General features: G+C 43.0%; 4 protein-coding genes and 8 non-coding genes across 12 annotated transcripts; 5 read left to right on the top strand and 7 right to left on the bottom strand.

The window, feature by feature from the left end:
* Positions 1-8111: 8111 nt before the first annotated feature.
* Positions 8112-11606, bottom strand: LOC134320925 (proteasome subunit alpha type-6-like). The gene is made up of 7 exons (XM_063002565.1): positions 11426-11606; positions 10513-10607; positions 10308-10389; positions 10026-10181; positions 9702-9880; positions 8431-8525; positions 8112-8258 (listed from the first exon to the last, which is right to left on the bottom strand). Exons 1-7 carry the CDS (start codon positions 11499-11501, stop codon positions 8201-8203), a joined length of 741 nt encoding a protein of 246 aa, XP_062858635.1. The 5' UTR covers positions 11502-11606; the 3' UTR covers positions 8112-8200.
* A 3533-nt stretch (positions 11607-15139) lies between these two features.
* On the bottom strand, positions 15140-19024 carry nfkbiaa (nuclear factor of kappa light polypeptide gene enhancer in B-cells inhibitor, alpha a). The gene is made up of 6 exons (XM_063002564.1): positions 18671-19024; positions 17025-17130; positions 16733-16940; positions 16553-16641; positions 16102-16356; positions 15140-15560 (listed from the first exon to the last, which is right to left on the bottom strand). The coding sequence occupies exons 1-6, from the start codon at positions 18901-18903 to the stop codon at positions 15528-15530; spliced, it is 924 nt and encodes a 307-aa protein (XP_062858634.1). The 5' UTR covers positions 18904-19024; the 3' UTR covers positions 15140-15527.
* Positions 19025-35936: 16912 nt separating this feature from the next.
* On the top strand, positions 35937-46462 carry calm1b (calmodulin 1b). Its single transcript, XM_063001531.1, has 6 exons — positions 35937-36012; positions 37990-38020; positions 40552-40695; positions 43524-43630; positions 44001-44136; positions 45147-46462. The coding sequence occupies exons 1-6, from the start codon at positions 36010-36012 to the stop codon at positions 45173-45175; spliced, it is 450 nt and encodes a 149-aa protein (XP_062857601.1). The 5' UTR covers positions 35937-36009; the 3' UTR covers positions 45176-46462.
* A 2849-nt stretch (positions 46463-49311) lies between these two features.
* Positions 49312-49404, bottom strand: trnai-uau (transfer RNA isoleucine (anticodon UAU)). Its single transcript is given in 2 exon segments — positions 49312-49347; positions 49367-49404. It is a non-coding gene; the product is annotated as a tRNA-Ile (tRNA).
* A 284-nt stretch (positions 49405-49688) lies between these two features.
* On the bottom strand, positions 49689-49781 carry trnai-uau (transfer RNA isoleucine (anticodon UAU)). Its single transcript is given in 2 exon segments — positions 49689-49724; positions 49744-49781. It is a non-coding gene; the product is annotated as a tRNA-Ile (tRNA).
* A 762-nt stretch (positions 49782-50543) lies between these two features.
* Positions 50544-50636, bottom strand: trnai-uau (transfer RNA isoleucine (anticodon UAU)). The gene is given in 2 exon segments: positions 50544-50579; positions 50599-50636. It is a non-coding gene; the product is annotated as a tRNA-Ile (tRNA).
* A 672-nt stretch (positions 50637-51308) lies between these two features.
* trnai-uau (transfer RNA isoleucine (anticodon UAU)) lies at positions 51309-51401 on the bottom strand. Its single transcript is given in 2 exon segments — positions 51309-51344; positions 51364-51401. It is a non-coding gene; the product is annotated as a tRNA-Ile (tRNA).
* An 869-nt stretch (positions 51402-52270) lies between these two features.
* trnai-uau (transfer RNA isoleucine (anticodon UAU)) lies at positions 52271-52363 on the top strand. Its single transcript is given in 2 exon segments — positions 52271-52308; positions 52328-52363. It is a non-coding gene; the product is annotated as a tRNA-Ile (tRNA).
* Positions 52364-53068: 705 nt separating this feature from the next.
* trnai-uau (transfer RNA isoleucine (anticodon UAU)) lies at positions 53069-53161 on the top strand. Its single transcript is given in 2 exon segments — positions 53069-53106; positions 53126-53161. It is a non-coding gene; the product is annotated as a tRNA-Ile (tRNA).
* Positions 53162-53573: 412 nt separating this feature from the next.
* Positions 53574-53666, top strand: trnai-uau (transfer RNA isoleucine (anticodon UAU)). The gene is given in 2 exon segments: positions 53574-53611; positions 53631-53666. It is a non-coding gene; the product is annotated as a tRNA-Ile (tRNA).
* Positions 53667-54662: 996 nt separating this feature from the next.
* On the top strand, positions 54663-67210 carry gtf2a1 (general transcription factor IIA, 1). The gene is made up of 10 exons (XM_063001530.1): positions 54663-54894; positions 58568-58669; positions 59492-59654; positions 60012-60076; positions 62077-62152; positions 62273-62406; positions 64149-64250; positions 64472-64660; positions 64743-64832; positions 65487-67210. The coding sequence occupies exons 1-10, from the start codon at positions 54865-54867 to the stop codon at positions 65592-65594; spliced, it is 1059 nt and encodes a 352-aa protein (XP_062857600.1). The 5' UTR covers positions 54663-54864; the 3' UTR covers positions 65595-67210.
* A 2152-nt stretch (positions 67211-69362) lies between these two features.
* Positions 69363-69434, bottom strand: trnae-uuc (transfer RNA glutamic acid (anticodon UUC)). The gene has a single exon. It is a non-coding gene; the product is annotated as a tRNA-Glu (tRNA).
* Between the last annotated feature and the right edge of the window lie 1799 nt (positions 69435-71233).

Here is a 71233-nt window from a genome sequence, read left to right as displayed (position 1 = left end):
GTTACTGTGTGCCTTGCGCCCATTGAAAAGCTGGGGTAGGCTCCAGCACCCCCCCCCCCAACCCTAATTCTTAAATCTGTTTCTATTACAGTAAAAACGTTGGAAGTCTGGACTCCACAGGGTGGTGGGAACGTTCCCTCGTGATTTTCTCCTGTAACACGTGTTCCTGTTATGGCTGCAGATCTCCAGTTCATGCACAAGGGAAGCACATGTTCAGCAACAATATTTAGGCAGACTGGTACTGGACGTTTGCGCCTCCCCTGCATTTCTATGTGTTTGAAGGTTTCTTTGTAGGAGCTGTTTGTTGTTTTGGGAGATTTTTATAAACTTTATTGTTTTGGGGTTTTTCTATTATCAGTATTTTTGGTGCGTTTTGCATGAGCGTTGTTCCGTATTTAGACGTTCCGGGTGCAGACTGCGCTCTAACGCGAGTGCTCTGACAGAAGCGTGGGCCTCCAGCGCTCAGGCTTTTCTTTTTTTGGAAAGTCCCTGCACCTCCTTTTTGTGGTGAAGCTCTGAGTACCGAACTGGAGACGCAGAGGCTGAAACTTTCCGCTCGTCTCTAACCACCGCGCCAGCGTCGGGTTTATAAAGCGCTAGCATGCTCACAGCCCGCCGCGTTATCTACACATCTTCCATTAGAGCCGCGTGGCGTTCCTCAGTGGGAACAGGCCGAGAACCGGGGTGTGAAAAAGTAATGGCACCCTTCACCGGGGTCTCCCCGAAAGAACGCGAGTAAAAACATCAGAGACGGGTAAAGTTATGCCTGTATCACCCGCGCCCACGTACTCACCCTAAACCTCGCCAACACAGACAAGCGGCATCTTCAATTATCTACAGGAACACTATCACATAATCTAGTAAGATATACTACATACTGCTCCAGTATATCTTACATACTGCTCCAGTATATACTACATATGCATACTACACCAGTATACACTACATGTGGTGCAGTATGTAGTATATACTGGTGTAGTATGTAAGATATACTGGTGCAGTATGTAAGATATACTGGTGCAGCTGGTGCAGTATGTAAGATATACTGGTGGTCATAATTCAGACCCTCAGGACCCCCAGGAACCCAGACCCCCCAGTGAACTTCACAAGTTCAAACACAAGTTCACTTGGTGGTCTGGGTTCCTGGGGGTCCTGACTGTCCTGACTGTCACTGATTCCTGACCAGTGTTGGGGATGTTTCATGAGTTCTGTCCTGGTATTGCGGCTTCTTTTCACCTCTCAGATACATGCAGAAGGTGGATTGGCTGCTTCCTGCTTGGTCGTAAAGGCTTCACGGAGGAACACGGGTGTTCGGTGATAATTCACCTCGTGCACCTCCTGTACTTCCCTAAATTATTTACACTTCTTCTTTTCAGAAATCCCCCGGATTTTCCCCTCATCTCCACTGCAGGTGTACAAGAATGAGTTCACAGGTTTACGTACACTTCTAACAAACACCCTCTGTCCAAAAATATACGGACGCCTCACACCCACACCCGTCACTAACAGCACACACAGTAAAATCAGTTGAGCAAAGTAAACTAATGTGAACTCTGTGACACCAGTTTAGGGAAGGTCCCGTCCTGTTTCTGCATGACCGTGTTCCTGTGCATGAAGAACCGTGAGGACGTCCTGCTCCAAAACTGGAGTCGTACCTGCATTTCCTTTACAGCTGTAACAGCATGTGTTCTGATGTTTTGGAGTGTTCTGTGGGAATTTGTGCTGGACTAAAAGGCCTGACTCACAGTCAGCATTCCAATGGATCCCAATTCCAATTAGTTCAATTCTTCATGATTCTGTGAACTCATCCAGCCATGGTCTGGGTCTTTAATACGATGAGGAGAGGGTGGGGGATCTTCCCTGGGATTTCCCTTAATTTAATCTGAGCTTTTCTTCATGTCTTTATAGAGTCATGCTGGGACAGGAAAGGTCCTTCCCTCAACTGTTTCTGTAAAGCTGAAAGCATTATATATTTCCTTTATATAATTAATTTATCACACCTGTTAGTGACTGTTCTGGCTGAAACACACTAATATAATAAATCATGATCAGCTCCGTGTTCGGGGTGTTCCTGCCTCGGGACCTGGTATTTCCCAGTGTGAGTGGACCCACTGTGACCCTGATCAGGATAAAGCACTCCTTGTACATTTAGCTGACATTAAAGCATCCTTGTTTTTATTGTTGTTTCGCCCCCTGGTTCTAGTCGAGTCTGGTCATCGTTCCTCCTCAGGATTTTAATAAGAGGAAGTGAAGGTGGGGGATCTTCCCTGGTATTTTCCCTCAATTTAAACCGAGCTTTATCATGCATGCCGGGACAGAAAAGGTCCTTCCCTAAACTGTTTCTGCAAAGCTGGAAGCATCATACATAATACCACTTCCTTTATACTGTATAATTTTTTTATTCCACCTGTTAAAACTGTTCTGGCTGAAACACATCAATTTAATAATTCCAATAAATCATGATCGGCTCTGTGTCCGGGGTGCTCCTGCCTCGGGACCTGGTGTTTCTCGGTGGTAGTGGACCCACCGTGACCCTGATCAGGATAAAGCACTTCTTGCACATTTAGCTGACATTGAGGCGTCCTTGTTTTTATTTAAACTCATTCTGGTCTGGTGTGATTTTATAGACGGGACGTTTCGCCCCCACCTGGTTCTAGTCGAGTCTGGTCCGGACCCTGTCGCTCCTCCTCAGGATTTTGGGAGGGTCTGGGTTCTTCATTAATTCGAGGACATGAGGGTCGGGGATCGTCCCCAGTATTCCCCTCACATTCCCGGGCCGGAATCAGGCGTCCGTTTTATTTTTGGATTCGTCTTCAGAAAAAATTCCCTACAAGGAAACTCGCTCATGATTCAGCGGTGCTGGCTCTCTGGTCCTCAGAAGGTTGCTGGTTCAAGACCCATCCCTGCTAAAGCTGCCACTGCTGGGCCCCTGTGTTAACTGCAAGGTGCTTTGGATGAAAGTGTCTGGCAGGGCGGTGCAGTGGGTAGCCTCACAGGGAGAAGGTCCTGGGTTCAATTCTCTAGGGTCCTTTTTCGTGTCGGGTTTTGCATGTTCTCCCTGTGGGTTTCCTCCCACCATTTTAAATTTACAAGAAATCTGCCAGCGTTTGGTCTCTCAGTTTCACACATCAATCACCAAACATCAAAGAGATCGTCTCACCTTCATCTCAGAGCTTATAAAAGAGATCAAAGAGAGAGGGGGGCGGGCGGGGCACCGGGGGGGAGGCGGGGACTTTCCTTCAGCCCCGACTGAGCGTAACATCAAAATACATTCATATCTGTGTATTCACGTGCTTCAAATATGTTTCAGCTTTGCAGCAACAGTTTAGGGAAGGACCTTTATGAAGACGTGAAGGAAAGCTCCGGTGTGAGTCTCAGCTGGGAACTCACGTCGGTCAGGAAAGCCTCAGTCGGTGTTCCGGTTCATCCCAGAGCTCTGTGCAGGACGCTGGAGCTCGCTCATGCTGGAACATAAAAGGTCCTTCCCTAAACTGTTGCTGCAGTAAAGTTAAAAGCACATCATTCCCCTCATATCATTGATTTCTTCCACCTGTTACCGACAGGCACTGATCTGTCCCCCGTCCTGGGTGTTCCTGCCTCGGGACCCGGGGTTTATTTGTTTCCCGGTGGGAGTGTACCCACTGTGACCCTGATCAGGATAAAGCACTTCTTGTACGTTCAGCTTGGTGACATTCAGAGGCACGATATTAATAAACATGTGTATTGTACCCACGCTGACATTAACACGCCCCTGGTTTTGGGTTTGGTGTGATTTTAAACACGCCCCCCCCCCCCCCCCCCCCCCCCCCCCCCCCCCCCCCCGTCAGTGCAGAACAGGAAGCGATGCCCACCGGTGCGCTCTGTGGAGCGTGGGGGGTACAGCAGGGGATTTTGGCGTCGCCACGTGGTGCCACTGATTCACACAGAGCTTCAGCAGATACTGAGTGTTTATTTAAAACACACACACACACACACACACATGCAGCAGGTGGATTGGCTGATCTAAATCACCCTTTGGAATAAATGATATGTGATGCCCTGATATACACTGGTACCAGTGTGAGGATCGCAGGGGCACGTCGGGTACAACTGGGTGCCAATACACACACACACACACTCTGTTTTGCATGCACACTTACACATGCACACACACACTCTCTAGCACACACACACACACTTACACACACACACACTCTCTAGCACACACACACACACTTACACACACACACTCTCTAGCACACACACACACACTTACACACACACACTCTCTAGCACACACACACACTTACACACACTTACACACACACACTCTTTTGCATGCACACTTACACATGCACACACACACTCTCTAGCACACACACACACACACACTCAGTTTTGCATGCACACTCTTACACATGCACACACACACTCTAGCACACACACACACACTTACACACACACACACTCTCTCTCTTTTGCGCACACACACACACTAGCACACACACACACTTACACACACACACACTCTCTTTTGCGCACACACACACACTCTCTAGCACACACACACACACTTACACACACACACACACACACTCTTTTGCGCACACACACACTCTCTAGCACACACACACTTACACTTACACACACACACACACACACTCTCTTTTGCGCACACACACACTAGCACACACACACTCTCTTTTGCACACACACACACTCTTTTGCACACACACACTTACACACACACACTCTTACACACTCTCTCTTTTGCACACACACACACACACTTGCACACACACACTCTTACACACACACTCTTACACACTCTCTTTTGCACACACACACTCTCTTACACACTCTCTTTTGCACACACACACACTCTTGCACACACACACTCTTACACACACACACTCTTTTGCACACACACACACTCTTACACACACACTCTCTTTTGCACACACACACACTCTTGCACACACACACACACTTACACACACACACACTCTCTCTCTTTTGCGCACACACACACACTCTCTAGCACACACACACACTTACACACACACACTCTCTTTTGCGCACACACACACACTCTCTAGCACACACACACACACTTACACACACACACACACACACTCTTTTGCGCACACACACTCTCTAGCACACACACACTTACACTTACACACACACACACACACACACTCTTTTGCGCACACACACACTAGCACACACACACTCTCTTTTGCACACACACACACTCTTTTGCACACACACACTCTTACACACACACACTCTTACACACTCTCTCTTTTGCACACACACACACACACTTGCACACACACACTCTTACACACACACTCTTACACTCTCTTTTGCACACACACACTCTCTTACACACTCTCTTTTGCACACACACACTCTCTTACACACTCTCTTTTGCACACACACACTCTCTTACACACACACACTCTTACACACACACACACACACACTCTTTTGCGCACACACACTCTCTAGCACACACACACTTACACTTACACACACACACTCTTTTGCGCACACACACACTAGCACACACACACTCTCTTTTGCACACACACACTCTTTTGCACACACACACTCTTACACACACACACTCTTACACACTCTCTTTTGCACACACACACACACACTTGCACACACACACTCTTACACACACACTCTTACACACTCTCTTTTGCACACACACACTCTCTTACACACTCTCTTTTGCACACACACACTCTCTTACACACTCTCTTTTGCACACACACACACTCTTGCACACACACACTCTTACACACACACACTCTCTAGCACACACACACACACTTACACACACACACTCTCTAGCACACACACACACACTTACACACACACACTCTCTAGCACACACACACACTTACACACACTTACACACACACACTCTTTTGCATGCACACTTACACATGCACACACACACTCTCTAGCACACACACACACACACACTCAGTTTTGCATGCACACTCTTACACATGCACACACACACTCTAGCACACACACACACACTTACACACACACACACTCTCTCTCTTTTGCGCACACACACACACTAGCACACACACACACTTACACACACACACACTCTCTTTTGCGCACACACACACACTCTCTAGCACACACACACACACTTACACACACACACACACACACTCTTTTGCGCACACACACACTCTCTAGCACACACACACTTACACTTACACACACACACACACACACTCTCTTTTGCGCACACACACACTAGCACACACACACTCTCTTTTGCACACACACACACTCTTTTGCACACACACACTTACACACACACACTCTTACACACTCTCTCTTTTGCACACACACACACACACTTGCACACACACACTCTTACACACACACTCTTACACACTCTCTTTTGCACACACACACTCTCTTACACACTCTTTTGCACACACACACACTCTTGCACACACACACTCTTACACACACACACTCTTTTGCACACACACACACTCTTACACACACACTCTCTTTTGCACACACACACACTCTTGCACACACACACACACTTACACACACACACACTCTCTCTCTTTTGCGCACACACACACACTCTCTAGCACACACACACACTTACACACACACACTCTCTTTTGCGCACACACACACACTCTCTAGCACACACACACACACTTACACACACACACACACACACTCTTTTGCGCACACACACTCTCTAGCACACACACACTTACACTTACACACACACACACACACACACTCTTTTGCGCACACACACACTAGCACACACACACTCTCTTTTGCACACACACACACTCTTTTGCACACACACACTCTTACACACACACACTCTTACACACTCTCTCTTTTGCACACACACACACACACTTGCACACACACACTCTTACACACACACTCTTACACTCTCTTTTGCACACACACACTCTCTTACACACTCTCTTTTGCACACACACACTCTCTTACACACTCTCTTTTGCACACACACACTCTCTTACACACACACACTCTTACACACACACACACACACACTCTTTTGCGCACACACACTCTCTAGCACACACACACTTACACTTACACACACACACTCTTTTGCGCACACACACACTAGCACACACACACTCTCTTTTGCACACACACACTCTTTTGCACACACACACTCTTACACACACACACTCTTACACACTCTCTCTTTTGCACACACACACACACACTTGCACACACACACTCTTACACACACACTCTTACACACTCTCTTTTGCACACACACACTCTCTTACACACTCTCTTTTGCACACACACACTCTCTTACACACTCTCTTTTGCACACACACACACTCTTGCACACACACACTCTTACACACACACACTCTTTTGCACACACACACACTCTTACACACTCTCTTTTGCACACACACACTCTTGCACACACACACTCTTGCACACACACACTCTTGCACACACACACTCTTGCACACACACACTCTTGCACACACACTCTTGCACACACTCTCTTTTGCACACACACTCTTACACACACTCTTTTGCGCACATACACTCACAGATACACACACTCTTGCGCACACACTTTCAGATACACACACACACACTCACAGATACACACACACACTCTTGCGCACACACTTTTGCGCACACACACTCACAGATACACACACACACTCTTGCGCACACTTTTGCGCACACACACTCACAGATACACACACACACTCTTGTGCACACACACTCACACTCTCTTACACACATACACACACTTTTGCGCACACACACCTTCTCACTCACACCTAGGAGTAAATTAGAGCAGCCAATCCACCTTCTGCATGCTTTTGGACAGAGACAAAGATCAAACCCGGCTCTCACGACCCCGCCCTGATAATTACCGACATTATGTGAACACCAGGTACATTTTGGAGTACCGTGTGGTGCCACAGTTCCTGAACAGTTCTAGAACCCATGGCACCGAGTGCGGGCGTGGCACAGGGGCAGGATGAAGGACCTACTGGTGCAGATCTAAACTACAAAACCAAAACAAGAAGACGTGGTTCCTTCCAAAAAAACTGTTTTAATGCTCAAGAGGTACAAAGATGAGAAGATGATGGTGGTTCTCCATAAACCCTGGTGTAGATGTTCCTCAGTCCCGCTCAGACAGAGCCACCAGGTGAACGTCCACCTCCGACTCGGACAGGATCCTGAGGAGGAACCGGAGACACCACATCAACACGACATGATCTTCTCAGAAGTATGTGGACACCTGATCATGAGCCTGATCACCGGATCAGGTCACCGGATCAGGACCCCGGTTCAGGTTCCCGTTTGTGTTTGTGTAGTGGACGGATCGAGGATCGAACCTGGACCACTTACCTGAACTGAGGCTGGTCCGCCGTGACCACGCCCACTTCTATCTCTGAGGGTTTGAAGTCGATGGAGAGCACCGAGGACAAGCAGCTGATGGCGGTCTGAAACATCAAAGCAACAAAAGCAACAGGAGACAGAATGAGACACCTGAGCAAACAGGGCGTGGCCCTTCCACCCCGGTGATGGAGCGTCCAGGGTTTGTCTACAGGTACAAAATGGGCAGCAAACCATGCCACCCAAATCCTTTTAACACTGGTCATCGTGCCCAGGGGTGCAGCCGAGGCACTGTGCCCGTGCACACCTAGCTGGGTGGTCTCACTTATTAGGAACCCAGTGGAACCTTAAAGTGGAACTTTGAAGTGGAACCATAAAAAAATTAATTAAAAAAAAACCTTTAAAAAATTTAAAGAAAATTAAAAAAAAAAAGTGAAAGAAAAAAAAAAACCTTAAAGAAAAATAAAATTTTAAAGAAAAAAACCCTTAAAACGTTAAAGAAAAAAAAAACCTTAAAGAAATTTAAAAAAAAAAACTCAAAAATGTAAAGAAAAAGAAAAAAAGAAAAATCTTAATACAAAAAAACCTTACAAATTTTTTTAAAGAACACCGTAGGGAAAAATAAAAAAAACCTTAAAGAAACATTTTTAAGAAAAAAAACCTTAAAGAAAAATAAAAAAAGAAACATTTTTAAGAAAATAAAAAAACTGTAAAGAAAATTTTTTAAGTGGAACCGTCACAGCTAAGTGTCAAAAAAACTCCATAAACAGTGGATCGATTTCAGCAATGACGTGTGTATGTTGTTCTGGTACGTGTGTAGCAGGTGCAGCACTGTTGTTGGGAATTTTAAACAACTCAGTATTACAGCCGTCCACCTACAACCAGCACTAACAGGGTGTGTAATAGAGGATTTCATTTCAATCACAACAGTAGGAGCACCCAGGTACAATCTGAGCTCCAGGGTTCGAATCTCGGCCCTGCTACCGGTCAGCAGGGCGCCATCTAGTGTGCATAACTGGCCTCCGGTCTGCTGGGTGGGAAAGACTGGATTAAGTATGAGGAACTTGGTTGCCCAGGGTGCCTGTAGAGAAAGTGGAGGAGTGCAGAAAGGGAGCAAAAGGATTCCCAACAACACTGCTGCACCTGCTGCACTCACACACTAGCGTGTCGTTATTACATACATATCACTGCCATGCTGAGAACGATCCATCATCAGGTCGGCCTGGGTCCTACACACATAACTACAGTCCGTAATTGTATACCCAAACGTTCATCATCTGTACCTCGACAGTCTGCTCGAAGCTCCAGTCCAGCTTCTTCTTCACCTTCTTCTCCAGGAAGCTGACGGCTTCGGTCTGCTTCACCCCGGCGGCTGTGGCCTTGAACCCGCAGTAGTACCCGGCGGGGTCGCACTTATACACCTGAGGTCCGAGCTCCTCGTCCACCCCCACCACGATCATACCTGACACACACACACACACACACACACACACACACAGTATTAATACAGCTACGATATAAAATCCTGCAGCTTTATTTTCACTTATGTTTACAAAATAGCAGAGAAAAATAATAATAAATATAAAATAATAAGAGAGGAGACGTACAGCAGCCGAGCGGCCTCATCTCGGCGTTCTGCGTGTAGACCTGAGAGATGTCGGCCATCCTCTTACACAGCATGTCCACCGGGATCTCGTAACCGTACTTATACATCCAGTTAGCTGCTTCATATCGAGCTCTCTGTACCTGAGACCTGCTGTCGGCTACAAACACACACAGAGGAAACGTAAACACACACACATCACACACACACACACACACACACACACACACACACATCACACCGACAGGGTGAGAGGAACGGAAAACCCGGAATAATAAAGGTTTACCGGTCATGCCGGACATCACACAGCCGATGGTGTCTGTGATTCTGTACAGGTGAGTGACGGTGGAGACGTCCAGCAACTTGTCCTGAAACCGTCATTATTATTATTAACATTATTATTAATAATATTTATTAATATGTATTTATTATTATTATTAATATTATCAGTGAGACGTAGCCGGTCGTGTGTGAAGCGTCTCTGAACTCACAGGTATCTTCCTCTGTGTGACCACGACAGCGCAGTCCTTCCCTCGAACAGCCACCGACGTCAGACCGCCCTGATTAATGGCCTTAAACGCGTATTCTATATAAACACAATCAGTTAGAGCAAAGCTACTGTATAAGTGTATAAAATATATATAATGTAGAGTATATATGATGTATGTATAATGTATATTTAATGGAGTGTATCTATAATGTATATTCAATGTAAATATCTTTAATTTCCTTTGGGATCATTGCAGTATCTATTCATCTATCTATCTACACAATGTGGTGTATATAATGTATATATAATGTGTACATAAAGTACATATAATATAATATATAATGTAGAGTGTATATAATGGAGAATGTTTATAATGTAGAATGTATATATCACGCAGAGTGTATATAATTCAGAGTGTATATATAATAAAGAATGTTTATAATGTATATAATGTAGAACGTATATATAGTGTATATAAAATGTATATAGTATATAAAGCGTAAATATAATGTAGAGTATATAATGTATATATAAAGCAGAGCGTATATAATTTAGAGTGTATATATAATGCAGAAATATTATAATGTATATAATGTAAACTGTTTATATACTGTATATAAAATGTATATAGTGTATATAATATAAATACTATAACGCAGTGTATATAATTTAGAGTGCATATAATGAAGAATGTTTATAATGTATATAATGTAAACTGTATATATAATGTATATAAAATGTATATAGTGTATATAATATATATACTATAACGCAGTGTATATAATTTAGAGTGCATATAATGAAGAATGTATATAATGTAAATATACTGTATGTAGTATATATAATGTAAATATAATGTAGAATGTATATAATAAAGCAGACTGATCCAGTATTAGAAGATAAACTTTACTCACCCACTTGATATAATCGTCCCTCAGGAGAGAAGATCGTGATGTGCCGATCAAACCCTGCACTGGAGCCGCGGGACATTTTTAATCCTTTTATTCTTTATTATTATTTAAATGTAAATGTAATAAATGTATATAAACACTTCACACTGCAGTGACATGCACATTTACACACACACACACCGCACCGGAACTACTACACACCGCTCAGCCGGGTCAACACAGTCACGAGATCACTGTACAGAACACAGAGCTACAGCTCATAGACATGCGCAGTCCTGCGGGGTAGATTATATACAGATCTGCTCCTCTGTTTATCATTCAATAAGCGCTAATGTGCAGCGATCGTTCATTTATTTGTTTACCGTCATGTTTCACACAAGATTCAACAAGGTTATATCAAACACAGTCATGGACTATTTAGTGTCTCCAATTCACCTCACTTGCACGTCTTTGGACTGTGGGAGGAAACCGGAGCACCCGGAGGAAACCCACACAGACACGGGGAGAACATGCGAACGCCACACAGAAAGGACCCGGACCGCCCCACCTGGGGATCGAACCCAGAACCTTCTTGCTGTGAGGCGACAGTTCTACCCACTTAGCCACCGTGCCGCCCGTTCGTTCATTTAACACGCATTGACCCCTGAACCCATTACTAATCACATGGAACAGTAGTCTTTCTGTCAGGGGCAGAAAACCCAGATTGTCATTTTGGATGGTCTGGTGTAGAAGAACCAAGAAAAAGCAGAACTCAGTCTGATAGGTGCAGTCGCACTGGCCTTATTTATATGGGCACAGAGGAGCCGCCAGCGGTAACTGATCATAGATAATGAATGACTTGAATCTAATCTAACTGACGTCTAACTGGAGTTGGCTGTACTGTATACACTATATGGCCAAAAGTATTGGGACGCCCCTTCAAATGACTGAATTCATGTGTTTCAGCCACAACAGTTGCAACACAACAGGTGTAATAAATCAGTCACATAAAGTAAACAATATGCTTCTGACTTTGCAGTAACAGTTTAAGGAAGGTCCTTTCCTGTTCCAGTATGTGCCCAGCTATACAAACACTGTCATCTTTTAACTGAAAGGGCACAAATTCCCATACGCAGACCCCTTAATGTGTTGTGAGAAGCTTCTCAGAAGAGTGACTGCTGATCTAGCTAAGAGATCACACAGACGTCACTCGGTTTTACAGTAATAGTGTTCGTTGTTTTTGAAACAGGACGTCCGACAAGCTCATAATCAGACGTCCAAATACTTTTTTTGTGTAGTGTTTCAAGTGTTCAGTTCCAGGAGAAAAAAAACCCTGAAATCCCAGAACAGAGATGAAGAGCACAATCGTTATCGGTTCTTTGTTTGTTCTGGGTTTCAGCAGATGTTTGTGGTTTACTGCAGGAATCTGGAACATTCCGAGCGATTCACACGCGATGGTGAGGTTGTTGTTTTTTTCCTGCAGGTAGATCTTTGAACTTTCTGTTGCACGTTTACCAGAAGGAGGAGCGAAAGGTTTCGGTTCTGGAGGAAAAGAAAGTGGAAGCAGCAGCAGCAGAAGGTTCCTGATGACTGGAACTCTGCTGTAGTTCCTGCAGGGTGTCAGAACTCAGTGATTAATCACATCTACACATCTTGTACGGAACTACGTTGTTACAAGCCGTGTACCTGAACCATGTTCCTGAACCGAGTTCCTGAACCATGTTCCTAAACTGAGTACCTGAACTGAGTTCCTCTATCATGTACCTGAACTGTGTTCCTGAACCATGTACCTGGACCGAGTTCCTGAACCGTGCACCTGAACCGAGTTCCTCTATCATGTTCCTGAACCAAGTTCCTGAATCATGCACCTGTTCCTGAACTATGTTCCTAACCGTGTTCCTTAATCGTGTTCCTAACTCATGTACCTGCACCGAGTTCCTGAACCGTGTTGCTAAACCGTGTACCTGAACCAAGTTCCTGAATCATGTACCTGAACCGTGTACCTGAACTATGTTCCTAATTGTGTACCTGACCTATTTTCCTAAATATGTTCCTAAACCAAGTTCCTGAACCGTGTACCTGAACCAAGTTCCTGAACCGTGTACCTGAACCGTGTTCCTGAATCATGTACCTGAACCAAGTTCCTGAACCGTGTTCCTGAATCATGTACCTGTACCGAGTTCCTGAACTGTGTTCCTGAACTAAATAAAAATGCAAAACAGAAGCATTTTCACTGGTGTCCTTATACTTTTGGCTCCAGAGTTTATACATGGAAAACACAAAGCGTATGGCTAATAATTATTAAATTCAAATGCTCACACTCATTGGTGCATTAGACAAATTATTTAAACTTTATATTAAAGTTTATATATACACACACCGATCAGCCATAACATTAAAACCACCTCCTTGTTTCTACACTCACTGTCCATGTTATCAGCTCCACTTACCATATAGAAGCACTTTGTAGTTCTACAATTACTGACTGTAGTCCATCTGTTTCTCTACATGCTTTGTTACCCCCTTTCACCCAGTTCTTCAATGGTCAGGACCACCACAGAGCAGGTATTATTTAGGTGCTGGATGATTCTCAGCACTGCAGTGACACTGACATGGTGGTGGTGTGTTAGTGTGTGTTGTGCTGGTTTGAGTGGATCAGACACAGCAGCGCTGCTGGAGTTTTTAATCACCTCACTGTCACTGCTGGACTGAGAATAGTCCACCAACCAAAAACATCCAGCCAACAGCGTCCTGTACCCACTGATGAAGGTCTAGAAGATGAGCGACTCAAACAGCAGCAATAGATGAGCGATCGTCTCTGACTTTACATCTACAAGGTGGACCGACTAGGTAGGAGTGTCTAATAGAGTGGACAGTGCGTGGACACTACAGTCAGTAATTGTAGAACTACAAAGTGTTTCTATATGGTAAGTGGAGCTGATAAAATGGGCAGTGAGTGTAGAAACAAGGAGGTGGTTTTAATGTTATGGCTGATCGGTGTATAATGGTATTCAAATTTAAAGATAAGATGCAAAGGAAGGCGGGTGATTAGAATAATGTATAAAATAATTCTTTACTGAATTCGTCACTGTTTTGCTCAGACGTGATCATAAATAAAATCTGAAATAAAGTTTGGAGCTGTTTTCTCTTTGACTGAATCTCTGGAGTTTTTATATATTATTTATTAGTTTTATTTTAGTTTAAAGTCGTGGTTTGGACTCTTAACCATCCAGAAGATCCAGTACGTCTACTAGAACGTGTCCACAAACTTTTTGACCTGTAGTGAATTTGTCATGTGGGGTTTTCTGGATGATCAGTAGAATTGAGACACTCTGGAAATTCGAGTGTGTTGAGCTGAATCTGGTGCGGCGTCATCTCTGTACCGTCAGGGCCGAGCCGGTTACTCACGGAGGAGGAACTCTGGGCTTTTTGAGAGTAGCAGGGGAACTTCTGCCTGCACTGAGTCACGTCTCACCCCCCGTCTCTAAACAACTCAACAGATTTGATTCACAATGTAAATGTGTGTGAGTCAGCGGCTCCGTTACGGAAACTTTACCGTCCACGTTACGCTCGGGGTGTTTTTTATTTACCACACATGGCTCAGTCAGTCACCACGTTTACTTTCCATGGAGGTACGTGAGGGGACTTCTGCTCATTTCCCAACACCAGAATCGGACTGTCATGTACGTCTGTACCAGTACAACAGTCCAGCAACACAGGAAAGGAAACAGGTGCAGGTTTGGAGAAGGTTCAGGTTTTAATTTATCAAAATGCATGTTTTATTTACAATAGTGTCATTATAATAATAATATTATTTCCCTGTATAAAAATAGAGCTTTTATAAATTATTTACAATATTTTACACGTTTTATGAGCGTCTCTGTTAGAGTCTTTGGTTCGACATGTCAGGAGGTTCGTTTGTTCGTCCGTAACCTCCTCAAACACAGAAAGTCCGATTCCAGTCTGGTGCTGTTTTTTTGTGAGTGTCTGGTGTCTGGATTCCGTCTCGTCTCCGAGTCCTCGCTGTCCGTCCAGGAGTTTCCACCCTTGACGTCGATCTTTAATGATCCCTGATCATGAGGCTGCGTTTGCTTTGGTTTCTGGGAGATGTGGTCCAGTTTCCACGTTAAATCCCCATAAACTGAATGTCGTCGTACATCTGAAAAGAAAAATCAATACACGAATTAATCAATCAGTCAGAATCACTGAGCAGTGAAGCATCAACAAGCTATTCAGGTTGAAGGGCCTCGCTCAGGGGCCCAACAGAAGTAACCTGGTGACAGTGCAGCTTGAACCAGCAACCTTCCGATTACTAGTCCATACAATACCACCATCATTCTCAGTTTTGATAGCTGTTATGTCAAGAATGACTGGCATGACTCCACAGTCAACTCGGTTACCGTGAAGACACCAGTATCAGATCTGAGTCCAAATTGGGAACTTTGCTAGAGTCAACTCAGTTACCGTGAGGACACCAGTATCAGATCTGAGTCTTTACTGGGAACTTTGAGTCTACTCAACTAAAGCCAACTCAGTTACCGTGAGGACACCAGTATCAGATCCAAACTGGGAACTTTGCTAAAGTCAACTCGGTTACAGTGTCTGTCTGTTACCGTGAGGGCTTCAGCTTCAGGGACGGTATCGGATTGGCGCATCATTACGCTCTAATCTAAACACCATGAAGAAGAACCGGTACTCACACACTCGTCCTCGGACATGAGCTCCTCCTCGCTCTCGCTCTCGGACTCGGGGAGCTCTCGCAGCTCGGCCGCCGTGCGCTCGTACAGCTGCCGCTCGATGTCGCCGTTGTGTCGGCCGAAGGTCAGGTGGTACGGCACGTGGCCGCCGTACGTCAGGCTGTGGACGTCGGCACCCAGAGAAATGAGCTGCTGCACCAGCGCCGGGTTCTGGAGGTCCACGGCCAGGTGGAGGGAGGTGCGCCCGCTGCACTGCTCCTGTAACACAAGCAGAGGGGTTAGCTAACTAATCACAATCAGGGGATGAATTATAGGGTGAGAAGAGGCTGCTATCGTCTGATCCCCACCCCAAATCACCCCATGATCTCATCAAGTTCTCATCTGACAAGCTTTATGAGCTTTAGGTCAGCTTGAAACCCTCCAAAATCCTAGGATGCGCTTCAGGAACACTCACCTTGGCGTTGATATTGGCTCCGAGTTGCACCAGGCTCTCGACTAGCGACAGGTAGCCGTGGATCGCGGCTATGTGCAAACACGTGTGTCCTGTAAAGTAAAAGAACAAATCATGAGACCCCGGAAAATGAGCAGGTACGAGGGCTGGTACGAGGTACGAGGTGCAGGATGATGGACGTACCGCTGTAGTTGGGGGTGGACAGGATGGTGCGCAGGTGCTGCGTGTTGATTTGCGTCAGCACGGAGAAGCAGGTCAGCGACCCTCGTCTGCAGGCGATATGAAGCGCCGTGTTGCCGTACTGATCCACTAGCCGCGGGTCACAGCCGGCCTTCAGCAGCTTCTCCACCATGAGGGACTGCTCGGTGATGACGGCCAGGTGCAGCGCCGTCTGTAAGTACACGTTAGAGGTTATTGGTGGAAGTGCTTGGGCACGGTGTAGGTGGTGCGGGTGTGCTCGTGGGTTCGGGCGTACCTGTCTCTGATGGTTGTGCTTGTTGAGGAAGGGATCGTTCTCGCACTGCTTTATGATCTGCAGAGCTTCGTGTTGGGCCTCGTGGATGATGGCGAGGTGCAGGTACCTGGAACAAACCAAACGTTCTGCTGTGAGAAACCTTCAGCCAGCTCAAGAGGAAGTGGTTTGTGTTCGAGGCCCAGCCGAGAGTTGCGCAACAGCGGACTTTTCTGAGGTTATTTCCACTTTAGCACTTGTGACGCATTAAAGCCTTTGGCTGAGTGCCAGGGACTTTCCGGACCCGCTCCTGTGCGCCGCCTGTCGGTACCTGCGCGCTACTGCACGTTTTGTTCGCTCACTTCCTTGTTCGACACGAAAACTTCCAAAACTACACGAAATTAGCCTTAAAATTTAACTAACTAAACTAAAAGATCCCAAATGACATTTAATAATGTCGAATTTACGCGCCTCAATCCTCCAGATTCGCAATTTGAAGCGTAATTTAAGACGCACATTTGATGCGCACTACTTTCATAACCATTGCATTTTTCCTTCATTTATTCATTTCTTTATCATTTTTGTTGCATATTTACACACTTCTGGAGATCTTGATTGAATCTCTGCATGCAAAATGTGCAAAAGCAACCAAATATTTTGATATATGCAACATATGAAGTATCTACGCGCCGGTATAATATAGTACAATATAGTGCGTATTTGTGATTTTTCCTATTTTATACAGTATTTGTTGATTTTAAATTTATTCCAGGCACTCAGACAACTTTAAATATCTATAATAAGTAATAAACTTTAAAACTTTTGGATAAAAACGCCGCTAATTGAATGAAAACGTGTTTACACTCCATTCAGGAATAAATGCGTATTTGCGCACTTAGTTTCCCATTTTAATTAACAGCTTTAAACCGTTTGCACCAAAACCTAAATCATATTTTTATTTGTGTGCATTTATTTATTATGCATTTGCAAAATGTTCAGATGCAAAAGTTGCACGATGAATGAAGAACGCAGATTTAGTCGAGTGCGCATTTTCCAAGATGCATAAATGCACTAGATTCTAATTAAAATAAAATTTCACTTTACCAATAAAATTACCACCAAAACAAAGATCAATAAGCAGCACAAGTGCGTAATGTGCACAAAGCTGCTCAAATGCAAAGCTTCATCCAAACTTTAAGTACAGAACTGTATTTAAACTCAGAGGAAAGGAAATAAATGCACATGAATAAAAGAATTTGCTCATGCTAAATATTTAATGTAATATTTAAATCTAGTATAAAGTAAATTGAGAATCAGTCGCTGTACGTGCTGATCAGAATGCAGACCGATCAAAAAATAATACCAAAAAAACCTCATATTATGATAAACAAGTTTTAACTTGTTTTATATTTTTTATATAATTATATATTTATTTATATTTAAACTTACATGTATATATCGGTTATAATACACAGGCTTACTGTTGCTTAGATTATATATATATTTATATACTGTCAGATGCACAAATATGCACATTGCACTTCTGCTACACCCTTTTTGCTTTATTTATATTTGTATTAGTTCTTTTTTTCTTCTCGTTCAGCTACTGGAGGCCACTACTTTTCCCCCGGGATGAATTAAAATAAAGTATTTATTCTATTTAAACTTACGTGTCTCCATCCTCGGTCACTTCGTGCTTCCAGGGCTGGAACTCGCTCACAAGAGTCTTCTGGTTTCCACAGGAAGGCAACACCAGACTGGCCATGTCCTCTACGATCCTCTGGTATTCCTCCTCCGCTAGGGAGTCCAGTCCGCTGTCCAGTCGCTCCTCCAGCTGCTGCTTCAGGTTCTTCGATTCCATTTCGCCAAAATAGTCCATTCGGTGTCCGTTGTGGAGCTCCATGTTTTCGAGAGAGTGTGTGAGTGTGTGTGCGAGTGTGTGTAGGTACAGGATGTTCTCTGCTGGAGGGAGGGTCAGGTTTGGGCTCTGTAGTGCTGGAGGGAGGTGCAGGCTCTTTTATCAATCCACGCTGAGGGGAATTCCACAGCAGAGCTGCTGCAGGTCCGGGGAACTCAGGGCGGGTTTTTATTCAGCAAAAATCCCTCCAGAACTCAAGAGGAGAGTAAGAATGAAAATTCTGTGCTTTCCTATTACACACACTCATTCACACACACACACACACACACACACACACACACACACACACACACACACACACACACACATTTATTCATTCACTCAATTACACCAATCAGCCATAACATCAAAACCACCTCCTTATTTCTACTCACTGTCCATGTTATCAGCTCCACTTACCATATAGAAGCACTTTGTAGTTCTACAATTTCTGACTGTAGTCCATCCGTTTTTCTACATGCTTTGTTAGCCCCCTTTCACCCTGTTCTTCAATGGTCAGGACCCCCACAGGACCCCCACAGAGCAGGTATTATTTAGGTGGTGGATCATTCTCAGCACTGCAGTGAAACTGACATGGTGGTGGTGTGTTAGTGTGTGTTGTGCTGGTATGAGTGGATTTTAAACACCTCACTGTCACTGCTGGACTAAGAATAGTCCACCAACCAAAAACATCCAGCCAACAGCGCCCCGTGGGCAGCGTCCTGTGACCACTGATGAAGGTCTAGAAGATGAGCGACTCAAACAGCAGCAATAGATGAGCGATCGTCTCTGACTTTACATCTACAAGGTGGACCGACTAGGTAGGAGCGTCTAATAGAGTGGACAGTGAGTGGACACGGTGTTTAAAAATAGTAATATATAACAGCTAAAATCTTCAAATAAAAAACTAATATTAATAAACTTGTATTCATGTTTCATCCTATCAGAGTATGATAAGGACTGTACCATGAGCAAATAAAAGTAAAGGTTTACACTTTGGACTTTGGAAAACACCACGGTGCAGTAAAGTCCCTCTCTGTGTGAAAGACGTGCCAGGATTTACACACCGGGATTTTCTTACTTTTGTCCTCATTTATGTACTTCATTTCTTTTTCAGTTTTCTTTTTTATCATCCTGGTCAGGGTCACGGTGGGTCTGTATACTAAGAAATGGGGCTCCTGGCAAGGAGTGTTTGGAGGAAACCCACATGGAAAGTCAACCAGTTTATTATTATTATTTTTATTATTATTATTATATTTTTATTATTATTATTATTATTATTTAAATTATTATTATTATTATTATTATCATTATTATTTTTATCATTATTATTATTGTTATTTATTATTATTATTATTATCTTTATAATTATTTTTTTTAATTTTTATTATCATTATTATTCGATCCGCTGCCTGCAGGCTTTTTGGATGGAAACTGGAGCGCACACGTGGACATATTAATATTAAAGTAAAATAAATGCACACCAGTAATAAATGCCCATGTTAGTACTGGATGAACTGGGTGAAGGTGTAGAGGTGTAGAGGTGTAGAAGGAAGCGAGCAGTAAAGCGGAGAGCCCCGGTGCTGCTGTTAGGGGTTGATGGGAACGTTATGAGACTTAACTGGGACTCTCCCCTGAAAAGCACCCAGACATCAGATCATCTGGTTCATGCAAGTCTCCGAAGCTTTCAAGTTTTTCAAGTTTCCCCCGGTGCTTTCATTCTGGTCCTGTTTCCTCCCAGTACAGAATTCCCACTGAATCACTGGGATTATAGGTGAAGACTCAGTCAGGTGTTTATATCTTCACTCTGCTCAACACTGATAAAGATCCATCCACAATAACATGTTTACACCTCGATGTACGTGTTTCATTCTGATACAGGTGTAAACATGCACGGGTTCTATCTTTTTTTTTGCACACCCCCCCTCCCCCAGTTTAGTCGTATCCAATTCCCCAATTGCATTTTGTTTAATCTCTACTGCTGCAGACCTTCACTCCTGACCAAGGAGAACCGTGTGCAGTACCGACCACTTCTTTTCACCTGCACCAGGGTTCATATGAGACTCAGTCTCACGTATGGAGAGTAACGCACTGATCTCCGTTATCCCCCGTCTCTGTGCAGCACCATCGATCAGCCAGCAGAGGGAGTAACAGCAGCAGTGATGAGGAATCACCTCCGGCATCGAACCCTGACGGACGAGCCGTTTGTTGTACGTCTAGGCGCCCGGCTGGTCGATAGCAGATCTGAGATTCGTTTTACCGCTGCGCCACCTGAGCGCCCAACATGTTCTATTCTGATCGAGGTGTAAACATGGGCGTGCTCTATTTCTGATTGAAGTGTAAACATGGACGTGTTCTATTTTTAAAAGGGTGCGAAGGTCTTTAAAGAACCTGTAGCGCAGACATGCAGCGCAGACGTGCAGCAGATCCGTACGTCACTGATTTCATTCCTGTTTCTGAAAGAAAAAAGGTTTGACTGGTTTCAGAACTGGAAGCTGGGAGGGGAAACTCCTGTAGTGGAACTGAACTGGTTGCGTGACGACCCGCCCAGCGTTTTAACAGGAAACCACTTCGCTCTGTTTACACACTGCACTTCCTAGCAACCGCGATGAACCAAAACAGAACACATGACTCCACGCCCGAGCGCTCACGTGTGAGGTAACAGGACTGTTACGCCATGCCTGGCAGATAGTAGCTCCCTGAATACCAGAACATTCCTGCAGATCTTTGTTGGAGGACGGGGCGTGGCGCTGATAAAGCCCGGTTACTCAACGTCTCTGTCTGTGGTTATATTTGTTTACCAAGGGCAGTAAAGTACAATTATACACCTTAGTACATCCAAATGTTCTTTATCTGGGAACACAAACTTACACCTGATTCCTCACCACTGATGGTATTTGCCTCCGGCTGGTGACTTCTCTGTGCCCGTATAAATAGGGCTAGTTGGACCCTGTTGGGTGCATGTGGGTGCGCACCCTGGACACTTTTGGCCATGTGTTGTATTCTGACCAGAGATGTTCACAAGTCACAAAATACGAGTCTGAGTCGAGTCACGAGTCAATATAATCTACACAGAACATATATTATAAATGTAGTGTAGAAATAAAGAAATAATCTGTAAGTTCAGATAAAAACAACAACAGATTAGCGAGTGTATTTAGCCGTTTTACTTCGTGCCTTTACTTTCCTCCTCATTGTGTAAATGAATGTAATTTCTGTAACAAGAAGGTTCCAGTTAAAAGCTTCAACTGATACGTTTTGTTTTCATTACAGAACAAAAGCGCTCGATAAATCACGGCACAGCGGCCAAAATCCCAAACACAGCAAAAACAATCATAACCGCTGCTTACCTTAGCTTCTGTTCTTCCAGATGCTATTACATTTATAAGCGTGCGTCCCATTAGGAATAGAATCCGTTATTTTGTAAACGTGCTTATAATTAAAAACCTCCAAACTTTTCCCGGTCGTGAAGTAAAACAGGAAGTGGTTAGAAAGCCGATCGAGCGTTTCATTACCACGTCATCTGTGTGACGCAAACCGAATAAATGTAAATAACAGCATTTCTTACTAACAATTACAATCAGAAGCTCTGATTGGTTCAGAAAGCATCTTTCAACCATTAGTGCTAATTCTGTAGGAGCGTTCCATTCACCCCGGTTGTTCCTGTGAAGTGCACTACGTAGGGTACTCCACCATTTAAGTGAGATTCCAATCCAAAGGTAACGAGAATGTTCAAATGAAGTGAACTTCAGACTGTGTAGGGTGTAGGGAGCGACGCTTCATCACTACACCGGAAGCTGCTGGAACATTTACACATTGTGTGTGTTGTGGATTAAGACGGACGGAGCGTTATTATTATTAGAGAGCAGAATATTTATAATAATAATAATTATATATACAGTGTATCACAAAAGTGAGTACACCCCTCACATTTCTGCAAATATTTTATTATATCTTTTCATGGGACAACACTATAGAAATAAAACTTGGATATAAGTTAGAGTAGTCAGTGTACAGCTTGTATAGCAGTGTAGATTTACTGTCTTCTGAAAATAACTCAACACACAGCCATTAATGTCTAAATAGCTGCAACATAAGTGAGTACACCCCACAGTGAACATGTCCAAATTGTGCCCAAAGTGTCAATATTTTGTGTGACCACCATTATTATCCAGCACTGCCTTAACCCTCCTGGGCATGGAATTCACCAGAGCTGCACAGGTTGCTACTGGAATGCTCTTCCACTCCTCCATGATGACATCACGGAGCTGGTGGATGTTAGACACCTTGAACTCCTCCACCTTCCACTTGAGGATGCGCCACAGGTGCTCAATTGGGTTTAGTCTATCACCTTTACCTTCAGCTTCCTCAGCAAGGCAGTTGTCATCTTGGAGGTTGTGTTTGGGGTCGTTATCCTGTTGGAAAACTGCCATGAGGCCCAGTTTTCGAAGGGAGGGGATCATGCTCTGTTTCAGAATGTCACAGTACATGTTGGAATTCATGTTTCCCTCAATGAACCGCAGCTCCCCAGTGCCAGCAACACTCATGCAGCCCAAGACCATGATGCTACCACCACCATGCTTGACTGTAGACAAGATACAGTTGTCTTGGTACTTCTCACCAGGGCGCCGCCACACATGCTGGACACCATCTGAGCCAAACAAGTTTATCTTGGTCTCGTCAGACCACAGGGCATTCCAGTAATCCATGTTCTTGGACTGCTTGTCTTCAGCAAACTGTTTGTGGGCTTTCTTGTGCGTCAGCTTCCTTCTGGGATGACGACCATGCAGACCGAGTTGATGCAGTGTGCGGCGTATGGTCTGAGCACTGACAGGCCGACCTCCCACGTCTTCAACCTCTGCAGCAATGCTGGCAGCACTCATGTGTCTATTTTTTAAAGCCAACCTCTGGATATGACGCCGAACACGTGGACTCGACTTCTTTGGTCGACCCTGGCGAAGCCTGTTCCGAGTGGAACCTGTCCTGGAAAACCGCTGTATGACCTTGGCCACCATGCTGTAGCTCAGTTTCAGGGTGTTAGCAATCTTCTTATAGCCCAGGCCATCTTTGTGGAGAGCAACAATTCTATTTCTCACATCCTCAGAGAGTTCTTTGCCATGAGGTGCCATGTTGAATATCCAGTGGCCAGTATGAGAGAATTGTACCCAAAACACCAAATTTAACAGCCCTGCTCCCCATTTACACCTGGGACCTTGACACATGACACCAGGGAGGGACAACGACACATTTGGGCACAATTTGGACATGTTCACTGTGGGGTGTACTCACTTATGTTGCAGCTATTTAGACATTAATGGCTGTGTGTTGAGTTATTTTCAGAAGACAGTAAATGTACACTGCTATACAAGCTGTACACTGACTACTCTAAGTTATATCCAAGTTTCATGTCTATAGTGTTGTCCCATGAAAAGATATAATGAAATATTTGCAGAAATGTGAGGGGTGTACTCACTTTTGTGATACACTGTATATAATCGTTACATGTAACTAATGTTGATGCTAGAGGCTCTTGTTGTTCATGGGTCATTTTTTTGCAAGTCTGAGTGGAGTCTGAAGTCGCTGTGTGTGCGACTTACGTGCGACTCGGACTCGAGTCCCCGTCTCTGATTCGGACAGACTCGCTGCTATTTACAGACTGGAGTTTTAGGTCAGATGGGTTTTGAGGTGAGCGCTGCAGTACTGAGTGACGCGTCAGACTCGCTGGCCTCGTTTTCACCGCAGTGAGAAGATCTGCGGTTCTAATTCTACTCCATCAGACGTAGACCTGCGATTCTGTGAATGAATTCGGGACATTTGACACTGAGTCAGGAGCTGCAGTGACCCATTTTTATTTCCTTGAAATACTTCATAACTACAAAACATCAGCGTTTATAAACATACAATCATTTCTAAACTGACGTCTTCTACAGGTTCCAGAAATATAATACAGTGTGATCTAGGGCCAATTTCAACATCTCTAATATTATTGAAAGATTACAGAGAATACAGAGAATGCTCATGATCCTTCAATCCTTCAGATGGCGCTGCATTAAAACCCAACCTGGACTCTGGAACGCTTCAGAAAACCCTCGTCAGTGAACACGGCTCGCCTCTGTATCACGACTCCACTACACAAAGCAGAAGCAGAATATCGACAACATCCGGAAGAACAAAAGAGAAGGGCCTTCCCTAATGTTACTAACATAATAAAATGTTGGGGTGTTGTTACTGTAATGCTGAAGGGTTTGTACACATCTCTGGACGTTGTGTTTTCAGAGACGTTCCTGTTTGTTTTAGCAAGGCAACATCTTGCAACGGTGCAGCTTTGTTGTTAAGAGAGTGCAGGTGCTAGACTGGCCTGCCTGCAGTCTCCTGTTAAACATGTTGAACATGTTATGAACTGTAATAAATGATAACGAAGATCCTGGACTGTTCAGCAGCTGAACAACAATCGACAATTGGTGCCCTCAGTTCCCGACCCATTACAGAACCTCCTTAAAAGGAACAGTGACGAAACACAGGTGTAAACACGCCCCTGTCCTTATTGGGGTCTGATGTTTTCCTTATTGAGGTCTGATGCCCTCCTTATTGAGGTCTGATGTTCCTCCTTTTTAGGGTCTAATGTCCTCCTTATTGGGGTCTGATGTTTTCCTTATTGGGGTCTGATGCCCTCCTTATTGGGGTCTAATGTTCTCCTCATTGGGGTCTGATGTTCCTTCTTATTGGGGTCTGATGTTCCTCCTTATTGGGGTCTGATGTTCTACTTTTAGGGGTCTGATGTTCTCCTTATTGAGGTCTGATGTCAGTCCCAACTTCTTTAAAGTCTGGGTTGTAATATTTCACACACAGTCTGAGACCTTCTCCAATCAGCAGCTCACAAACCTGAAAATGAGCACCTGGGTTAGAAGTGACTCGTAAAAATTCCAGCAGTGATGTTCCGAACGGTTCCATTTGCAGAAAGTCCCAGTAGTCACAGAGGGAACCCCACCGCGCCCGCTTCATTATGTAACTGAGAACTCCAGGAGGTAACGCCGGTTCCTTCAGTTCCACCTACATTCCATCAGCGAGTCTCACTGATGTTCCTCAACCTTCATCCCTGAGTCATGAAGGTTTCACTCCAGCACCATCAGCTGGTCAGGATAGAAACTAAATGTATTAAATCCCTAATAGTAACATAAATAATTAAATAAATACATTCACACAGCCCCTCCCTTTCATGTTCCATTTAAAAGGGTCACATGGCCCTAAACACACACTATACATGGACAGAAGTATTGGGACGCCCCTTCAAATTCCTGAATTTATGTGTTTCAGTCACAACGTTTGCTAACAGGTAATAAATCAGTTATATAAAGGAAAAAGGAAATGATTTAAAAATATGGGCAGGACCAGACCAGGCTGCACATACTAACGTCCTCCTTATTGGGGTCTGATGTCCTCCTTTTTGGGGTCTGATCTTCTTTTTTAGGTCTGATGTTCTTATTATTGGGGTCTGATGTTCCTCCTTTTTGGGGTCTGATCTTCTTTTTTAGGTCTGATGTTCTTATTATTGGGGTCTGATGTTCCTCCTTTTTGGGGTCTGATGTTCTTATTATTGGGGTCTGATGTTCCTCCTTTTTGGGGTCTGATCTTCTTTTTTAGGTCTGATGTTCTTATTATTGGGGTCTGATGTTCCTCCTTTTTGGGGTCTGATGTTCTTATTATTGGGGTCTGATGTTCCTCCTTTTTGGGGTCTGATGTTCTTCTTTTTGGGGTCTGATGTTCCTCCTTTTTGGGGTCTGATGTTCCTCCTTTTTTAGGTCTGATGTTCTTATTATTGGGGTCTGATGTTCCTCCTTATTGGGGTCTGATGTTCCTCCTTTTTGGGGTCTAACATCCTCCTTTTTGGGGTCTGATGTTCCTCCTTTTTGTGGTCCGACGTCCTTCTTTTTGGGGTCTGATGTTCCTCCTTTTTGGGGTCTAACATCCTCCTTTTTGGGGTCTGATGTTCCTCCTTTTTGTGGTCCGACGTCCTTCTTTTTGGGGTCTGATGTTCCTCCTTTTTAGGGTCTAACATCCTCCTTTTTGGGGTCTGATGTTCCTTCTTTTTAGGGTCTAACATTCTCCTTTTTGTGGTCCGACGTCCTTCTTTTTGGGGTCTGATGTTCCTCCTTTTTGGGGTCTGATGTTCCTCCTTTTTGTGGTCTAACGTCCTCCTTATTGGGGTCTGTTGTCCTCCCTTTTGTGGTTTGATGTTCCTCCTTTTTGGGGTCTGATCTTCTTTTTTAGGTCTGATGTTCTTATTATTGGGGTCTGATATCCTCCTTATTGGGGTCTGATGTTCCTCCTTTTTGGGGTCAGATGTTCTCCTTTTTGGGGTCTGATCCTCTTTTTGGGGTCTGATGTTCCTCCTTATTAGGGTCTGATGTTCCTCCTTTTTGGATCTCAGGTTTAGATTTGAAATCAGATTATAAACCAGATTTTTACATCCTGCAGCTCGCTGCTGCCCTCTACCGGCGCCTGGGAAACCCGGTAAACCTGCAATGTAAACGGCACTATTTTTTCAATTACAAATTAAAATCTCTTATACTTAAACGTATTCAGACCCTTTTTTAACCTGGATTTGTGCAGGTTATCCCATTCTTCATGGCAGATCTTCTCAAGCTCTGGCAGACTGGATAGCTAGTAAGTATATTGGTGCTCTTTTGGAACATGTTCCTGCTCTATGCCCAGGGGTCCCTCTGTGAGCACTTATGCATATTAGTAAACAGTCAAATCTAACATAATTTATTGATGTATTTATTTATTTGTTTATCAGACAAACTCATGACAGTAAAGCTACACAAAGTTTCTCATGAAGTTTATGTTGGTGACTCTGAGCTGTATTGTTACTTTCCAGCCAGTAGAGGGCAGTACAGCGTGTGCTTTAGTTTCAGCAAAGCAACGTTCTAACACTGCTAATGTTTACACGGTTTAAATGTAAAAAACTTAAGAAAATAAACAAACAGCTTTTAAATATTGTTAAAAAAAACACAGTGAAAGTTCTGGAGATGACAGCTGTGGTGTTACTGTGTGACGTTATCTAGAAGAAGTTCAGATGGAGGAATCGAATGATAATCGAATGCTGCAGGGCTGGACCTGATCGTGTAACCTGAGTGGCCACCAGGAGCTTGTCTGCTAACACCACCCACCTCCAGGCCTGGACCCAGGGGAAGATCCCCACAGTGCTGATCCGGACAGGGTGCACTTTAATATGGCATGTTTGGACTCCTCTCTTCAACTGCGCATGAAATGAGTTCCACACTGATCCACCACTGCACTGGTTTCACTCTGATCCCCCACTGCACTGGTTCCATACTCGTCCACCACTGTACTGGTTCCACACTGATTCCACACTGCACTGGTTCCACACTGTACTGGTTCCACACTGATCCACCACTGCACTGGTTTCACTCTGATCCCCCACTGCACTGGTTCCATACTCGTCCACCACTGTACTGGTTCCACACTGATTCCACACTGCACTGGTTCCACACTGTACTGGTTCCACACTGATCCCCCACTGTACTGGTTTCACACTGATCCCCCACTGCACTGGTTCCATACTCGTCCACCACTGTACTGGTTCCACACTGATTCCACACTGCACTGGTTCCACACTGTACTGGTTCCACACTGATCCCCCACTGTACTGGTTTCACACTGATCCCCCACTGCACTGGTTTCACACTGATCCCCCACTGCACTGGTTCCATACTCGTCCACCACTGTACTGGTTTCACACTGATTCCACACTGCACTGGTTCTACACTGTACTGGTTCCACACTGATCCCCCACTGTACTGGTTTCACACTGATCCCCCACTGTACTGGTTTCACACTGATCCCCCACTGCACTGGTTCCACACTGCACTGGTTCTACACTGATCCCCCACTGCACTAGTTCCACACTCGTTCACCACTGTACTGGTTCCACACTGCACTGGTTCCACACTGACCCCCATAATTAGCTAAACGTATGTGGAAACCACTCCTAATGATGAAGTTCTAAAGCACCACTTGGATGAATTAGAACACTGACTGTAAGCCAGGTCTTTTTAACCAACATCAGTCTCTTGACTGAATGGACCGAGATTCCCACAGACACATTCCAAAACAGTGGAGATCGGGTGACAGGTCTGCAAGCGTAACATCATTCACAGAAACAGGCCTTAATTTAGGAACTCTAAAGGTTCCAATCAGACCTTTAATAACCAGGGTTTGAGAGGCTTTAAGAACTTCAGTGGTGGGATCAGATCCCTCAGGAACTCGAGGCCTTCAGCACGACTGAGAACCTTCACGTACAGAATCGGCATCTGATAGACGGCTTCATCTGTAACCTCAGACGCCGCTGGTTTTCAGTCCAATGGTTTTGGTTTCATCATTCGGTTCCTCGTCCAGTTCCTGATAATGAGAGCGCTGTTTTATTCATGAGGTTTACACAGATGTTCAGCTCAGACCAAGAACAAAAAGCACTCGGCTCACGTTGCCTCCTCAGTTACAGCCAATTAAAACCTAAACACTGAAAGCTGGATCGTTTATTATGAAGAACATTCAACACACACACACACACACACACACACACACACACACACACACACACACACACACACACACACGGTTATCGGTGAGTATTTAACCTGGAGCATTTATAGATGTGACTGGCAGTGAAAACCACAAGAAAAGAGGAAGTGATTCAGTATAAACACCAATGCTTTTGGAACGAGATGTCTGACAAGCTCATGGTCAGGTGTCCCAATACTTTTGTCCATATAGTGTAGCATGCATGTCCATATACTTTTGGCTCCATAATGTATGCCAGTCTTTGTTCAAAATGAACATCTATACTAGCGACCGTCTATGAAAAAGTACATCAGACGTAATCCAGAACCCACCTAAACCCTTCTAAACACGTCTGGCATGAATTAGAACCTGCTGGAACACAGTCGATCCCTGTCCACAGTCGAACAAGCTCGTCCACCACTGCACTGGTTCCACACTGATCCCCCACTGCACTGGTTCCACACTGATCCCCCACTGCACTGGTTCCACACTGATCCTCCACTGCACTGGTTCCACACTGATCCACCACTGCACTGGTTCCACACTGCACTGGTTCCACACTGATCCACCACTGAACTGGTTCCACACTGCACTGGTTCCACACTGATCCACCACTGAACTGGTTCCACACTGCATTGGTTCCACACTGATCCACCACTGCACTGGTTCCACACTGCACTGGTTCCACACTGATCCACCACTGCACTGGTTCCACACTGCACTGGTTCCACACTGCACTGGTTCCACACTGATCCACCACTGCACTGGTTCCACACTCATCCACACTGCACTGGTTCCACACTGATCCACCACTGCACTGGTTCCACACTCATCCACCACTGCACTGGTTCCACACTCATCCACACTGCACTGGTTCCACACTGATCCACCACTGCACTGGTTCCACACTCATCCACACTGCACTGGTTCCACACTGATCCACCACTGAACTGGTTCCACACTGCACTGGTTCCACACTGATCCACCACTGAACTGGTTCCACACTGCACTGGTTCCACACTGATCCTCCACTGCACTGGTTCCACACTGATCCTCCACTGCACTGGTTCCACACTTATTCACACTGTACTGGTTCCACACTGCATTGGTTCCACACTGATCCACCACTGCACTGGTTCCACACTCATCCACACTGCACTGGTTCCGCACTGATCCACCACTGAACTGGTTCCACATTGCACTGGTTCCACACTGATCCACCACTGCACTGGTTCCACACTTATTCACACTGTACTGGTTCCACACTGCATTGGTTCCACACTGATCCACCACTGCACTGGTTCCACACTTATTCACACTGTACTGGTTCCACACTGCATTGGTTCCACACTGATCCACCACTGCACTGGTTCCACACTCGTCCACCACTGCACTGGTTCCACACTGATCCCCCACTGCACTGGTTCCACACTCATCCACAATGGACCTGCACTGAGAGATCACTGACACATGCACCTAGACATGTCTAATTCCCCCTACTGCATAATCAACTTCTGCCTTATGTGTGACATTCATGTTGGCCGGGGAGAAGCACTGACTAGCACATGTGAAGTGCCACTGGCGGATTACAATGTTTCTACGTTGCGATTACGCAGGAGTGAAATATCCCCCCACCACCTCAGTCAGCTCGACCTTCCCTCCCTTAGACACGGCCAGTCATGTTTGCAGAGTGCCCACGCTAAGACTTGAACCCAGGTTTCAGCATCGGCAGGTCAGCAGAATAAACTGCTGCATCATTTGACCGTGAGTGCGTTTTGGACCTACGCAGCCTGCACCGCACGGATCGACGTTTTCGTTTTCCCACTGACTGCAGTTTGTCCAGCGAGCGAAGCGAAGGAAGCGATGCGTGGAAGTAAATCTGGGTTGGAGATGCATTCGCTGCGCCGTCTTTTAGTTTTATTACCACTGCAGTGCCCCTGCAGCACGGCCTCCCCCGTACTCACTCGCTGCCGGAGTCCCTGGGTACGGCCGCGCGGCGCCGACAACCTGGCAGAGGATCAGCGGAACGTTCATCAGGCGGAGGAAATCCCTGACACCGAGTCCCAGCTCAGCACTTTCACTCCACGCTGCAGAGCAGAGGGGGTCAGAGGATATCGCTACGTGGACAAAAGTATTGGGACGCCCCTTCTCAGCCACAACAGTTGCTAACAGGTGTAATAAATCACTGATATAAAAGAAATGATATGCTTCAGACTTTGCAGCAGCAGTTTAGGGAAGGTCCTTTCCTGCTCCAGCATGATAAAGCTCCACTGTCCTGCACAGAGTCCTGACCTCAGCTCCACTCAACAGCTCTGGGATTAACCGAACATCGTGCTACTGAAAACTGGTCAGGACCTTGGTGAAAGTGACCACATCAGCTCCTTCGTGCAGCAGAGATGTTCACAAGTCACAAAATACGAGTCCGAGTCGAGTCACGAGTCAATATAATCTACACAAAACATATATTGTAAATGTAGCGTAGAAATAAAGAAATAATCTGTAAATTCAGATTAGCGAGTGTATTTAGCCGTTTTACTTCGTGTCTTTACTTTCCTCCTCGTTGTGTAAATGAATGTAATTTCTGTAACAAGAAGGTTCCAGTTAAAAGCTTCAACTGATACGTTTTGTTTTCATTACAGAACAAAAGCGCTCGATAAATCACGGCACAGCGGCCAAAATCCCAAACACAGCAAAAACAATCATAACCGCTGCTTACCTTAGCTTCTGTTCTTCCAGATGCTATTACATTTATAAGCGCGCGTCCCATTAGGAACAGAATCCGTTATTTTGTAAATGTGCTTATAATTAAAAACCTCCAAACTTTTCCCGGTCGTGAAGTAAAACAGGAAGTGGTTAGAAAGCCGATCGAGCGTTTCATTACCACTTCATCTGTGTGACGCAAACTGAACAAATGCAAATAACAGCATTTCTTACTAACAATTACAATCAGAAGCTCTGATTGGTTCAGAAAGCGTCTTTCAACCATCAGCACCGATTCTGTAGGAGCGTTCCATTCACCCCGGCTGTTCCTGTGAAGTGCACTACGTAGGGTACTCCACCATTTTAAGTAGGGAGCGACGCTTCATCACTACACCGGAAGCTGCTGGAACATTTACACATTGTGTGTGTTGTGGATTAAGACGGCCGGAGCGTTATTATTGTTATTATTATTAATGAGCAGAAAATGACACGATCAGAATGATGTCGGATCATATATATATATACTGTATATATATATATAATTATCACACGTAACTGATGCTGCTGACTTTTGTTGGACACAAGTAATTTTTTGCGAGTCACGAGTCGAGTCCGAGTCATTTGAAACGAGTCAGAGTCGAGTCTGAAGTTGCTGTGTCTGAGTCCCCATCTCTGTCGTACAGAACATCAGATTTCCATCAGTCTGACGCTGCACGCTGAAGCTCGTCCGAGTTGCTCAGAAACACTCAGAAATTCTGAAATCAATAAATAGTTTTTCAAGGATTCAACATTTGACTCCAATTTTTCTGCTGATTGTAATAAATTTCAGAAAAATCACAAAACAGAAGCGTTTTCACAGGCGTCTTTAGAGGCGTCTTTTGGCCTCCGCTGTACGTGCACCGTGTATTCTCGTAAATACGACAACATTTCATCTTTCACCTTGGCACCAGTAGTGCGAGCTGCTGTTCTTGACTCTCTGTGGTTTTGGTTTCCTGTGCAGCCTCCAGCACCTTTCTACTTTTGTTTCTGACGTACTCTCGTTCCGGTTCTTTGCTTTGTGGGGTTTGCAGAACGTTGACGGCTAACACCAAAATCCTGTGAACGTCGTGTGATCGCTGCATGTCACACTGAATCGAACCTTCTCTGAAGCGTTTCCAGAGTTGATCTGGATTCTTCTACTTTCAGTTTGAGGTGATGTTCTCCATCACTCCATTGTGAATGCAACTGACTTGTCAGTAATTGTACCCTGTTGATGTCTCAGGTGTTGCAGCAGTTATACTTCTTTACCCAGGTAGTCTGTAGGGTATAACCAGGTCCAAACCTTGTTGTCTTGATCCACAACTCCCCATTAGTGAGACTCTGTCCATGGCCTCCAAGTTCTTGGTGGATTGTCACGACTAGGAACTGGAGAGTCTGGCACTCAGATTGGATTCTTGGTTTAATTGATAAACCCTTAGCTGGCAATACCGTGGTGGTAAGGAGGCCACAGGGTCTTCATGTCTAAGGTATATTCCCCCGCCTAAACAAAGAAAGCCTACTGGATGGCTGGATGGGTTTCTTGCTTCATCAATCACCTTGAGAACCCGGTGGAGATCCAGTGCTTGTGTGCCTCTCCCAGTGTCATTGGTATATTATTCTGTATGGATAATTTAGAAGACAAGGGCCAAATCCCGATGGCTAAACAACTGGGTTAGTGGGTAGTGGCAGTGTGGGTGTGGTCGTGCTTGAGTTCAGCATCGTTAAAAGCCGTAACACACTGGTGACTGGAATACCCAGAGGAAACACACATGGACACAAGGAGTACAGGTACAGGCGTTCCATTTTTAGTATATGTGCTGTCTAGAAGGCACAATACAGGTTAGAATCAAACCCAAGTCCCCGGGACCCATGACCACTGCTCCACGGTGGCACCCAGTTTCGTTTGGTGATGGTTGTTGTATTGTGTGTGAGGTAATTGTACAGTAGCTGGAGTGTGCCTCGGCATGGTTTCTCCCGCATTGTAGAACCGAGAGCTGCACATACTCAGGATTTCTGTGTGGTGTGAGGCGGTTACACCGCAGAGGGATGTTCACTGTCACCAGAACACACACACACACACACACACTTTTACCTGAAGGTGTGCACGTTCTTGTGCTGTCATGCTCTCTATTATCACCTAAGAATTAACCCGAAGCACCTGCTGTGTTTTTGTCGAGTGTGTGTGTGTGTGTGTGTGTGTGTTTGCATTATGTGGGTGGGGGTTCTGCATTCACACTCAGAGGTTGCTGCTGTTAGCTTTGTAATGTATTGTGGTCTCTCCAGACTCGCTAAACTTATGAGTCTCTCTGGTGTGAGGGTAAACACACACACACACACACACACAGTCGGACGTTGTCTAGGAATAACCAAAACCCAGGTCCGGCTTGAATTACTGCTTTGTTTAGTTTTAGCACAACAGCCTTTAAGCCCACGGTGATGTAAAGCACGTCTGACTGTGGAGATTGTTGCCTATGTTCCAGCAGCTCCTCATTTATGAACTGTTTTTGGATCATTTCTGGGCAAATGTTGGGGGTTTCCTCCTGATGTTTGGGTAAATGTTTTTTGTAAAGGGTGCAGTCAAACTAGCACTATTTATTTGGACATAGAAACGTCACTGATGCAACAAAGGTAGGAGAACTTTCTACACCATATAAATTCTTACAAGCCCCAGCATTACCAGCACTGCCAGGTGAAAGCAATAACATTAATCATCACATTACATGATGATTAGGATATATCAGACACCAAGTGAAGTGTTGGTATCAGGAGAAATGGGTCAACACAAGGATCTCTGGTGCACTCCAGTACCAAACCCGTCCACCACCAGTACCTACAAGGGAGCAACAGACGTAGATGTCCTGGTCTGATGATTCAGGTTTTCTTCTACATCATGTGTGTCGCTTACCTGGGAAAGAGAACCAGGATACACTATGGGAAGATGGCACACATACCACCTACCATACCATTGGTGAAGGCCAAGTGCCCCTTCATGACAATGTTATTTCCTAATGGCAGTGCCCTCTTTCAGAAGGATAATAGGACCTGCTACACTTAAAAATTCCTCTGGATTGGTTTGAAGAACACAAAGAAGTTTGAGGTGTTGACTTAAGACGTGTTGGACATAGAAGCCCGATCCATGGAGGACCCACATTGAGACTTTCTCACCTGAATGTTTAGGAAGTCTTAAGCGGTCATTTATGTTTTAGTAAGACCAAATATCTTCATCAACATGGGAAAGATCGAAAGTAGAAACTGAAATAAGAAAACCAACGTCCATATGACAATGAAGACGTTTAAAACTACTAGAGCTGTAATGAACCTGTCTGGATGTGGAAGCATGCTAATGATGTCCCTCAGCATGGCCTCTCAGGACCTGGGTTTGATACCTATCTTCATTCACTGCCTGTACAGAGCTTAGCATGATCTTAGTGTATTTCCTCTAGGTAGCTCACAAAACATGCTGAAGGTGGATTGGCTGCTCTAAATTGCTTCTAAGTGTGAGTTAGTAATCGAATAAGCAAACGGGTGGGTTGTCTGGTGATGAATTGGAACCCAGATCGGGACATACGAGCTCTTTTAGCCAAGCGATACAGTATTTCCCTCAATGACTACAGACTAGTGTGCACTATCTAGTGCACTCTGTAGTGAACACGCTCGATTTAGGACGCGAGTTCCCGAACGTACGCACTCGGGTTTTGATGGGCGGAGGGATACCGTGTAAAGCACAGCAGCACAGAGAGAACAAACAGCAGCACTGCGTCTCATTACCCGCTTCCGCCTGGACCGCACTCGCCGCTCTACATCACCGCAAATATGGTGTGTATCGATATTATTTGTGCTTGTTTGAATAAATAATGTTATGTTTGGTGTTTAGTTTGATATTTGGTAGTGCTAATGATTTTACTTTTGTACCACAGACGCTACATGGCATTGTTATAGTTCCTGCCAGTCTGTACGAGTTCATTCAAATACGAGACGCGATTAAAATGCATGAAATTATAGCCATATAATGTATTAATATAACATTTGATATTGCAGACATTATAAATAATGCTTAAATATTTATAGCTGAGAGCTAATTGTAATATAAAGCACGTACTACTGTGGATTTTAATAATGTGTCATGAGGTTCTGCATTGACGGTTCATTATAGCCTCAAACAATCGTCATTAAGTCAAATTCATATATAAATACAAAACATATACATAAATTATATTAAAGTATATCCATAATGTGATACTAATCTAGATTAAATGTGTTATTCTGGAAAATAATTCATTCATACATTCATAATGAGAATTTGCAGCAGCCAATCCACCTACTGCATGTTTTATGGAGATAGTAGCAAACTTCTTACAGACATGGACTGCAAGCCAGGATCGAACCCAGGACCCAGGAGGCCATCTTTCTGTGCAACACCCAACCGTATTTATTACAATGTAGAGCTTCTTGTCAGTAATGGTAGATGGGTCGTTTTTATTGGATTTATTGGAACTAACCAATATTATAGTAATTAAAATGAGTAATAATGGTGTTATATGACATATATTACATTAAAATACATCCTTATATTGTTTAGTGGGTTGAATATTTAATTCCTAGAGACTCCATTGGACGTTTTGTCCAGAATTAACGGCTCAGCAGAAGACCTGCCTGGTTGTCGGAGAAGGTCCAACATTTGTCTCATCAGGAAAATAAGGAAAAACGTCTGTGTTAGTGGAAAAGACTTACAGAACAACCTGATAAAAGCCATAAGAAGATCACTTGATCATTTAACAACTGAGGACCTCATGGTTGGACTCCACAATGCACACCACACTTGACCCAGAAGCACAGGAAGCGTGGACTGGACTGGAACACCCCAGGAGGAATTTACATGGCCTGCAGGGTTCTGGAACACGTTCTATAAAGAGATGAATCCAAACCGGGACTGTTTGTTTGGTCTAAGAAAGGCAACCATAATGACCAGAGGAACACCATCACCACGGTCAAGCGTGGAGGGGGTCAGTGATGATGTGGAGATGTGACCGGCATCATGGATTCACAGAAACACCACGACGTTTTGAAGAGGAACGTTCTACCTTCTGTGGTGAAATTGAACCTTGGTGATCATGATGACCCCAAACACACTTCTAACTCAACCAACGCTCGGTTATGAAATCAGTCCTGGAACATCCTGGAATGGATTGAAATCTCAAGTTGCAGCTTGAAAGCCTTCAAACCTCTATGAGCTGGAAGCTTCTGCACCAGAAGAACTGGTAAAGGTTCCACAAGAGAGGTGTCAGAAGTGTTTATGTAAAATGGTATTTGCTCGGCTGGAGGTCTAACACGTAAACACAACAATGCAGAAACCCGGTTTTGATTATTAATTATGTCATTTACTGTTTGTGTTTATCCAGTTTTAATAGTAACTGTGCAGCTTTCGAAGGAAAATACTGGATGTGAAATGATGTGTGTTTTATTTAAAACTAATTTAATTTTAAGCTCTGGTGCATCAATAAATTCAACATCAGTGCAGGAAACGTGGAGTTTAAAACAACCACCTCAGTCATGTCTCAGAAAAAGGAAGGAAATAAAGTGGTTAAAGTGTTAAAATGAGTCACTTTATCACATAAACAGTTTATTTTTAAAATAGAGGAACCCCAGCAGATCACAACTGAAACAATCACTTACTGAACGTGATTAGAAGTGAAGTAATTTTTATTTAGTATTTAATGAGTGTATTTCTGTGTATGAGTTTGTGTTCCATTGGTAATAAATAATAATAATAATTTTTTCTGTTCTGTATTTCAGGCCGATCAGCTCACAGAGGAACAAATCGCAGGTAAAAACTGACATGATACAAAATCTCTGTTTCTATTTAAACTCTATGCGTGCTATTTAAGTGTTTCAAACATTCAGTCACAGAAAATAACAGCGGCAACATCAACGGAATCTCAATACAGTAAAAAATAAGGTTAATGGAATTATAACTGCAAATGGAGTAAATAATATAGTAAATATAACTGTAAATACAGTAATTATAACTATAGATATAGTAAATGTAACTAAACAGTAAATATAGCAATAGATATAGTAAATATAACTAAATATAGTAAATACGACTGTAAATACAGTAAATATAACTATAGATATAGTAAATATTACTATAAATATAATAAATATAACTGTAAATACAGTAAATATAACTATAGATATAGTAAATATTACTATAAATATAATAAATATAACTGTAAATACAGTAAATATTACAATAGATATAGTAAATATTACTATAAATATAATAAATATAACTGTAGGTATAGTAAATATAACTGTAAATATAACTAGATATGGTAAATATTACCATAAATATAGTAAATACAACTGTAAATACAGTAAATATAACTATAGATATAGTAAATATTACTATAAATATAGTAAATATAACTGTAAATACAGTAAATATAACTATAGATATAGTAAATATAACTAGATATGGTGAATATAACTACACACAGTAAATAGAACTATGGATGTAGTAGGTAAATCTGCAAATACAGTAAGTATAGGAAATATGCAAATATTACTAAATACTGTAAACATAACTGTAAATTCTGTAAGTAAAGCTTAACTATAACTATATATACAGTGTATCACAAAAGTGAGTACACCCCTCACATTTATGCAGATATTTAAGTATATCTTTTCATGGGACAACACTGACAAAATGACACTTTGACACAATGAAAAGTAGTCTGTGTGCAGCTTATATAACAGTGTAAATTTATTCTTCCCTCAAAATAACTCAATATACAGCCATTAATGTCTAAACCACTGGCAACAAAAGTGAGTACACCCCTTAGTGAAAGTTCCTGAAGTGTCAATATTTTGTGTGGCCACCATTATTTCCCAGAACTGCCTTAACTCTCCTGGGCATGGAGTTTACCAGAGCTTCACAGGTTGCCACTGGAATGCTTTTCCACTCCTCCATGACGACATCACGGAGCTGGCGGATATTCGAGACTTTGCGCTCCTCCACCTTCCGCTTGAGATGTTCTATTGGGTTTAGGTCTGGAGACATGCTTGGCCAGTCCATCACCTTTACCCTCAGCCTCTTCAATAAAGCAGTGGTCGTCTTAGAGGTGTGTTTGGGGTCATTATCATGCTGGAACACTGCCCTGCGACCCAGTTTCCGGAGGGAGGGGATCATGCTCTGCTTCAGTATTTCACAGTACATATTGGAGTTCATGTGTCCCTCAATGAAATGTAACTCCCCAACACCTGCTGCACTCATGCAGCACCAGACCATGGCATTCCCACCACCATGCTTGACTGTAGGCATGACACACTTATCTTTGTACTCCTCACCTGATTGCCGCCAAACACATGCTTGAGACCATCTGAACCAAACAAATTAATCTTGGTCTCATCAGACCATAGGACATGGTTCCAGTAATCCATGTCCTTTGTTGACATGTCTTCAGCAAACTGTTTGCGGGCTTTCTTGTGTAGAGACTTCAGAAGAGGCTTCCTTCTGGGGTGACAGCCATGCAGACCAATTTGATGTATTGTGCGGCGTATGGTCTGAGCACTGACAGGCTGACCCCCCACCTTTTCAATCTCTGCAGCAATGCTGACAGCACTCCTGCGCCTATCTTTCAAAGACAGCAGTTGGATGTGACGCTGAGCACGTGCACTCTGCTTCTTTGGACGACCAACTGTTCTGTCTGTTCTGAGTGGACCCTGCTCTTTTAAAACGCTGGATGATCTTGGCCACTGTGCTGCAGCTCAGTTTCAGGGTGTTGGCAATCTTCTTGTAGCCTTGGCCATCTTCATGTAGCGCAACAATTTGTCTTTTAAGATCCTCAGAGAGTTCTTTGCCATGAGGTGCCATGTTGGAACTTTCAGTGACCAGTATGAGAGAGTGTGAGAGCTGTACTACTAAATTGAACACACCTGCTCCCTATGCACACCTGAAACCTAGTAACACTAATGAGTCACATGACATTTTGGAGGGAAAATTACAAGCAGTGCTCAATTTGGACATTTAGGGGTGTAGTCTCTTGGGGGTGTACTCACTTTTGTTGCCGGTGGTTTAGACATTAATGGCTGTATATTGAGTTATTTTGAGGGAAGAATAAATTTACACTGCTATATAAGCTGCACACAGACTACTTTTCATTGTGTCAAAGTGTCATTTTGTCAGTGTGTTCCCATGAAAAGATATACTTAAATATCTGCAGAAATGTGAGGGGTGTACTCACTTTTGTGATACACTGTATATATGTTAAATATAACTATAAATATGTCAAATATAACTAAATACTGTAACTACTGTAAATAATGTAATAATGTGTGTGTCGTGTGTTCCAGAGTTTAAAGAGGCCTTCTCTCTGTTCGATAAGGATGGAGACGGTACCATCACCACAAAAGAACTGGGAACAGTGATGCGCTCACTGGGACAGAATCCCACCGAGGCTGAGCTGCAGGACATGATCAACGAGGTCGACGCTGACGGTGAGGGTTCACACCGCAAATATACGAGCCTAAAATCAGTGACGTTCACTACATTGTGTCGTCTTAGGGTGTTTCCACACTCGCACCTTCAGTCCAGACCGGAGTCATTTGGGAAGCAGAGTTCGGTACGATTGGGGGGGTTAAACATCAGGACTAGTAGAATGTTGGCGTGTCCCAAATGGCTTCACGTTCCCTTACATGGGCAGCTGAGGGTCAGGGGTTCAGGAGCGTGACCTGTTCAGACACACATCACGCCATGATCGTTCCAGATACCGTCTACATGACTGAGACGCCACAGGCGGTCACGTACAGGGTGAAACCTGAGCGCCGAGACTCTTCCTCATCACCGCATCTATTCAATTTACATCATTCAAAAACGAAGGCCGCCCTTTAACTGCGTCTCCGCCCAGACATTTCCCTGCATGCAAAGCAGGACCCACATGGTCAGGAGGTGTGTGTGTGTGGGTGGTTTACACCTCCGTCAGACTGGCTGTGTTCCAAATCGAATTCATCAAGTGCAGTGCCATTACTGAACATCCCAAATGGTTACACACCTCAGTTTTTAGCTCAATGCGGCTGAGATCTGGGGGTCCAGGGTTCGAATCTCAGAGGTGCTATCGGCCGGTCAGGCTTCTACATGGAAATGAGCCTAGCTACTAGCTGCAGGTCCCAAGTTTGGATAGAAACAGAAGGGCTGTGTCAGGTCTGGTATTAGGATATACGTATATATACAGGTCCTTCTCAAAAAATTAGCATATTGTGATAAAGTTCATTATTTTCCATAATGTAATGATAAAAATTCAACTTTCATATATTTTAGATTCATTGCACACCAACTGAAATATTTCAGGTCTTTTATTGTTTTAATACTGATGATTTTGGCATACAGCTCATGAAAACCCAAAATTCCTATCTCAAAAAATTAGCATATCATGAAAAGGTTCTCTAAACGAGCTATTAACCTAATCATCTGAATCAACGAATTAACTCTAAACACCTGCAAAAGATTCCTGAGGCTTTTAAAAACTCCCAGCCTGGTTCATTACTCAAAACTGCAATCATGGGTAAGACTGCCGACCTGACTGCTGTCCAGAAGGCCATCATTGACACCCTCAAGCAAGAGGGTAAGACACAGAAAGAAATTTCTGAACGAATAGGCTGTTCCCAGAGTGCTGTATCAAGGCACCTCAGTGGGAAGTCTGGGGAAGGAAAAAGTGTGGCAGAAAACGCTGCACAACGAGAAGAGGTGACCGGACCCTGAGGAAGATTGTGGAGAAGGGCCGATTCCAGACCTTGGGGGACCTGCGGAAGCAGTGGACTGAGTCTGGAGTAGAAACATCCAGAGCCACCGTGCACAGGCGTGTGCAGGAAATGGGCTACAGGTGCCGCATTCCCCAGGTCAAGCCACTTTTGAACCAGAAACAGCGGCAGAAGCGCCTGACCTGGGCTACAGAGAAGCAGCACTGGACTGTTGCTCAGTGGTCCAAAGTACTGTTTTCGGAAATCAAGGTGCCAGAGTCTGGAGGAAGACTGGGGAGAAGGAAATGCCAAAATGCCTGAAGTCCAGTGTCAAGTACCCACAGTCAGTGATGGTCTGGGGTGCCATGTCAGCTGCTGGTGTTGGTCCACTGTGTTTTATCAAGGGCAGGGTCAATGCAGATTTTGGAGCACTTCATGCTTCCATCTGCTGAAAAGCTTTATGGAGATGAAGATTTCATTTTTCAGCACGACCTGGCACCTGCTCACAGTGAATGGTTTACTGACCATGGTATTACTGTGCTCAATTGGCCTGCCAACTCTCCTGACCTGAACCCCATAGAGAATCTGTGGGATATTGTGAAGAGAAAGTTGAGAGACACAAGACCCAACACTCTGGATGAGCTTAAGGCCGCTATCGAAGCATCCTGGGCCTCCATAACACCTCAGCAGTGCCACAGGCTGATTGCCTCCATGCCACGCCGCATTGAAGCAGTCATTTCTGCAAAAGGATTCCCGACCAAGTATTGAGTGCATAACTGAACATAATTATTTGAAGGTTGACTTTTTTTGTATTAAAAACACTTTTCTTTTATTGGTCGGATGAAATATGCTAATTTTTTGAGAATTTTGGGTTTTCATGAGCTGTATGCCAAAATCATCAGTATTAAAACAATAAAAGACCTGAAATATTTCAGTTGGTGTGCAATGAATCTAAAATAAATGAAAGTTGAATTTTTATCATTACATTATGGAAAATAATGAACTTTATCACAATATGCTAATTTTTTGAGAAGGACCTGTATATATGCGATTTTGTGCAGTCGAGGTGGGTATATTGCTGCTCACAGCCCTTAGCGGAACCCTCTTGCACTCTGCACAGACGCCTCTATCCGCCAATCAGGGTACTTACACAGGGTTTGAAGACCCCGCCCACATATTCCGGTCATCCCTCCCTGCAGGCATTGCCAATTGCACCCAGCCGACTGGTGTGCTAGAAGAATGTCCCGCTGCTCCACCTGGGCGTCCTTTACTTATAAATGTCCTATATCCTATAAATACTGTATAAATGTGTTTATGTGCCTTTATACCTCATTTATTAAAACCTGTTTTGTTTGTGGCTCAGACGAAAAGGCAGCACGTTTTTGTTCTGTAAAAGAGGGGTCAGTGACTTTAATAAAAGACGTTTTTAATTTGAACTGTTTTATAGATAATACAATATTTCTTGATGTAATATGTGGTCAGATGACACTTTTTACCCGAGCATTGGAGTAAAATGTTGGGGGATGACATGTGGGATGAAGTTAATAAAATGATTGTGTTTTATAAATGTTTCCCCTCTTTACTCTCAGGTAACGGCACCATCGACTTCCCCGAGTTCCTGACCATGATGGCCAGAAAGATGAAGGACACGGACAGCGAGGAGGAAATCCGAGAGGCCTTCAGGGTGTTCGATAAGGTTCGTACCATCACCAGCGTGCTTCAGCTCACGTGGACCGATGTATGTACAACGATGTACATGTTTACCTGTCAGAGCTGTGCGTAACGAAGGGGTGAAGCTATAAACAAGCCAAACTTTATATAATGTGTGAAGTGAGTTACATTCAGCGATTTATTAATAAATGATATTATATTATATAAGAAATGACTTTGCACTTATAGATGACTTATACCAGCCTGCCGGTAGCGGAGCTGAGATTCGAACAGTCACATAACTGAATTACGTGGGAGTCGGGCTGGACATCTTTGCATACTACAGGGTAGCAACAGGATCTCCACGATGGTTCAGGAACCTTTGAGGAACCTTCTTACCGGTTCTCTTTTGGCAGGACGGCAACGGCTACATTAGCGCCGCAGAACTGCGCCACGTGATGACGAACCTGGGCGAGAAGCTCACGGACGAGGAAGTGGACGAGATGATCAGAGAAGCCGACATCGACGGAGACGGTCAGGTCAACTATGAAGGTGCGGTACAGACTTATTTATGTCCTTATTTTATTTACACTCATGCATTTAGTATTGTGGGCTTCACCAACATGTGGGAACCAAGTCTTCCCCTGTAATGCTTATTATATTTGAAGAAAACAGAGCAAGCTCTCCGAGTGTCTGGTGTAGTTCACCTCACAGCTGCTGAACTGATCCACGACTGACATGATAATGAAATTAACGAATTAATATTTTGATGTTCTTAATTATGTACGTCCTTGATTTCTTATGTACTTTATTAACAGATAAAAGAATTGAGATTTTTATTTTGGGGATTTCTTGACTGTATTCTATTGTTAAATTGTTGTTCATGCAGTTTGTGCCCTAATTATTGGTCTGGCGAGTCGGTCTGGTCCACGAAAACACACGCGTGAGAAGTGACGAGGGGTTTAATGCCACCACGTCCAAAAATGAGCGAGCGATCAAAGCGAGCGATCAAAGTCGTTTGTGTGCTGATGTGCAGTGGATTGGGCTACGTGACCAGCAGGGGGCATCTGTTCTGTTCTGTACTGAGTCGGAGGTTGTTTGCAGTGCATTGTGGGTATTATGGTTAGGCGTGGACGATAGGTCACAAATACTGTAAAGCTTGTGTGTGCTGATGTATTCTGATCTGATAGAAAACATATTACGCCCCTGTACCACGTTTTTACACTCCTCCCACGTTCTCACTGGCTGTAGTTCGACACCGCACTCACTGCCAGTCGCCCGACTGATCCAGATGTTTAGCACGCTAGATATTGTCCTTGAGGCGCTCGGATCGAGTCGTTGAACAGTTCACACTCGTGATCGAGAGCCGAGTTTCCTCCGAGCGGCCACATCTAGCAGCGACCAGCCGGTGAGCGAAAATCAGGGCAAAAATCGTGTCGTGTGAACCAGGTATAACTCAAATCTCGGATGTTTCTGATGAACTGAGGACATTTGATTGAATAGAGGAAGGTTTGGAAGGTTTGCAGGCTGATTAACATTTTTCTCTTTTCTCATTCCTTCAGAATTTGTTCAGATGATGACGGCGAAGTGAAGCTCCTCGTCCTCATCACAAAAAAAGCAGATAATTTATTTACCTCTCAGAAAATAGAGATTTACAGTTATTATAACGTTTCTGTACAGAAGATGACTGAATGTTGAAATGAAATACATAAAATCAGATCTCTGCATGAACTAGTTAGTGACCCGCTGCTGCAGATCCAGCGGCGCCTGATATTACTGACAATAATCAATAATCAACTACAATAATCACAGATCATCCACGGTACAGTATGAGTGTCCTTCAGACTGGTCATTCCTCTCTGTTTCTGTTCCTCCTGCATGTGGTGTGAGATCAGACATGATGCTCATGGTTCAACAGCAAGTGCTGATATTAAACATTTAATTGTTTATATTTTATTCCACTGTGTGATCAAAACCATGAATAAATTACAGATGAGTTTCTTCTGAAGTGCTGAAGTTGGTACTAAACAAACCCCCTAACAAGCTTAAATAGTTAAAAACGTTCTTGTTTTTACGTTTCAATAATAACGCACCTACTAAACGTTCTGACGTCACAAAATCAGATCGCGTTATCCCTGTTGCTATGACAGCACCGAAAATATGTCCGGACTATTCCTTAGGCGAGCAGGCTTTATTTTTAGGGTCATTCATATGATTTTTAGTTTTATTTGATTAGATTTGATATTACCTTCGACACCCACAGGTTCACACATCGTGCAGGATGCAGAAGTGATGAAACATCGCCACCTATCGGGCTGGCATGATTATAACAACGATTTGGCTTCTTTTATTGTCGTTTGATGTGTTTATCCTTTAAATTAATATAATAACTTCTATCAAATCTATTTCTATAGAGACAGCTTTAATTAGGAAGACAGTTTGACTTAATTATGTGCAGTAAATAGAATCAAAAATGAGAAATCAACTGATGTCACATATAATCAGTACACCCACAAGCTAACATTACTATTATATTCTAATATTATTATGATTATTGTTTATGTTAATATCAGCACATGCCTTTATAATACAAGCTTACAAGGTTTAAATCGCGATATGATGGACATAAATATGTATTAAAAATACATTAAACATTTCAAGCATTCAGCATGGTTTACATTTATGTAAATGTTGTCAGTTTCTTTTACTTTTTGATGTTATTTTTTGTATCTTCCACAGTAAAGGAGAAATGCATGTATAAAATTATTATTATTATTATTATTGAAGCCATTGTACTGTTGGGTTCAGTTTACATTCATACCAAGTTTCATCTTTTCTCTCTTTCTCTCTTTTTCAAATAAACAAAAAGTTCCCAAAAGCTTTTTTACTGCATGTTGTGATTATTTGAGGGATTCGTGGTTTTATCTTAGTCTTTGCCAAATCCCATCCTCAGTCTACCAGATTGTCCACATTGTCCATTAGCTATCAACCTGCAAGGTTAAGAAGATAAGGTGCTTTCTGAGAAACATGTAGGACCAGTGAGCTTCCTCTTTCAGGACCCTTGCACACGAGTGGGACTGGATCCACCGCAGCTTTGACCAGATAAAGTGGTTTGTGAAAGTAATTATAGAAATGAACCAATAAACATGAATACATTTCAGATTACAGGTCTACATGCCCAAAGTCTGATTTATTGTTGGTTTAAACTGGGCAGTGCTGGTGTTATGCTGGATTTGCTGGTAATTGAGTACTGGTTTACTCTTTTATTTTAAGTGCATTATTAACTTTTACAACACAATTATTCCAGTTAAAACAGTTTGTTTATTAGGATTTTTACGTCATGTTTTACACTTTAGTTACATTCATGACAGGAATGGTAGTTACTCATTACACAAGATTCATCAGTTCACAAGATTATATTGAACAGTCATGGACAATTTAGTGTCTCCAGTTCACCTCACTTGCACGTCTTTGGACTGTGGGAGGAAACCCACGCAGACACGGGGAGAACATGCAAACTCCACACAGAAAGGACCTGGACCGCCCCACCTGGGAACCGAACCCAGGACCTTCTTGCTGTGAGGCAACAGTGTTACCCACTAAACCACCCAGTTAAAACTGGAAACCCTGCTTAAAAAAAGACATGTCTTAGTGATGACCCTCAAGTGTTGTGGTTTTGTGCTTGTTTTAAACACAAAAGACCAGTTTAAATCAGCAGAATGTCAGGTAATATCAGAAACAATTTAAGGTAAAGTCAGAATATACTGTAAGGTACTGTAAGGAAACTCAATGCCCCTCGTCAAGAAAGGCGTTCCCTTAAACTCAACATTTCCCTTAAACTCACCTAGTTTAGTTTGTATTTTACAAAATGTATTCATTTAATTTCAAATTAACAGTGAACACCAGCTTTGTTCAGCCCTGGCTTGAGCAGTAAAACATCATCAAAGTGTGAATATGAGACGAACCTGCATCAGTGTGGAATAAGCGTCAGATCCAGGGTTACAGCTCCACATGTATCTGTGTTTATCTGGATTCTCCTCCCTGTTTCACTTTTAAACTTGTGTTACAGCTCCAGCTTCTGAGAAATGGTGAGAATCAGAATCAGCTTTTTATTTCAGTGTGTTTATATTATATTTGTGTTATTTTCAGTGTTTAAGTGTCAAAAACAACCTCATTATTTTACATGAGACTAAAATATCTGCAGCTCCACGGGACCATGGACGCATTAACAGGTTCCCCAAACATCCTTATGGGAAAAAATACCTCGAAACTCAACGTCACTCCCAGAACCGACTGACGTCCAGTTTCAAGGTACCAGTGTATTCTGTTTTATCTCATTAAAATTAATTAAATATAATAATACTGACATTTTTCTCATCACCATCCTTTCAGTGTGTTAGTGTTTATAAACTGATCCTGAATACTTTAATTAATAAATAATTGTAATATTACTATTATGAATATAATTTTAATTAATATAAATTATTATTTATTAATACAGATCGTCACTCATTACCCACTTGTACCATTATCCCTGTGATACTCATCAGGTGAAGTGCGCCCTCTATGGGCCGACATCGTAACTACAGCTCCCCTCCGTGTCCGCCATTTTGGAATCAAACGTAAACAAACATAAAACACTTTTTAAAATCAGTTTAATTCTATTATAACATAATGACTCTATTATAATGACTCTATTATAATGACTCTATTATAAAGGTGTGTCTAGAAAAGTTGCAAAGTAAATAATTTGACACTTCAGGGTCTACAAGGGTCCATAATTCACACTGCACTGTCATGACGCCCAGGGAATTATCTGTAAATCTCTTAAGATCAAATTGTGCCAAGGTAGAAATCAGGACAAGGATATAAAACTATATCTAAAGCTTTACGTATCCCAGGACTACATTAGACCCCAGTATCCTTTAAATGAAAAAAGCTTGGCACAATCCTGAACCCTTCTAGAATGTTGGGCATTCGACAGAACCCAGCCGCCATGCTAAACGATCTATAAAAGTCCTGAGCTGATCATTTAAAACTAAAAACAAGTCTGATTTTTTATTATTTAATTTGTTATTATTATATTTCTGGTTGCTGGTTTCTGCTGCCTTATACTAATCTGTTGCTGGTTGACATTTTTGGAATTTAGCAGACGCCCTTATCCAAAGCGACAATTCATGGTCGAAGCAATTGAGGGTCAAGGGCCTTGCTCAAGGACCCAACAGCAGCAACCTGGCAGTGGTGAGGCCTAATTACTGGTCCAGTAAGTTAACCACTAGGCTACTACTATTGCCACTGGCTTTCTAACAGTCATTGACTTCTTTGTCCCTTAGTTTTCCATGTGCTCCATCTACTAAAAACACATTCCATCCTACTGCAGGCCACAAAATTCCATTTCCTGTCCTTGCCAGGATGACAAATTCAGACGTGAAACTTCCTCAATCAGGACGTCTTTTGGAACAAAGTGGCTTGGTGCTAAAACCCAAAATTAAAATCCCAAAAAGGTTAAGTGTGACAGTCCTTGATCAGTTTAGTCAGTCTAGATACAGTCTAGTCTAGTCACAGAGTTTGGTGCCCTTATGCCCTGTCAAACAAAGGGTACACATGATAATGTTATAGTTATTCAATGTAGAGCTCTTTCACACTTTCACCCTTTTACTTGAGAACCAAGATGATTAGCATCAAGAGTTTGGAAGGTTTGTTGACGTCTATTCCCAAAAATCCTGTTGCTCCAGGTGAGGCTCGAACTCACAACCTCGGCATAGCTTCACACATACTGCTGTATAAGTACCGCGCGCTAACCGATTGTGCCACTGGAGCCTGAATTCATGAGGTAAAAATAGCGAATAGTGTTTATTAATTTAGTTAAATAGCTTGGGGATGATGTTAAATTAGTTCTGAATTCTGAGCCTTTTTTTTCCTGCTAACACAATCTTTAAAATGTGTAGTTTTTATCATTAAGCTCCATTATGGTTGGTTTATTCACAGTACTGGTTGGTGGCGTCTTTGGAAGTACTCAAAGTTTCCTCCTTCTGCCTCACAACCAAGACGGTTAGCATCAAGAGTTTAGAAGGTTTGGTGACGTTTATTCCCAAAAACCTTTCTGCTCCAGGTGAGGCTCGAACTCACAACCTCGGCATAGCTTCACACATACTGCTGGATAAGTACCGCGCACTAACCGATTGCGCCACTGGAGCCTGAACACTTCTAATTGTAAAACATCTGAGCTTAATAAAAGAAACTTGTGATTGTGATTGTGATGATGCACCAATTCCTAAATGAGACTAAAATCCATCCTGAGTACAGACGTGAGTTTTGAGGCCAAATGTAACACAGCCCTAAATGTGTTTACTAAAACGTTATCACATGCACCCACTGTTCAGAAGGGCTCAAGCTCACCGGATTCTGTGAGTGAAAAACTGAGGGATCAAGAACTGCCAGAAATCTCCTGATGGGTCCTTAAGGACTTTACTTGGATCCCATTATGCTACATTACATCTGCACCAAAAAAGAGCCCAGGATGCTGGGAGCAGCGGTAGCTTCGCTAAAAAGCTTCTGCATCGCCTCATGACTGATTTGTAGGACCCAGGTCCTCACAATACTACATTTGTTAGTTCACGTTATTTACACAGCAGTACAGGTGAAGCCATGCTAAGGTTGTAGGTTTAAGTCTCACCTGGAGCAGAAATGTTTCACTATGAAAATCTGACCGGTTTTTTATTTGCATAAATTAATTTAGCTAAATAGCTTGGGGATGTTGGTGGGTTAGTTCTGAAATTCTTTGCCTTCTATTTTCTTGCTAACAAAATCTTAAAAATTTGCCGTTCTTACTATAAAGCTGCTTTGTGATCAGTTTACCTTTGGAAGTACTTTAAGTTGCCTCAGAACCAAGACAGTTGGCATCAAGAGTTTGGAAGGTTTGTTGACATTTGACTGTAAAACCATTCCCAAAATCTTTCTGCTCCAGGTGAGGCTCGAACTCACAACCTCGGCATGGCTTCACTTGTACTGCTGTATAAGTACCGCGCACTAACCGATTGCGCCACTGGAGCCTGATTTAGCAAAGATAAATCAGCGATTAGCATTTTTTAATTTAGCTAAATAGCTTGGGGATGGTGGTGCCCAGGTGGCGCAGCAGGATGTTCCGCTTGCACACCAACACCGAGTTTCTGAACTCCCCAGTCCGAAACTCAGTGTTGCCACCGGTCGGCTGGGCGCCATCTGGTGGGCATAATTGGCAGTGCCTGCAGCAGATACTAATTAGCCACCGTATCTGCAGGTTGGGGGCCGGACTATGTGTAGGTGGGTGGGTGGGTCTTCATACGCTGTGTAAGGACCCTGATTGGCGGAAGAGACGCCTGTGCAGAATGCAGGGGTGAGAAAAGGAGGGCTGTACACATGTAGGAGGAGGCGTGTACAGCGATGTGCTCTCCTCGGCTGCAATCAGGTATCTCTCAGCAGTGGAAGATAAAATTGAGTCACTAAATCGGGAGGAAAATGGGAAAAAAATAGCTTGGGGAGGTTCTTAGCCTCTATTTCATTGCTAACATAATCTTTAAAATGTGTAGTTTTTACTATAAAGCTTCATCATGATCGGTTTATTTGGCATAATGGTTATTTGTGCCTTTGAAAGTACTCAAAGTTTCCTCCTTCTGCCTCAGAACCAAGACGGTTAGCATCAAGCGTTTGAAAGGTTTGTTGGCGTTTATTCCCAAAATTCTTTGTGCTCCAGGTGAGGCTCGAACTCACAACCTCGGCATAGCTTCACACATACTGCTGTATAAGTACCGCGCGCTAACCGATTGCGCCACTGGAGCCCTATAGTGACCTATGGTGTGGAGAAAAAACAACAGTTTGCAGTCATTAAATTAGCCTAATACAGTAGTTTGGGGATGTTGTTGGGTTGGATCTAAAATTCTTCAAAAGGTGCACATGATAATATTATAGTTATTAAGTGTAGGGTTCTTTCACACTTTAATCCTTTTGCTTGAGAACCAAGACGATTAACATCAGGGGTTTGGAAGGTCTGTAAGCATTTTATAATAAAACACTTCCAAAAAACCCGCTGCTCCAGGTGAGGCTCAAACTCACAACCTCGGCATGGCTTCACCTGTACTGCTGTCACCACTGGGCCCTTGAGTCCCTGGATTCCATATCTAGTGCCAAAACAAGTCACAATTGTTTAATATGCATCTTCTTCCTCCCGTTCTTTCAGCTGCTCCCATCATTAGTTCGTTCGTCCTTATTTCACCCTGTCCCGAACATCCTCCTCCTGCATGTTCTCCCTCAGCGCATCCATAAAGCTCCTCTTTGGTTTTTTTGTGAATATTGAAGCTGGAGAACTGAAGTGAGGTAACGTCCTGGCTCAGAGAACTGATCACACCCAGTATGGAAGTACACCAGTGTCCCATGTTAGTATGAACTGGGTTAAAGTCTTCAGACTCGCACATACTGGAAAAAGACGCATAAACATACAATGAAAGCAATTTGTTCAATAAAATGTAAATTATTATGAGTTTAAATTGATCAGTTTCATAGCAAGCTCCAGTAGCTAACTCTCAATAAGACTATCAAGTTCCTCTGCTGGACCTTCAGTCCCTCAATTTGTTTACATAAAACCAATTGATCCAGCATGGTCTATCAAAATTAAGTCGTTTTTTTGCAAACCATGTCCTATGCTTTTTGAGCTCCAGTGGCGCAATCGGTTAGCGCGCGGTACTTATACAGCAGTACAGGTGAAGCCATGCCGAGGTTGTGAGTTCGAGCCTCACCTGGAGCAGATCTTTTAAAGAAAATATGCAAACTCTACATTATTTGTATTCTGTTGGACCCTTGAGCTCTTGGATTTCACATCTAGTGCAGGTACCAAATCACCATTTTAACGAAGCAACACATCTTTACAGAAATATGATGTGTGTTCTACTGAACCCAGCAACAGTAGAGCAATGCTCTAAGTGATACGTGCTCTTGGTTATCTGTTTTACATAAAGCCTTTAGGTCTTCAGGTCTCAGCCCTTCTATCAACAAGTCCACAACAACGATGTTGCTCAGGGCGTGTTTCCATACAGTGTTTATTCTAAAAGTATGAAGCCATCCCAGCATTATGAGTTCAAGCCTTACCTGAAGCAACATCAGCCTTGCTTATGCCAGTGAAGTGAAAACGCTGGTGTGACGAGGTCCTTAATCCTGCTCAAGTATCATCACTCGTTCCCCTGTCGTCCACGTCTAATGCACGTCTACAGTGGTGCAGTTGCTTGGATATTCTGCTTCAAAGGTCTTTAGTCTTTAGGTTTCTGGGTACAGTGATCACATCAGTGGCATTCCTCAGGGTTCAATACTAAAGCCTCTTCTGTTTAATTCAATTAATTCAAACTAGTTAAATGTTTTGAAATGCTTGTATGGCCTATAAAATACATCTTAAGCAATTTGGTAAATAAAATATAACTTGCAGGTGCTTAAATTTACCATGTTCGCTATTTGCCAGGCTCCAGTGGCGCAATCGGTTAGCGCGCGGTACTTATACAGCAGTACGGGTGAAGCTATGCCGAGGTTGTGAGTTCGAGCCTCACCTGGAGCAGAAGTTTTGAGAAAATGGTAATAATAACCAATTGTATGTCTGTCCAAGAGTCACAGATGGGCCCTTAAGTCAGTTACGATTATTACATATGAATAATCGTCTTCTTCCCCTTCTTTCGGCTGCTCTTATTATGGGTCGCTACATCGGTTCAGTCGTCCTTATCTCGCCCTGTCCTGAACATCCTCCTCCTGCATATCCTCCCTCAGCACCTCTTTGGTTTTCCTCTCCATCCTCCAGCCTGCCGACTCCATCTTCATCCCCCATCTCAATCTGGCCTCTCTGACTTTGCCTCCAGAACGTCCTACCTGCTCCGTCCCTCTAATAAACTCCTTCCTGTTGTGTTCTATTGTTTTACTGGAAACAGCTACAGTGGTGCATGGTCTTAAATTAATGCTACATGTAGCCTTGCAGAGCTCCAGTGGCGCAATCGGTTAGCGCGCGGTACTTATACAGCAGTACTTGCAAAGACATGCCGTGGTTGTGAGTTCGAGCCTCACCTGGAGCATAAGCTTTAAAGGAATTGTAAAAGGTCGATTCCTCTGATTCTTACATAAAGCTTCAGATCTTTGACGTTATTTGCAAACTCTACCCTGATGGAAATGTCAGTAAAAGGGTTGATGCGTCTGCACCTTATGGCTGCCCAAGAGGACATCTATTGCAAGAAACGAGCCTCCGTATCTTCTTCTTCCTCGGCCTTCGTCCCGTTCGGTTGGGGGGTCGGCTCTCGGCGGATCGTGATCCGCATTGATCTGGAACAATTTCTACGCCGGATGCCCTTCATGACACGACCCCCCCCTATTTATCTGGACTTGGGACCGGCACTACAATGCACTGGTCTGTGCATCTAGTGGCTAGGTATCTATAGGACAATTCAGTGTTTCCAATTAGCCTGGTGGCATGTTTTTGGACTGTGGGAGGACACCGGAGCACCCAGAGGAAACCCACATGGACACGGGGAGAACATGCAAACTCCGCAAAGAAAGGACCCGGACCGCCGCCTGGGGATCGAACCCATGACCTTCTAACTGACAGGCCACCCAAACAAGTCTCTATATGAGCTTCAATTTATAGTTACAAAACCAATGGTAATGATATGGTAGCGTGTGTTGTTGGGTGCGGTGACCTCTTATAGCTTATAGTACTCAAAACCGTCATTATATACATGGTGGAATTAAAACTTTTTATATTCTATGTACTTATGACAGTAGAATAAGCCACAGAAATATAAAATAAACCGTCATGATCTTAAAAAATACCGTGATAGACATTTTTGATCATATATAATGTGATTATGCTAATTGCGCTAACTCATCGTCAACGGTTCGGTCAGCAAATCACTCCTGACCAATCAGGATACGGGACGGGGGCGGGGCTTAGCCCGAGAGCGCCTACGTGCTTGCGTGGCTTTATAGCTCTCGCGAGCTTTGGCGCGAGGCCCGCTCAGCGCTCGTGCCCTATGGTCTCGCGCATAGTCAGGTCGGTATATAAAGGCGGATCGGCGACGGGAGAAGGAGCAGCCCGGGACCGAGAGATATAACACACACCGTCCAACAGCTGGGTTTTTATGGTTTTTTACTTTCGGTTCATCTCCCCACTCATGAGGAGCAGTTTTAATCCTTTTATCGGTGTTTTAAGCCGCTGAATTGGTGCTTTTTCTCGGTCGCTGTGCGCGTCTCCGGGCTGCGTGTTTGTCTCTAGTTAAAATGGCGAGCTCGGCTAACTCGAACCCAGTGGTAAGGACCCGGATCTCAGAGTCACTCAGTACTGAGCTGTGAAACACGACAAACGGGGTCAAATAACGAATTTAATCAGGTTCTGAGGGGGTTTAATGTTAAATAAACCCTGAGTTTGCTTTTCCCTTTCATAAAACAGCGATAGAGACACGAAATCGGCCATTTTAACTAAGATCTGATGTGGAGCAGCTGTTGGAACAGGATCAGACCTGCTTCTGCACTAATATCATCTACAACACTCATTATTGCTTTATTATCATCATTATTATCATCGAAATCAGGCTGTTCTTGCTTGTTAATAAGTCAGGGAGGTCTGTTTGGAGTCGTTTGCTTTAATTCGATAGTCTAGATGAGAAGATGAAAGTGAATCTGCAGCTTGTCATATATATATATAATCACATGGATTCATTCTAACACACATAAAATCTGCATTTTTAAATCACTCATCTGATTTCTGTGATAAAATGAAACGATGTGACTTTATGCCTTCAGTGCCTTTAGTTCGATTCCCAGGTGGAGTTTGCACGTTCTCCCCGTGTCTGTGTGGGTTTCCTCCGGGAGCTCCGGTTTCCTCCCACAGTCCAAAGACGTGCAGTCAGGTTAATGTTGGAGACACAACGTTGTCTATTAGTGTGTTTGATAGTGAAACTTAATCTGACGAAGGTGTGTAAAGCATGATGTTAGGGCAAGCTGTAGCCTAGTGGTTAGGATACCGGACTAGTAATCACAAGGTCTCTGGTTAAAGCCCCACCACAGCCAGGTTGCTTCTGTTGGGCCCTTGAGCAAGGCCCTTAACCCTCAATTGCTCAGATTGTATACCGTCACAGTACTGTAAGTCGCTCTGGATAAAAGCGTCTGCTAAATGCTGAAAATGCAAAATAATAGTTTGGATCCGTTCTAAAATGCTTAATCCAGTCAATAAGTCAAAAGTTTAGAAGGTTATTTGGTCCGATTTGGAGTTCAGGGCTGTAAAACAACTTCTGATTGATGCATTGCTAAAAAAATATAGTTTTAAACTTAGTTGTTGGTGTTTTGTTGGTTTTCTAACATCTACAGATATGAAGCTGGACTGTTTTTTGTTGTCCACTATGTGACTTTGACCATTTCAATTCAACTTTGCATTCAAATAATGACCTTAAACGATGCAAATATCTGCACCATTACTTATTTGTGCAATTTACTGCGTTAAATGAATACCAAATCGTTCTGAAAGTGAGTAAAAGAGGAACAGTCCGTGTAGTGAGTGAGCTGTAAAAGTGTATTGTGTTAATCTTTATATTTAATATTACGGTGTTTAAATTCATCCTTATTTTTCCAGTATTTATGAACAGGATTGTAGAGCATCGTGTGCATTTGCCTCGTAACTCTTGCAGTCTCATAACAGCCTGTAATTAACAGGAGAAGCTAAACTGACCGGGTCCGAGTGGACGTGTTTAGTGCAGAAGCGGCTGAGTAATGGCCTCGTCCTCCTCCCAACACTGTGTGTGCTGGTGTTTCTCCTCCTGTCCTCTTCCTGCCTTTATACACACACACACCCACACACCACTCTAATATAGACTCAGGCCTGAATGGGAAGGAGCTACACACCACGTCACACACACACACACACACACACCCTCCATATAAACCCCCAGCATGGGCTTTAAATAGAGCTGCTGCGGCTCTGTGCAGGATTAATCCCAAACATGGGTTCAGGATGGACTTTAAATACTGTGCTGTACATCTGCATACGCTTTAAATACTCTTATATATACCTGAATATGCTTTAAATACTGTGCTATAAACCAGTATAAGCTTTAAATACTGTTATATATACCTGAATATGCTTTAAATACTGTGCTATAAACCAGTATAAGCTTTAAATACTGTGCTATAAACCAGTATAAGCTTTAAATACTGTGCTGTACATCTGCATACGCTTTAAATACTCTTATATATACCTGAATATGCTTTAAATACTGTGCTATAAACCAGTATAAGCTTTAAATACTGTTATATATACCTGAATATGCTTTAAATACTGTGCTATAAACCAGTATAAGCTTTAAATACTGTTATATATACCTGAATATGCTTTAAATACTGTGCTATAAACCAGTATAAGCTTTAAATACTGTTATATATACCTGAATATGCTTTAAATACTGTGCTATAAACCAGTATAAGCTTTAAATACTGTGCTATAAACCAGTATAAGCTTTAAATACTGTGCTATAAACCAGTATAAGCTTTAAATACTCTTATATATACCTGAATATGCTTTAAATACTGTGCTATAAACCAGTATAAGCTTTAAATACTGTTATATATACCCGTATATGCTTTAAATACTGTGCTATAAACCAGCATAAGCTTTAAATACTCTTATATATACCTGAATATGCTTTAAATACTGTGCTATAAACCAGCATAAGCTTTAAATACTCTTATATATACCTGAATATGCTTTAAATACTGTGCTATAAACCAGCATAAGCTTTAAATACTGTTATATATACCCGTATATGCTTTAAATACTGTTATATATACCCGTATATGCTTTAAATACTGTGCTATAAACCAGTATAAGCTTTAAATACTCTTATATATACCTGAATATGCTTTAAATACTGTTATATATACCCGTAAATGCTTTAAATACTGTGCTGTATATCTGCATACGCTTTAAATACTGTTATATATACCTGAATATGCTTTAAATACTGTGCTATAAACCAGCATAAGCTTTAAATACTGTTATATATACCCGTAAATGCTTTAAATACTGTGCTGTATATCTGCATACGCTTTAAATACTGTTATATATACCTGAATATGCTTTAAATACTGTGCTATAAACCAGTATAAGCTTTAAATACTGTTATATATACCTGTATATGCTTTAAATACTGTGCTATAAACCAGTATAAGCTTTAAATACTGTGCAATATACCTGTATATGCTTTAAATACTGTGCTATATATCTGCATAAGCTTTAAATACTGTTATATATACCTGTATATGCTTTAAATACTGTGCTATAAACCAGTATAAGCTTTAAATACTGTGAAAAATACCTAAATATGCTTTAAATACTGTGCTATAAACCAGTATAAGCTTTAAATACTGCGCTATATACTTGTGTAGATTTTAAATACTTCACTATATATCTATGTACACTTTTAATACTGCACTATAGATCTGTATGAGTTTTAAATACTGCACTTTAGATTTGAATACGCTTAAAACACTGCACTGTATATCTGTGTAGACTTTACATACTGCACTATATATCTATATACACTTTAAAGACTGCACTTTAGATCTGTATACGCTTTAAATACTGCACTGTATATATGGATCCACTTTAAATACTGCACTATAGATCTGTATACGCTTTAAATACTGCACTTGACACTTGTATGGACTTGAAATACTGCACCTTAGACATACACGAGCTTTAAATACTGCACTGTCGACCTAAATGTATTTTAAATACTGCACTGTACCTGTAGATCAGTATGACATTTAAATTATGCATGTTATTATAGACTTTAAATATGATTCTCCCTTCCAAACCCCCCTAAATAATCATAAATATAAACATGTAGCACAATCACCCACCTCTGCATGAGACCTCTGCTGTTCCTCCCGCGGTGCTGTTGTATTAATCTCTCTCTCGCTTGTGTTCCAGCCTAAGCTCTATAAGTCGGTGATGGAAGACGTGATCAACGAAGTCCGAGAGCTGTTCCTGGATGAAGGTGTGGACGAGCAGGTTCTCATGGAGCTCAAAACGGTAAACGGCGGTTCCTCAAACGTGTGTGTGTTCATGCACACTTACCGATCAATAACCGAATGTCATATCGGGGGAAACAAAATCTCAGATGTGCAAAAGCAAGTTATGAATGAAAAACCCTATCGCTGACACGGACGTGAAAATGCAAGGCTGGAACTTTCCGAGGGTAGCTAGAATCCTATTGTGAGAACTTCTTCACAGATGCAAAATAAGCCCTTCAAAGTAAAGCATTTCGAATAAAAAATCTAGTTTTTAAACTGTCCCTTTTTTAGGGCTCCAAACATCCAACTGTAAGTCGTACGGACTTGAGACTTGGTCAGCGGGTAGTCGTCTTTTCTCCAGCTACTCGGGTGCTCGAGTTCAGCCCGACTGGCCTGATGGTGGCACTATAGTCCTGGTCAGGGTCACGGTGGGTCTGATTCACTACTCGAAATGCAGGAGACACACCGTACAGGTCACCAGTCCAATTTCTAGTAGCTCCGGTTGGCCTGGTTTTCTGACTTTATGCATGGGATGTTTGGGATGCTCAGGTGTCCTTTTGAGCGTTTAGTGTCTATGATGGGTGTCGCTGAACCACACGTGGTCTCTGGATGAAACGAAGCGGTGTTTGAATGAGACAAGGCCACGGGGCACACATGGTGGAGGTTCAGTAATGTTCTGGGGTTGCTTGATCGTGTGATGCCTTGAATGTTCACCATCCCTTGTGGTGTACAGCCTTCGGATCTCGGATGAACGTTCCTCTCCGTGTGACGCGAGGAGCGTCCACCTTGTGGTCTGGTTTTCGTAATGATCGTGTACCGTTTCTTCTGCCGTGTGTTGAAGCTGTGGGAGGGTAAGCTGATGCAGTCCAAAGCCGTCGACGGCTTCCACTCGGAGGAGCAGCAGCAGCAGCAGCAGGTCGCTCAGCAGCAGCATGTTCAGCTCGTCCAACCCGCCCAGCCGACTAACCAACCTCAGCAGATTATGATTCCTGCGGCGCAGCACGGTCAGTCTACACTTAGTAATGGTTTACAAATGTATATACTCTTAACATCATCGGATTGGGTTGCTCTATGGGACAGAATACTGGTCTTATTGCTTTTGGATTGTTTCTGTTATCAAGGTCTAGGTGCAATTCAGATCATTATTAAATCCTGACCAGCACAAGCTGTATCCATATAAGATAAGACATAAGATAAGATCGCCTTTTATTATCCTACGGGGGCTTCAAGAACGTAGTAAAATCAAACGTTTATACATATATTAAAAAATAGAAATCTAAATCAATGTAAACGACGGATGAAAACGAGCAGCCCATAATGAATCTAACAGTTCTGGTCATCGTGTGTTCCTCTTGTTGTAGCTCCACAACAGCAGGTGATCATACAGGATCCCAAACTCCTACAGCACATGAGTGCGACCGGCATGGTGAGTACATCAGGATCATGGCTACAATCCCAAATTCATCCCAATCTCGACACCCCCTACAGTCCCTGTCACGGTGCAGGGTGTTACCTGAACCCGGCCACGAGGCGGGGGGCGCGTCGTCGCGGGCGTTTTCCCCACCCCAGCCGATAGCAGTCAGCCACTGGGATTCGAACCCGGGCCGAGTACTTTGCTCATCAGCCCCACTACCCATTCTGCTACCCAATCGAAAACCATGAGTACCAGTATGGGACCCCTCTCCCCAGTTGGCTGCTTTAAACAGTCTCCGCTCTTCTACTAAGCTGTTCTGTCAAGAACTCTGTCTACCCGCTTGTTAAGTGGTGTCCAAGTTGGCCGAGTCCCTCGGATTTTCAATATGCCACAGTGCTGTGTCCCCGTACCGCTTCAACAGGTCCGAGTCGGAAAAAAAACGACCCAACTGTCTTTGTACCGCTTTCCTTGTGATTAGATATCATGAAGTAATATTTCTGTTCATAATTCAATGTAAAAATGTAAACAGTCGTTGTATATTCATTACACGTGTTTCAAGCTTTTTTATTTTATTTCATATAATAATATGAGATTCTGGATTTTTACTATATAAGCTATAAGCTATACTGATTAAAAGTAAAACCAAAAAGTTAGAAATGTCAGTTTTCATGTAATGAATTAAAAATATGAGCGCTTACCTCTTGATGAGGTGACATGAATTAATGACCTGAACTTCATGATATTCTGATTACCTGAAGTGCACTAGTGTGCTGCACATCTTGTCTTATTTGTGTGTGTATATATATATATATATATATATATAATATATGTATTAGGGCTGTCGAAGTTAACGCGATAATAACGCATTAACGCGACCTCAATTTAACGCGATAAAAAAAAAATAGTGCCGTTAACGCAAATTCTAGTTCATGTTGAGACTTGACTGGTAGAACAAACGTTTTAATGTCGGACTTGCCACCGTTGTTCATTTGCGGTTTGTTAAAATAATATAACTGAGCGTCGTAGGGATGCACTTGCATAATAAAGAAATAAATACACGCTATATTCACAAGTTATCGGGAGCAAAACACTTCATTAACTTAATCTGTTACGGCACTGAATACCGGAGTCAAGCACGCTAGTCCATGAACTATGGAAGCCCCAAAGGGTCAAAACACACTCACTTCGTGTAGAAACGTCCACTTTTCACATTTCACTTAAAAAACCTTGTTTTCTATAACATTTACACAGATTTTATTTAATGCGATTAATCGCGATTAACTATATGAAATTCTGAGATTAATCGCGATTAAAAATTGTAATCGTTTGACAGCCCTAATATGTATATAATAAGACCTTTTCTGGTCCAGACCACTATTGAGAAGGACTAGACATTTATGACCCGTGTAATGTTTACGACAGCAACACAGAGTTCCTTAAGTTTCCCACAAACAGAATTTATTTTAACTTTCTTCTTACATTGACTCGTCCGTTAATCCAAGTTTCTTATAAAAACTCACTATGTTCGCAATTGGCGTATAACAGACAAAACTACGATCATAAATCTGTTGCTCCACGTCCTCTTTCTTTCCGTATATTTGATAAATATTGTCGGTATATAGAGTCAGTACAATTCTGCCCCCCCGCAGGCTCCACCGAAGAGGACTAATGAATAACAGCATACACTGATTACCAGGAAAAAATCATCAATAGCTGAAATACCAAGTCACCTCAAATAAGTATTCTTTAACCAAACAGAAAATATTTATGACAATAAACATAGATCATTACAATTAGTGCAATATGGATCTTACAATATATATATATAAAGGTTCACAGGTTTAGCCATAGTTGTTTGCGTTTGCGATTAGGTTCGTTTGGCCCCGGAAATGACGCGTGACAAAACAGCTGGAGTTATTATACACGATACAATGGGCGTGGCTGGAACACTTGAACCTAATAATGAGGGTGTCCACCAACATTCATTTGTAAGTGTGTGTGTGTGTTTGTAGAGTGCGGCAGCCACCGCGGCGACGTTGGCTCTGCCCGCCGGTATGTCGTCCTACCAACAACTCATCACCCCTCAAGGTAAGGTCCTGTTAGGGCATCGACTTTTACTCTGCGTCGCTGCACGGCCGATCTCCTGCAAGGACCTCTGATGACCCTGCTGAGGTGAGCGCTGACCTTTGCGGGGTTGTGTTTGATCAGGTCAGATCCTGCAGGTGGTGAGAGCTGCCAACGGGACTCAGTACATCATTCAGCCCCAGCAGCCCATCATGGTGCAGCCACAGGTTCTCCCTCAGATACAGACCGGTGGGGTACAGGCTCCGGTCATCCAGCAGGTACACGGACCTTTTATTACCTTTTTTCTTATGATCTTTAAAGTTTTTTAGTAGGAACTTTTGCTTGAGACGGTCCATGTAGATCAACCTTTACTTACAAGTACCAACTATAAAACTATGAAACCTAACGTTCTCTCATGGTTTTATGAGAACTAACAGAGAACGTTAGTTAAAGTATCGTTCCAGTAACGTTCCCGGAAGGTTTTCTCATGATCCAGTGAGAGAAATTAGCTCTACACTGCAACCCTAACCCTAACCTGTTTTATAACCGGCCAGTGATAGCTCAGTGGTTAAGGTACTGGACTAGTAAACAGAAGGTTGCTGGTTCAAGCCCCGCCACCACAGAGTTGCCACTGTTGGGTCCCTGAGCGAGGCCCTTAACCCTCAATTGCTCATCGTGTAAGTCGCTTTGGATAAAAGCGTCTGCTAAATGCTGTAAATGTAAAATGTAAATGACCTTATGCGGACCGGGTTCCACAATCTACATGAGCTAAACCGGCTAGAACTGGAATCTGGAGGTCATCCAGTAGCATTCCGGTGTAGCAGTATTCTTGGAATATTGGAATATGACTACTGGCAATCATGCCCAAAGTAGGGCTGGGCGAATTTGCAAAAATAAAAATAAAAAAATCTCGATTATTTTAATATTATTACAGATTGCCGATTGCGATTTCGATTTTTTTTGTTCTTGTATAATGCAATTGAAGAGAGACTCAAATTTCTTGTTGGTTTTTTTTTTGCGTTTTTGTTTAAAAGACTGCAGAAGTGAAAAATAGTAACAGCACCACCTATAATTATCATTTCAAGAGACTCAAACTTTATAACGATAACGATTTATTTATTTTTAGCGCATCCAATTGTTCAATTAGCATCGTGCTTCCTCTCTGTCTATGCCGAACCCCGCCCTGACGGAGGTGATCGAAGCTAACCCGTATCCCCTCCGAAACACGAGCAGCAGCCGGATGCATCTTTGCCACCCACACGTCGACGTGTTTGGCGCCACCTAGCGTTGCATGCGGAGAGACACACCCTAAGGGCACCCCCTCCCATCTCTGTGTAAGCGCCTCCAATCGGCCGGCAGAGAACGCGATCGCATTCTGACAGAGAGAGACCCACATCCGGTTCTTTGTCCCGCCCCCCACATGAGCGACCGGCCAATCGTTGCTCATACAGCCACTCGGCTTCGAACCGGTAAAGCAAGGCTGGATTCGATACCACGCTTCTCAGAATCCAGAAGCGCGTTTCTTTTTACCGCTGCGCCACCTGAGCGGCAATTAGCTCTATTTTTTTAATAAGAATAGCTCACACACAACCCTTACTTTAAATAACGTGCAGCAGAACCTCCTTACATTAGGAAAAGTGCAAAACTGCAAAAAGTTCTTTACAGGTTTCTTAAAAGCACACGAGCCTGTGACGTGAGTCTGTATCAGTATCTATTCTGGGGGGTGGATGGAGGTCTTAAGTTCTGCTTCTAACAATATAGACTACAATTCCCATGCTCCCACGGACCGTCACGTGACTACATGCTCATCGGCTCCGGGGTTGTGATTCAGTTCGGCTGTGTTTGATTCAGTGACTCTTATTTGAACTCTGTTCGTGTGTCTCGTTTTGCCGATCGTGTTTGCGCTCCTTATTTCTGAACCTTATTTACAGTTGTGTGTGTTACCTGGAATCAAACCCTTCATATAGAGTGTGTGTGTGTGTGTGTGTGTGTGTGTGTTTTTTTTTGGGGGGGGGGGTAGGTGTTGGCCCCTCTGCAGGGCGGCCTTCCTCAGCAGACGGGTGTGATCATTCAGCCGCAGCAGATCGTTCTAGCGGGAAGTAAAGTGCAGCAGAACGCCCAGGTCGGCATCGCGTCACTCTAGTTACATCTTTATACCTTTATTATGTTTGTTTCGGGTGTTGGGGGAGCGGGTGGGGTGGTAGCTCACTGGGCTTGCGCACTGTTACCATGGCTGTGTGGTACACATGCCACCGACAGTGGGTTAGAATGAATAAGCACTTGCACAGTATCATACAATAGTACTGATCATTATTAATTAGTTTATTTATTTTGATTTTGGAGGTCATGCAGGCGACCATGGCACCCGGACAGAACCCCCCACAGACGCAAGCGCAAACCCAGCCGCCCATGATGCTCCAGGTGGACGGCTCCGGAGACACGTCGACCGAGGAGGACGAGGAGGACGAATACGACGAGGACGACGACGAAGACCATGACCGAGACGGAGGAGAGGACGGACAAGTAGAGGAGGTGGGTCTTTAACCGCGGCTATGGCGGTCTCCGCTCTCCTGGGAAGCTGGAAATGAAACGCCGGTGTGTTTTGGTCCATCAGGAGCCTCTGAACAGTGGAGATGACGTGAGTGACGAGGAGGACCAGGAGCTCTTCGACACGGAGAACGTGGTCGTGTGTCAGTACGATAAGGTGCGTTCGGTTTCACTACGATCCCCTGCCCATAGAGGGCGTGCTTTCTTCCGCTCCTCCAGCGTTCGCCTACCTCTCAAAATGGAATTGAATCGACTCTGGTTCGAGGTTCAGTCGAATGGAGCAAAAAATTAAAAAAAACATCCAGTGAGTGGCAGTTCTGTGTGTCCAAAACGCCTTGGTAATGATCGAAATGGATTGTATATCCAGACCTGATCGACTGGAGCTGACAGGAGCTCCGTGTGATTACCCAGATTAAGCACTTAACGGGTGAAGATGCCAGGTACGCTGGAGAATGTCGCCTGGCCTGATGAGTGTGGGTTCAGAATTCAGCATAAACGGCATGAATCCGACCCCCCGACCTGCCTCTCGCGCCAGCAGTTCCACCACTTCGGGTGGTGATGTTTGGGCCTCCAATAGCAACGCAGCATGTTTCGGTGCCGCAGCCTTTCTGAGTTGCAACTGTAATCGCACACCAGCGCATTAGGTGCGATACGGGTGCTTCCGGATTTGGATTTGGGGCCGTATGCAGTAGAAATGGGGTTCTCGCACACCTTGTCGGTCGGGCTTGCAGGTACAGTGTAGGGGTGGAATACTTTTGTGCGTTCCTTGCTCGGAGTGTAAAGGTGTTGTGCTCTCCCGCTTCCTCCTTAGATCCACAGAAGTAAGAACAAATGGAAGTTCCACCTGAAGGACGGCATCATGAACCTGAACGGCCGCGATTACGTCTTCTCCAAAGCCATCGGGGACGCCGAGTGGTAGCCGGACTGGAGCAGAGGCCGCGGACTGTGACCACGCGTGGGATTCGTCTGTAGGGGGAGACCGGACTGCTCGGGCGTCGGAGGGAGGCGGGCACGTGGCGAGCGACGGCGCTGTACATTTTCGGAACGTCACCCGCGCGTTTTTTTTTTACGGAGGAGCTCGGACGACCGCCGGAGGTTTTTCTGGCTCCTCTGATGGACGGTTTGAACTGGAACTAATCTCCTGACGGTCGGTGAACCGGTCCGGCGCGAACGAACGGGTCGGAGCCGAGGATTCCCAGACGCTTTTCTGTAGTGCCTCCAAGTAGCTGTGAAGTAGGCGCGTGCCGAATTTTTATGTTGTTTCGTTATTCTTTTATAACCCGCTTTAATTCACGAGCTTCACCCGGGAGCGGTGACGCAGGAGGGTCGTCACCGGGGGAAGGGGTCACGCTGCCTCAGACGACGGTCCAGCCCGGAACGGAGCGGCGTGATCCGCCACGCTGCGTCGTGCGTGTACATTAGTGTGTGTTTGGTCGTAGTTCTGCAGGTCAATTTTAATGTCGACGTGAGAGACGTCGTTTATTCACTACTAGTCGCTTCCCAGCAAACGTTTTAATATTCATCAGCAAACAAAAGGCGCAAAAAAGGATTTTATTTTATATATGTGTCAGAAATTTGATTGGAATGAGCTTTGATTCTTACTTTTTATTTAATTTATTGGGTTTTTTTTGTAACCAACACATTTAATCGTGAATTATTACTCATAAGAATTTATTTTCTCCTCCGATTTGATTTTCTATTCCGTTTAACGGGGCTAACTGTGTAATGCCAAAGCTTTCAATAAGGTCAATCACATGAGCCGGAGAAAACCTGGACCGGTGACATCACTGTGCCCCATCATACGGTCGTGGAACTCCACCCCTTTGGATCACAGGGCCCGCTGTGACCTTGACCGGGATGCATGCTGTATTATTATTGGAAGGCTTCGTGTATAGACGTGATGTCGGCGCTCCCGGTTCTCTCTGCGTTCCACATTCCTGTCTGACGTGTCTGAAGTTTTACTGGTACCCATCTTCGGCCCTTTGTTAAATCCAATCTATATTTACTTTATATTTATTTATTTTCTTTTTGTTTTGCATTTATGATTGAATGACATTCTTACATTTCACTGCGAGCGTTTCTCAGCAGTGTAGAACCCACACTGCCCATGTATTACTATTATTATTATATTATGTTTATTATTCTTTTTTCATTCTATTTATTCCCCGAGCTCAGACACCATGAAACACGCACACACAGAGGATGAAGCTGCACCACACCGTGTTCCTACGTTCTTCTGTTTTATCTTCTCACCGTTTTAGCTTGAACCTGACCGTGAGCTGTTCCGTCACTATCCAGCGTCGTACGTCATAAGTCTCGTACCCTAAACCCCCCCCCCCCCGTGTCTCTTTGGCGATCACGTCCACTGAATAGTCCAAACGCTCTTTTATTTGTCGATTTATTGTTTGTGCCTTCGGATATGATTTCAGCTATCAGGTATTTTGCAAAACGAATGGTAGCCTTTTTAGAGTCGAGCCTTTAAACCCGACAGACACTGCTTTGTTTTTACGATTGATAATAAACCATGTGCTCAAACTGGCGTCTCTGGTGTGAGTTCTTTCCGTCCAGCATCATCAGGTTTTTTCTTTACTTCTGGGATTATTTCCATCGAGCGGCTCAGGGCGTGCTCGGAACTGGACATGGGAACGACGGAAAAGAAGGTTCGACTGGCTGGAGGAATTTGTGTGGACGTCTGGTCACGTTTGCATGATTTACCTGAGGAAAACATGCACTGTAGGTCCGGACCGTCCACTTCACGAGCTACAGGAGATGAAAGAGCTGCTGGTAACGTCCTGGTACCGGATACCACAGGACCTTCGGATATCATGTAGATAAAACGTATTATCGGACAAAAATGCTACTGAATGCTAGGCTGTCATGAGATACACAACATGGAAACCCCAACTAATTGGTAAGTTAATGTAAATCTTGGGCTTTCGATATTTTGTTTAATAAATGTTACTGCACTGCTTTTTTGTGTAATGGTCAGTATGGGGGTACGCGATTTCGGACGCAGCTATGGTTTGATGAGTTTGATGATGGCCTGTAGACAGCCTGAATTTTCTCTGATTTACTGTAGTAATATACCCCAGGCAGGATGGCAATCCATTGTGAGGCCTCTGCCATCTCCTCCTCAGACACTGCCAATAATATCTGTATGTAGATGTCCGGCTGGCTGATAGCACCGCTCGGTAGTCGAGCGGTTTCCTAGTGATGGTCGTTTAGCATAATTTCCTTTTTTTTTTTTTTCTCAATTACAGCCATGAAGTAAATTGATGTAAAAACTTATTTGCAGCATTGTGGCTCAGTTTTGCCCGATTTCTCTAATAAAAACATCTTTAATTCCCCAGGGTTACAATGGTCTTCTTGATAAACTCTTAACTGGAACACCCACCTTCTCAATCCGTCCTTAATGAGATCCAAGTGTTGGAAAGCTGAAGGTGTTTTGCTCTGGCTTGGTAGCTTCTCCCATTCAGGTGTGGGAACAACTTCAGGAAGCCCCTTCACCATGAGTGCTAGTTTTTAGGTCTTTTACTAAAGAAAAGTGATACAAAATAATAATAATAACAAGCGCCTTCATTTTCTACGACAGCGTATTAGGGCCACTTTAAAGAAAAATATGTTTTTAGGTTTTGATTTTGAGAATGAAGTCGTATAATTTTCAATTTCAAGATTAAAGTCTCATAATTTTTCGACTTTATTCTCATAATATTTCAGCTTTGTTCTCATAATATTTCGACTTTTTTCTTATAATATTTCAGCTTTGTTCTCATAATATTTCGACTTTTTTCTCATAATATTTCGACTTTTTTCTTATAATATTTCAGCTTTATTCTCATATTTCAGATTTATTCTCATAATATTTCAGCTTTATTCTCATAATATTTCGACTTTATTCTCATAATATTTCGACTTTATTCTCATAATATTTCGACTTTTCTCATAATATTTCGACTTTATTCTCATAATTTTTTGACTTTATTCTCATAATATTTCGACTTTTTTCTTATATTTCAGCTTTATTCTCATATTTCGACTTTATTCTCATAATATTTCGACTTTATTCTCATAATATTTCGACTTTATTCTCATATTTCAGCTTTATTCTCATAATTTTTCGACTTTTTTCTTATAATATTTCAGCTTTATTCTCATATTTCGACTTTTTTCTTATAATATTTCAGCTTTATTCTCATATTTCAACTTTATTCTCATATTTCAGATTTATTCTCATAATATTTCAGCTTTATTCTCATAATATTTCAGATTTATTCTCATATTTCAACTTAATTCTCATAATATTTCAGCGTTATTCTCATAATATTTCGACTTTATTCTTGAAAGCAAAACTTAAAAGTATTTTTTTTACAGTGGCCCTAATACGGCGTCATAGAAAAGTGATACATAATAATAATAATAATAATATTAATAATAATAATCACCTGTATTTTCCTCCAGAACAGCTTTAATTCTCTTAACAGATTCCTGGACTGGACTGGACTGGACTGGATGCTTTGGTTGGTTGAACGTTGAAGCTTCTCTGAGAGAAATAATCCTCCAGTTCCTGTATGAGGTAAAGTTTTTTTTACGACGTCGATGTGAAATTCCGACTCATTTCAAAACAAGAAAACAACAATTAGCTTCGTGTTTAGTCTTTATTCATTAATAATAAAATAAAAAGTGAGCGTTCCCATACCGGGAGTCGAACCCGGGCCGCCTGGGTGAAAACCAGGAATCCTAACCGCTAGACCATATGGGAGCTGTAGCGACAAGATGGCGGCTGGAGCATTTCAATGACCTGCTTTTAACTGAAGAAATATCAAATCACTGCTGAGATTACTGAGATTAAACACTGGTTTAGAAATGCGCTGTGTTATTTCTTATATATCTCGTTATCTCGAGATAACAAACGTTGTTTTGTTGAGATCACGCCGTTTTTCCTGTGTTCTCGCGATAACAAGTGTACACCTCAGCTAGCACATCTTATTAAGTGATGAGGCTAATCTGGAATTTATCTCGCACTTATAAACACAAAGTGTCCAGTTCCTGATTAAAGTAAATACAGATGCGTGGATTGAAGCCTGTGTTTGTTTTATTACTATCCACAAACTCAAATCAGAAGATTATAGGTTCGACTCCTGGCTAGCTCAGTTATCGTACACCTTTTATTGTCTTTCTAATTCTTTGTGTCTGGTTCTCTGGGACTCCCGGTGTGGGAATCAGTCTTTATCATTGTACTCGAGCAAAACTTGTTCTGTTGGAACTATGACTGCAGTCCATCAGGTAGCAGTCGCTGTGAGCCGGAAGTGGCTGACCGCTGGGATGCCGTGATCGTATAGTGGTTAGTACTCTGCGTTGTGGCCGCAGCCAGAGCCGTAGATAAGAGAGAGTTGCGACACTCCTTGATCTCGCCGCTACGCGGTCACGTGGTTCATGTAACCCTCAATAGTTCCAAACAAACCCGGCGCTGTCATGTTCTCAAATGGGACAGGCAGCAGTGAATGAAATATTAAACGGCAAATAATAAACATTTGTACAATTTCTGGGTATTTTCAACTGCGTTTACATTTACTGCATCTGCTTTAATGTCAATTTGGTATATAAAGTGGAAGATTGATGTTTATAATGACTTGTTAATAGGTCGTTCTTGTTAACACAGTACATTATATTAGCATACATTACATAATGCCATATCATTAAGTAGTAGAAACAATATACAGTACAGAGATTAAAGTTTTTTTATGTTTTGTTTTTTACATAAACTAATCTCCCTTCACTTTCCTGAGGATTCATAATAATAATCATTTTGGCTAAACACTAAGCCATGTGGCTAGATTAATAAGGTTTACCTGCACTGAATGAAAAGATTGATAAACACATTACCGTACCAAAAACATTATAGTGCAGGTACATGAAAAAGCATTCATTCATCTCTTATTTCATGAGTGATTAATAATTGATTCCTACATGTAATACATTAATGAATTCATTATGAATATGCACAAGTTCATTTTGTCTAATGTAAGTGGTGGACAAGGTACACAAACCATGTAGTTGAGTTGAAGTAGAGATATCCAAGGTAACATATTACTCCAGTAAAAGTAGTAGTAAAAGTAAAAATACTCTTTACCTCCATTAAGGTACTAAACTAAATTTACCTTCAAATGTACTTAAGTATGAAAGTAAAAGTATAATGATTTATTGTGGTTCTAATGTTTTATGATCATTTCTGTAACTAGACTCTTGATTAATCAACTCATTTTAGGTAAAAAGACTCTAGTGTCATTAATTAAGCTTAACTGACTAAGCTAAATTCAGTTATACCTATTAATTAAGATAAACATGTAACATTTAGTGCTGAGCAAATGCTAAACAATAACAGTATTAAGTATATTAATGACATTAAATTCATAATTTTTTTAAAACAAAGCAACATACAGCTAAAAATGTTTGATAAGTAGTGGAAATGAATGGGGCTCTATGGGTTGTTTGGAACTATACAGAGCTCCACAACCCGGAAGCTGCACAGAAAAAATGTCCCGCCCCCTTTCCAACGGT

The sequence above is a fragment of the Trichomycterus rosablanca genome, chromosome 9 (genome assembly GCF_030014385.1).
Source record: "Trichomycterus rosablanca isolate fTriRos1 chromosome 9, fTriRos1.hap1, whole genome shotgun sequence".
NCBI classification, from domain to species: Eukaryota; Metazoa; Chordata; class Actinopteri; order Siluriformes; family Trichomycteridae; genus Trichomycterus; species Trichomycterus rosablanca.
This window is presented reverse-complemented; position numbering and strand designations above follow the sequence as displayed.

What these genes read in the sequence shown, in the direction of transcription:
- calm1b (XM_063001531.1), top strand. An exon ending in CACAGAGGAACAAATCGCAG is followed by an intron (nt 38,021 to 40,551) that starts GTAAAAACTGAC and finishes CGTGTGTTCCAG; the next exon opens with AGTTTAAAGAGGCCTTCTCT. An exon ending in CGGTCAGGTCAACTATGAAG is followed by an intron (nt 44,137 to 45,146) that starts GTGCGGTACAGA and finishes TCATTCCTTCAG; the next exon opens with AATTTGTTCAGATGATGACG.
- gtf2a1 (XM_063001530.1), top strand. Translation starts at nt 54,865, where the DNA reads ATGGCGAGCTCGGCTAACTCGAACCCAGTG. An exon ending in GATTCCTGCGGCGCAGCACG is followed by an intron (nt 59,655 to 60,011) that starts GTCAGTCTACAC and finishes CTCTTGTTGTAG; the next exon opens with CTCCACAACAGCAGGTGATC. An exon ending in TCGTGTGTCAGTACGATAAG is followed by an intron (nt 64,833 to 65,486) that starts GTGCGTTCGGTT and finishes CTTCCTCCTTAG; the next exon opens with ATCCACAGAAGTAAGAACAA.
- nfkbiaa (XM_063002564.1), bottom strand. Translation starts at nt 18,903, where the DNA reads ATGGAGCTCCACAACGGACACCGAATGGACTATTTTGGCGAAATGGAA. An exon ending in GTCCACCCCCAACTACAGCG is followed by an intron (nt 16,642 to 16,732) that starts GTACGTCCATCA and finishes TTTACTTTACAG; the next exon opens with GACACACGTGTTTGCACATA. An exon ending in GAGCCAATATCAACGCCAAG is followed by an intron (nt 16,357 to 16,552) that starts GTGAGTGTTCCT and finishes CTTGTGTTACAG; the next exon opens with GAGCAGTGCAGCGGGCGCAC.
- LOC134320925 (XM_063002565.1), bottom strand. Translation starts at nt 11,501, where the DNA reads ATGTCCCGCGGCTCCAGTGCAGGGTTTGATCGGCACATCACGATCTTC. An exon ending in TGTGATGTCCGGCATGACCG is followed by an intron (nt 10,182 to 10,307) that starts GTAAACCTTTAT and finishes GTGTGTTTGTAG; the next exon opens with CCGACAGCAGGTCTCAGGTA. An exon ending in GCTTCGAGCAGACTGTCGAG is followed by an intron (nt 8,526 to 9,701) that starts GTACAGATGATG and finishes TTGATGTTTCAG; the next exon opens with ACCGCCATCAGCTGCTTGTC.